This window comes from Lynx canadensis, chromosome A1 (genome assembly GCF_007474595.2).
Source record: "Lynx canadensis isolate LIC74 chromosome A1, mLynCan4.pri.v2, whole genome shotgun sequence".
Taxonomy (NCBI): Eukaryota; Metazoa; Chordata; class Mammalia; order Carnivora; family Felidae; genus Lynx; species Lynx canadensis.
In genome coordinates this window covers 27,639,558-27,711,646 of record NC_044303.2, presented here as the reverse complement: position 1 = coordinate 27,711,646, position 72,089 = coordinate 27,639,558, and the positions used below count along the sequence as shown (strand labels likewise).

Below are 72,089 nucleotides of genomic sequence, written 5' to 3'. Positions count from 1 at the left end.
TCTGGTTTGATTTTATATCTTGTACCCACATTTTGAATTCCCCCTGACTTCTACATTTGTCCATTTTGGCCTTGCAATGGTGTTTTCCAGAAGGTAACGGAGTGTAATTACCCCCTAAAACTGAGGCATCCTAATTGATTACATCTGTAGTTCTGGTCCAGATGCTCTCCAAGGAACAGACATAAACACCCATTTGCACAGTAGACTCCACCTGGATTTTCCCAGCCATGTCAAATCCATACCAGAAGCATATCAAATCCCCCCCAAACCCAGTCCTTCTGTAATCCCTACTGTCTTGATAAGTGTTACCATGTACTTGGTTACCCAAGTCAGAATCTTGGGTGTCATACAGAATTCTTCCTTCTCCCTACACAATTTGCTTCCAGTAAGCCAATAATTCATATCAGAAGTCTCTTGACTCCATTATTTCCCTCTCTTCCCACCCCTGGCAACTCATTTCAGGCCCTCCTTCCCCTCCCCCAAACATATCACTGTTTATCATTGATAAACTGTTTATCATTGATAAACAGTTACTGGTTTTCCTTGCTCTTGTCTCACCCCGCCCCTCTGTGGCACATGCTCCTGCAGGAGGGAGCTCTCTAACAGATCTGCTACTGTCACTGCCCAGCTCATTTGCAGTCTCGATGGCTCCCCATGACCTACAACATAAAATGAAATTCCTTGGAACAACTTATAAATGGCCTTTTATAACCTGACTTCTAAGCATTTATCTCTCTGTTCCTCAAATGTTGGGAGTGCTGCAAACATGCCAGACTCTCTCATTTTCCATTTTTGTCCACATACTGTCCACCCCCCACCCCCACACATATGCGCGCTCGCACACACAACGCGCGCGCTCGCACACACAACGCACGCGCTCTGAAATTCCCTTCTCTGTTGGGTGAGGCACGGGTTCTTCCCTTCCCCCTCCGGCTCCAGCTTGGGCCTTGCCTTTGAGAAGGCTTTTCTGACCTCCAGGCAAACTTTGGCATGCCTTCCCTCGTGTTCCTACTGATTCTGACCCACGCATCTATTATAGAAATTACCGGTGTGTGATTTCACTCATACGTGGAATTTAAGAAGCAAAACAAATGTACAAAGAAAAAACAGAGACAAATAAAAACAGACTCTAAAAAAGACAGAGAACAAATTGGTAGTTGCCAGGGGAGAAGTGGGTGTGCAGAGGAGTGAAATAAAGGGGATCGTTCCTCTTGATGAGCACTGGATAATGTATAGAGTTGTTGAATCATTATACTATATACCTGAAACTAATGAACACTCTATGTTAATTATACTTCAGTTAAAAAGAAAAACAAAAGGAAGGAAGGAAGAAAGAAGTTACCGTGGTGTTTTGCAATTATTTCCGTGTATATTTCTTTAGACAATAATTTGCCTATGTGTTCAGGCACTGTGTCTCATTATTTCATATCCCAGAGCCTAGCATGGAACACACCCAGTTAAATAAATATATTAGTGAATGTAGATGAAATTGTTATTCTTGATAGGATTATACTGTAGGTTCAGAGGACTGTACTTTCAGAGCAATAGACTAGAGGTCGGCAAACTATGGCCACAGGTCAAATCTGGCCCACAGCCTGTTTTTATAAATAACACTTTACTGGGAAACAACCTGTTTGCTTATATTGTTTAGGCTGCTTTCATGCTCCAACAGCCGAGCTGAATAGATTTGACAAAGACCGTATGGCCCACAAAGGCTAAAATATTGACTACTTGGTCCCTTTACAGAAAACGTTTGCCGACTTCTAAACTAGAGGCATATTTATAAACAAGACCTAGGAGTGTGTCCCGCTTAGTACAATCTCAGTCACGCCCAAAACACACATCATCCCTCCACACTTTACTACTGTCTTACTTCTCCCCAAAACCGACACACCTCGCTCCCGCAATCTGAACTCAGATTAGCACTCACACTCTGCATAACCTACTCAAGCTTACTTACTGGAATCTTCCGATTATCTAACTATGGTGTCTGACTGTGAGCGCAGAGACTAATTGTTCTCAGTTTACAGTCCTCTCTTCTTTCCTTCGGTAACACGCTTCCCTGAGTTCGGGCTGGGCACAGGACTGCCCACCTAGAGACCACATTGCCCAACCTCCCGTGCGGCTACATACGGCCATCTGACAACGCTCTGATGAACGGAATGTAAATAGAGTGGTGTGCACAATTCAGAGCTTTTGTTCTTCAAAGAAAACTCAGAGCTCTCGCTTCCCCTTTCCCCCCTCCACTGGGTTGAAATATGGATGTAGAGGGCCAACTTTGGTCATACAGATAAGGACAGCACCTGTGGAAGCAACAAGACACAAGGAACCTGGGCCCCCTTTTCAAACTCATAGAGCACCTCTAGCCTCCCAGACTGCCTTCAAATTAGTTAGCATAGAGTGCAACAATGATTTCAGGAGTAGATTCCTTAATACTGCTTACCCATTTAGCCCATCCCCCCTCCCACACCCCCTCCCATAACCCTCAGTTTGTTCTCCATATTTATGAGTCTCTTCTGTTTTGTCCCCCTCCCTGTCTTTATATTATTTTTGCTTCCCTTCCCTTGTGTTCATCTGTTTCGTTTCTTAACGTCCTCATATGAATGAAGTCATAAGATTTTTGTCTTTCTCTGACTAATTTCACTTAGCTGCAAATGGCAAGTTCCATCCACGTTGCTGCAAATGGCAAGATTTCATTCTTTTTGATTACCGAGTAATACTCCATTGTATATATATACCACATCTTCTTTATGCATTCATCCCTCGATGGACATTTGGGCTCTTTCCAAACTTTGGCTATTGTTGATAGTGCTGCTATAAACATGGGGGTGCATGTGTCCCTTCGAAACAGCACACCTGTGTAATACCACTTTTAGTTGGTCACTAGCACCCAGACCAATATCCCATTGCCCCCAGCTTCTCTCCAGGTCTTGTTTTTCTTTCAAATGCAGTGTAGATTTTCTTTCCCAGAATATGACCTCGGCCCAGCTTTATTCATTTTCAACCACTTTCTCTAAATTCTGTCTTTCTCTGAAACCTCAACCTTTCCTAAAACCCTTATATTTCCACTTACTTCCTCTTCTTTCTACCTTTGTTCTTTCTTCTTTTGCACAAAAGAAAATATTGCCATGCCCCATGTGCCCAGGGCTCCAGAGAAAAAATCCACTGCAAACAATTCCAATCTTTTCTCAATGTCTTAAGACAATTCCAAAAGGATCTTAGTATATTCTTAATGCAAAGTTAAACTTTACAGTCTTTTTCAGATCTCTCTCTCATGGTTTAGACTTTGTGTGGGGGCTAGCCATGGGTCTCTTGTGTCTCACTCACTTCCTCCCGTGCATTTTTGCCTCCGGGGAGCATACCCCTCCTGCTAGTAGCCCTCTGTTGGAACATGGCCCCTCTCATGGCTATGCTAGATAATCAGCCCCTTACCTCCATTCTGCACACCAGCTGGGATGAGGAGGGAGTCTCTTAATCTTCTCACATTGACAACCCTTTATCTCTTATCTTTTGAGTCTTCATTTCAACATCTATAAATCGGGGAATCTAACCACCTTATCTACTCCACAGGATTGCTCTAAAGACTCCATATCACATTGGCTATAAAAGCACTTTTGAATACGTTCAACTACTGTTCAAGTTTAAGTAGAAAGTCATCACTATTTTTAGGCCTGATGTTTTCTCTCACTCTCCATGACTTCTCCTCTCAGGAAAGAAAAAGGTCCAATTTCTCCCCCATCCTCAGATGTATAGGGGGTGGGAGAGTACTCTTCCTGACCACTGTGTCTTCCTCAAGCAACATCTCGCCTTTCCCTTCCCTTCAGGGCCACACTTTCAGGAAGGATTGTCCACATTCATTAGCTCTCCTTCCTCAGCATCACTTAATGAGCACCCCCCCCCCCGCCCCCAACCACCTCACTCAACTTACCGCTTCTGCTAAGGGCATCAATGGCTGGCAAACCAACCAAACTCTGGTATGCTCCCTCCCTTGGACTGCTTCTCTCCCGGCTCTGCTTCTCCCTCTCCATTATATTTTCCTCTATCTCCTCTTCTCTAAGGCCCCTTAAATGTTTGCCATGACCCTCGTGTGTTCCTCATGATTGCCCTAGTTAGCTAGCTCGTGCTGCGCACCCAGACAATATGCCCTCTCTCATCTTCCTATTAACCCTAGGAGGTAGCCTTTGCTATCCCCATTTTACAGACGAAGAAACAGAGATGGCAGGAGGATGAGCGCTGGCCGGGATCACACAGCCCGTAAACCACAAAGCCAGCATTCAAATCCTGGCCCTTGCTCTTCTCTTCAGGTTGCCCCCCGCTCTTTCCTTCAGACCTCCTGAGTTTAAATCTTGGCTTGGCCATTTGCTTGCCGAGCTCAAATCCTGGCTTACTTAACCTCTCTAAACACCCATTTCCTCATCAGTAAAATGTGAAGAATAATAGCATAGATCTTTTAGAGTCCTTGTGAGGATTTGATTAGATATTGCTTGTAAACAACTCAGCAGAGTGGTAAGCACGTAGTAAAGCTCAATAAATGTTACTTACTATTGCTTTTTATTATTACATTCAGCGCATTCATCTGTTTCTTCTGTCTGTATACCTGCTCCCTGGGCAGGCTCACCTATACACTGGCTTCTAGTAGCATCTACATGTGAGCCTCTCTCTCTATAGCCAGCTCAGATTTCTCTGCCAAGTACCAGCTATATTTCCAGGAATTGGCTGAACTTCCTCCATTTGATAGCTCATGTCACCTCACATGTGACAAAGCCCTAGCGGAACTTACCATCATCCTCCCCCAAATGCCCTCCTCTGAATCCCCTAAGTCGGGGACTGACATGCCACATGAGTCATAAAGCTGGGCTCTGTCCCTGACTCCCGTCTCGCTCTTTCAGCACACTGCATCAACCACCTGTCCTTCCTCCTAAGCATCTCTCCAGTTCATCCAGCCTCTCTCGGATGTTTTCAGTGTCCCTGCTGATTCTGTCTTTGTTTCAAAGTTTGACGGTTTGTTCGTCATGGATTGTTTTTGCACTAATTTCGATCTGTAAAAACAATCCGTCAGAATATTATCTTGATTACCAGAGGTTTTTGGTGCCGCCTCGGATTCTGCATCAGAGATAAGTGCCTAAGTTGCCTTACTCCACTGCCAAGCCTCCTCCCAGTGCAAGTTCCTGTAGCGCCCTGCTGCTATGCTATTGCTAAAGCAGCCTGGCACGCTCCCTAAGAGGTTTCCCAAGCCTTGCAATTCCACGCCGCCTCCACTCTTCCCCCAGGCACCCGAGGATCTAGCAACAGGACCCCATTTCCTTTCCATTTCTGTGCCTTCGGAAATGTGGCAAGTGATCTCTTTGGCTAGGCTTTAGTTTACCCAGGATGGTTGGGAACTGGTTATACTTCCAAATAGCTAAATGTTTACGCATTTACTGATAAAACTGAAATCCAACTACATTAAAATCCCTCCAAAATGTATTATACGTCTCTGCAGTCGTCCATAAGACACTCCTATTTTAAAATGTTCTCGATGGCCCAGCCTGATCATTCTAAGCATCAGTTACATAGACTCCTTGCCATAATCCAGTGATGCCAACTCAGGAGCCATGGGGATTTATAAGTCTGCTTTTCGCCTGAACTCAATGTTCACATACAATTCATTCTTTTTCTTATTTTGCTGCAGTCTTGCTCCTCCTGATCTCTGCTCTCTGTTGTCAGATTCTGCTTCTTGTGATTCATCCCTAATTAGTTGGCCTCATTTCCCTTTCCCTTGTCCATGTCACTCCCACCTTAACCTTGCCCTCTGCCATTCTCTCCCCTAGCTCTGCTCTCCCAGTACTTGACATTCACAGAGCTTGATAATTATAACCTTTGCCAGCCTACGACTGTACTCTTTTCTTCTGCGTGGCTAACTGACTCATCCACTTTATTATTCAGTCTTTGTGTCGTTATCTCTTACCTCCTTTTACTTCCTAGTTTGCCACTGTTCTGGTTGGTTCAGAGACGCTGATATGTATGTAACTGTGGCTGTGTAATCCATGGAGAAACTCCCCAGTTTATCTCTACTATGGCATTTCTCTGCATAGGGAATCATAGGAAGGGGTTAAGAAAGAATCCTAACCTCAAGTACCTGAGGGACTTGACATCCTCTGTCCTTTGCCTCTATCTCTATGTGCTCCAATCCTAAATTTTTTAGGTGGTGCAGTATGAAGAGATGTAGGAAACTAACATGGGCAACTGAAGTATCTGTGATTCCTGATGGGAATATTGAGTCTATGGATCTTACTCATGTTTGAACAAATTCACTGTAAGTTCCTTTGGTTCCCTGTTAAAAATGAAAGAAGGCAGGGATTTACTGAGACTGACAGTTGGTCCCTGAAATCTATTTTGGGGTACATTAAAGGGCTCCTTTAGATGACAAGTTCATTTTTATTAAGAGTTGACAATCACAAAATCATAAAATATCTATATGATCTAATGAACAAAATGTAGAAACATGGAAATCCAGAAACTTCTTCACAATCTGTCCTGGGTCACAAACTAGCTAGAATAAGGTTTTTAAATAGATCCTTTCCTAGTAACTGAGATTATTTAAGAAAAATAGGCATGAAGTAGAAAACATAGAAGTTTCTGTTTGCTCATTTTTCTGGTCATTATTCTCTGTTTAAAAATAAGCAAGTAAATCAGGGGCCATCGGAGAAGGTTTAGTACTTCTTTTTTGGATATTGAGCACAGATATGTCTTTTTTGTTTGTTCCCATAAGAGTCCTCACCCCTATAGTCTATGTCCTTGGAAAGAAATGTGGCATAATGCAAACAGCACGGGCTTAGGAGCCAGATAGATTCAGGTGTGACCTAAGCCCCACCATTTATTCTCTGGGTGGCCTTAAGCATATCACCTTCATGGTATGAGACAGCAAAAGGTTACTAAAGGGCAAGGCATGGGACACCATTGAGGACTGAATTAAAGAATATGCACAGGACTTTTAGCTCAGTGCCTGGCACATAGTGGAAACTGGGTGAACGTAGGTTCCCTTCACATCTGCCTCTCCTTCACTTTCACTTTATCTGTGTGAAGGGCCAAACCTAGTGTCAGGGCCTTTACCCCCATCCTGTACTGAGACTTGCTCTCAAGAACGGAACTAAGGAAACTTCATTACAATGTAAAACTAATGGCAGGTGGTCTGGAATCCAGTGTGTCTGGGCAGGTGCACATTGCTCTGAAGCAACCACGGCATTCATGTATCTATTCTCGGATCAGGAACTAGATCTTAAGACTTCCCCCTTATTACTGTTTGAGGGCCAAATAGGAAGGAAGGAAGCGGAGAACTCCACGGCAAACATACGGTTAACCCTCTCTGAGGAAACCACACAGCATGGCCCCATGCTCTGAACGCCTGCTGCCCTTGTTCTTCTAAGGTGTGCAAGCCACCCCAAGGCTGGCCAGGCAATGAATAATGGTCTAAGCCCTTGTCCTTTGGATGAGACGGAGGGGTCTCAGCGGCCCAGTGTGGCAGCTTCCTCAGCAAGGGCTGATTCAACAGCACTGTTCTCTCAGGCAGTTAGCCCAGTTCTGTAAGGCAGCCTCAGAAGAATTTTATTATCTTTCTTTGAATCTCTCCCAACACTTTGATGTGCCTGAAGTTTAAAAGCTAAAAATTGCAAACAGTGCAGTGTGCCACACAAAACACCTTTAGAAATTTCCAGTTCAGAGGAACTTGGGCAAAGACAAATCTCTCCATTTGATTTTGTTTCTGTTGCTCCCCTGGGATTTGTCTTGGGCATGTTACTGTACGAATAACTCCTACCATCATCGTCATCAACATCATCATCAGTTTGTTTTCAGAATTACAACAGCTATCAAATTAGCTTATCATTTTTGAGACAAGATGTCTGTTGCCTAAAATAAATTATAAGAACAAATCAGCTTTTTTTTTTAAAAAAAGTGCAAGCATAACCAATAGGACTAAGCCATTTGTTCATTGTGTATTTTTGTTGTCAACTTATTTTTTTGAACCTGGGTCCTTATTTGAGTGTCCTCTGATGCTGTAGGACATACCTGCCAAGCAGGCCACATGGTTCCCTCCCCTTGACTGCCATGACAGCCTTCTATACACTGTGCTACTCAGTGGTCACAGGCAGCCAGAAAATTGCACAGGGTAGCTGAGCCTTTGAAAAGTGGACAGGTCAACCTTTTTAATTCAGTAAGTCAATGTGATTTAGGTCCCCACCGATGCAGGTTGTTGTATAATAGGAAAAAGCTCTGGAATTTCTTATCTCAGAAGACACTGGCCATTACTTGGGGAGTAGCTATGGATATTAGTGAGATAAACCAGAGTCAGGTCATTCAAATTGGGACATAAAGTATCTGCTTGAGAGTGTCAAAGAGTCTCTTAGGGGTAGGGTTCCTATCTACAGTGGTCCTGAATTTTTTTTAAATGGCTTGCTTAAGGGGCGCCTGGGTGGCGCAGTCGGTTAAGCGTCCGACTTCAGCCAGGTCACGATCTCGCGGTCCGTGAGTTCGAGCCCCGCGTCAGGCTCTGGGCTGATGGCTCAGAGCCTGGAGCCTGTTTCCGATTCTGTGTCTCCCTCTCTCTCTGCCCCTCCCCCGTTCATGCTCTGTCTCTCTCTGTCCCAAAAATAAATAAACGTTGAAAAAAAAAATTTTTTTAAATGGCTTGCTTAAAAACATTTCAAAGTGGTACCCAAACAAAAACCATACTCTACTGATTAAATAAGTAATGCATTTATAGGTAAATTTATGCATGTATATTCACACACACATATGTTTTCATAACTGCTCCAATATCCACCCTGCTCCCTGTGATAGTCAATGGAATTTTTCAGGGCAGAACATCTGCCAGCCTTCCTCTAGTCTTCTTTTCTCCACAAAACCCTTCTCATACCTTTGTTCCAGCTGTGGTTAGCTTTTCAAAGCTACCAAACAAGTCATACTCTCCGTCCATCCCACACTTGACTCTAATTGTTTCCACTACCTTGAATGCCCTGCCCTGCCCCTATTCTTTACCCGGCTAACAATCCCTAACTATCCCCATCTACGGAGGGCTCTAGGGCTCCCTTCCAGGAACTTCTCACACACACATAGCTGTATACTTGACTAGTACTTCATGCTTACTTCCCCTTTAGCATTTAACCCTTCTGCATTGAACGGTCTGGCTACTTACTTGTCCCCCTTCACCCACCCGTAGTGTATCAGCTCCACCAGAACAGACCCAGTATCTTTTTCATTACATGACCCCGTGCTTCTCCTGACGCCTGAAAAACACTGAGTGAGCGAGTGAATATATGAATCGAATGAACGAGAGAATGAGTTAATCTTGCTCTGACCATTTGGTGAAGAGTCATCTCAAACACCAACCTCTAATCCCACTCCCACCCTGAGGTCTGGAGTTGAAGGCTGGTGGATGGAAGATTTCGTCACCATGTTCCCTGGGCAATAACGCAGCTCAACCATCCACATTCCACCTGGATGAGAGAAAACACCTACGTAAGTAGTTTTTCTTTTCCAGGAGATTTTTGTCACAGTCTGTGGCTCGTTTTATCAAGTCTAGACAGCTTTTTTTTTTTCATATGCTGTGGCGTCTCAGTCCCTGTAACACAAACCTCTTTGATCATTAGTCTTTCTGGTAGAATTTGATAGGGGTCATATAAAATCCCTCTCTTCGTCTGCTAATGGCAATTTATGGACACTTACTATGAGCAATATACATTGCAAAAGACCAGAAAACTCCCCCTCTGGCTATGATGCAGCACTATAAGGTGATAGTCTGGAAACTAGACTGATAGTTTAATCAGTGGTATGTGATCTGATTATCGTGGTTGGCTGCCTCATCAATTTTCATTTGGGAGTTGAAATGGACTCTGAGGCAGATATGGCATTAATTACGAGGGAAATTGGTTGCAATATGCCTCGAGGTAAAACCCTTCTGATGGGAATCTGAGATTGAAAGAAAGCCAAATTATAAAAGGATGATTTACTGGAAAAGGCAAATGTATGCATTACCATCACCGCTTAGCAAAGAAAAAGGAGTTGATAAACCAGAGAGATTGTGGAATGACTGAAAAGTGAAAAAAAAAAAAATCCCTGGATGTAACTCACTCAAAAAAGAGATTTATTCTTACGCTGAATGCATTAAATTTCCCCGGATACATACAACATTTTCCAAGAGTGTGCTTCAATTAAAAGGCAACGAGCATTAATAACAGTTGTCAGGGTCCCTATTTTCTTCTAGACTGAAATACATTTTAGTAAGAATTGAATAGGGAGCATCTAGGGATACCAAAGCAAAAATTCATTTTACCAGTATGGTACCTGCTGTTGTATCAATTTTCTAGTTATAATATCATTTTTTTTCTTGAAGATTTCCAACACCTTCTTGGACAATCCTTCTTTACCCTATCACTGAATTGTAATGAGGTAAAATATAGAAGCAAAGTTGTAGTTGAATGACTATCTCCAACTTATGAAAACACTAAGACACAAGGAGCTTCAACTAATGCAGTTTTAAAGCAACATATTGTTTTTCATTGGCTATATTACAGAGTGAGTTATTAAGAAAAGTATTGAGAGTTAATACCTCTTCCCTCATCACACCCAGGAAAAGAAGATCAGCATTGTGTTTCTAACAGTTGGGACATGTTTACCCAGAAGAGAAGTGAGGTAAGCGTAATCAGAAGTGAGAAGCCTTTGTGTGATAAGCAGAGAGTAGCACAATACATCGTTAGGGGCAGGGATGAAAATGAGGCTCTCTGCATCCAAATTCTGCCTCTGCTACTTATTAGCTGGGTGACTTTAGCCTTGGCGCCTCAGTTTCCTCATCTGTATGACCAGGAGAGCACAAAAGTGTTTGCTATTATCGTGAAAATTAAGTTAGGTCCCTTCTGCAGAGGGGAGTGTTCAAATTGGACAGAGCAGAAGCTTTTGGACCCTAAGAAGGTTTAGAGTCCTAAGATCAAATATAGGGATAGGGTTTCACACATTTCCCCCAGTAGGGGAGATCAGGTAGTGCCTTGATGGTAGACTGAAGGACGCCTGAACCCAGGACTCTGTATCTTGGTCAGGAGACCAGGAGCTAAAAATCTCATAGGCAAATCTTGGACATGGTACATGTCCCCGTCTGCTTGGAGCTGAGGGCCAAACAGCACATTCATAGCTACAGGCACTTTCATTGTGTATTCTCTTTCTTCATACGTTTCCTGGACAATAGGTAAATAAATGTTCCGTGAATACAGCCACTGTGGACTGAAGATGTGGCATTTTCCCTGGTTTTGTGTGTGTGTGTGTGTGTGTGTGTGTAAGTACCTCATAAGTCTGGCGTTCTTGAGAAGACAGGACAGGAATCACAAAAATGACTGAGGATGAATTTCCCACCAACCAAGTAGGTGGACACTCACAACAGATTAAATCTGATTGAGAACAAAAGGGAATGTGTGCCTTATATCTCATTCTACTATTTTAGTGTAGACTAGAATCAATACCTGCTCTACCGGCTATGAACTCATTTGGCAGCAAAACCATACTGTTGGTGATTTAAAATATGGTGCTTTATTCATTCATGTAACAGAAAATTTTGGAGGTAGACCGTTCAGACTGTCACCAGGGCCATCAAGGACCAAGATTCTTTCTCCCCCCTCATCCTTAGCACGTGGCTTTCGTCTACAGTCGGTTGCAAGACGGCTGCTGCTTCTAGAAGCCTTTTGTTGGCGGTGGAGGTAGGAGGAAAGAAGAAAGGGCAATGAAGAAGAGGAGGTGTCTAAATCAGGAAAGCAAACACTTTCCAGAAACTGTCACTTTATGTATGTACGTATGTATGCATTGACTGGAGATGGGCAACTTTAGTTTTTATTAGTTTTTTGATTGAAGTATAATTGACATATACTACTCTGTTAGTTTCAGGTACTCATCAAAGTGATCCTGTATTTTTACGCGGTTCAAAATGACCCCAGTGGTAAGTCTAGTTACCATCTGTCACCATATAAAGTTATTACAATGTTATACTTTATATTTCATTGGCCAGTAGTACTGTGCCACATGTTCATCCTTTCCATGTGTGACGATGAAGCTAGAATTTACAGCTGGGCATGTTGCCATGCTGAACTAAATTAGTTTCTATTAGCAGAGAGTAAAATGGTGGTTACTAGGGGCTGGTGGATAGAGGAATGGGGGAAATGGTGGCCAAATTGTAGAAACTTGCAGTTAGAAGATGATTAAATTCTGGGGATCTAACGCACAGCATTGTGGTTATAGTTAACAATGCTGTATTATATGCTTGGAAGTTACTAGCAGACTAGATCTTAAATATTCTCACCACACACACACACACACACACACACACACACACACACACAAAGGATAATTATATGATATGATGGAGCTATTAGCTATCACTATGGTAGTAATCATATTGTGACATACAAATGTATCAGATCAACACACTATATACATCTTAAACTTACAGTGTTTTATGTCAATTATATTTCAATTATAAATTACATAAATTGGCTTCTATTAATGAGATAGAATGGATAGAAGAAACAGCTGCTAATAGTGTCTGCCACACACATTTTTCCAACATCTAAAATCTACCTTTATCTATTTAAGAAAATTTATAGGGGCGCCCGGGTGGCTCAGTCGGTTGAGCGTCTGACTTCGGCTCAGGTCATGATCTCATGGTCCGTGAGTTGGAGCCCCGCCTCGGGCTCTGTGCTGACAGCTCAGAGCCTGGAGCCTATTTCAGATCTGTGTCTCCCTCTCTGACCCTCCCGCGTTCATTCTCTGTCTCTGTCTCAAAAATAAATAAACGTTAAAAAAAATTTAAAAAAAAAAGAAAATTTATAAATTGTTTAAAGCAAAACATATACCTGCAAAATATGACCATCTGATTTAAAATTAAAAAAATAAAAAAAAAAAAAAAAAAAAAAAAAAAAAAAAAGAAAAATAAAGGGGGAAGTTCTATTTGACTAAAGAGTTTACAAAATAACTTTCTTAAATTGTTTCTAAAAATCATTTGATATTTTTAAGAAGGTAAAAAGTCTTTGATCTCAAGGAGTCAGAGATAAGTTAAGATAGCCCTTTCATTATACAGTTGAGAAACAGACCAATAGAAATATAATGCAATTTTCCCATGTTTCTACAGCTAGGTAGTAGGAGAGAAGAAATCAAAAGCTTTGCAATAACAGATGCCAAATTTTTAACATTATCTTGCATTTTAGACTTTGACTCTTGAAGTGGCTAAATATAATATATAATACTAAATGTGTTTATTTGTAATACATTTTACAAATGTCCTTACAAGACTATTACAAAAATAAGTATATGTTAAGAATTATTTAATAATAAATTATATTTTAAAAAAATGTCCCCCCCCAAGAATTATTTATCACAGCACATGTAGGTAATTTTCATTTAGAAAATGTACCAGAGTTCTAAAAAGAGGAGTCTTTTGCATGTTAAAATACTAGCATTGTTTCTTAGTAACTACATGAGCCATAGGCAAGTGGCTCATCTTTCTAAGCTTCAATTTGCAGTTGTAAAGGGAAACGAAACATTTGCATATGATTTTCTTAAAGGAGGTTAAAGAAATCAGCACACCCAAAGCATATGGTGATGTGGCTATCATTTAAGAAGTGCTCAATAGGACGTCTGGGTGGCTCATTCAGTTAAGGGTCTGACTCTTGATTTCGGCTCAGGTCATCATCTCACAGATCATGAGATCTAGCCCTGCATCAGGCTCTGTGCTGGCAGTGTGGAGCCTTCTTGGGGTCCTCTCTCTGCTCCTTCCCTGCACGCATGCGCTCACTCACTCTCCTCTCGCTCTCTCTCTCTCAAAAATAAACTTTAAAAAAGTGCTCAATAAATGGTTCCAGCTATTGTCGTCCTCCTCCTCCTCACCACCACCACCACCACAGCCATATTCTTCTCAAAGAACACAGACCAGTGTTCTTCATAAAAGTAGACTCACAAGGAGAGGAGGACTCTGAGAAGAAAGGACTTCAGAAGACTTGTCCACTGAGGCCGAGGATTCTCCCAGGGAGTCAGGGCAAAAAGGTGGTGATAAACTCCACCTCTTTAGGGGCCTGCCAAGAGCTAACGAGATAACCATGGAGTCAAGGACTTACTTCTCTTTCACACCAGGATCTAAGTCTGAGATTTCATGGTTCTCTGAGGTAGCTTAGCTGCTGGAGGCCTGTGAATCCTTTTGGGGAAAGTCACTACCTATTTGCCCAGGGAGTTCTATCTTTCTAATCCCACTGGAACTAGACGGGAATCTTTCAAAAATAGTTCTCCATCTTTATGACTGTGATCAGGGATCTGGCGGTAACCAGCTTTCTCTCCAAGCTTCAGCAGAGGGTTAAAGATTTTCTCCAGTTTGTTTACTGTTGATTCATTAACTGATGAGAGTAGCACTGCTGGGCCTTCCACTACCTTTTTACTGGTTGTAAGCTCTACAAAGAAGCTCACAATATGACTCAACTGCTGAGGGAATAATAATATATATTATACATCGAAAACTATGCACCTAAGGGAAACAGTAGCCAGACATAAGCAGACAAAATAGACTAGCAATATCAGATGGCCACTAATATTGATGGAGAACTGGTGCAAAATCCGGAAAAGATTTTTTTTACCAGAAGAAAAATAAAAACCGTCTCCTTCTGAGTATGGTAGAGTATGTCATTAGAATCAACCCTTCCACTGAGGACAACTAGAAAAGTTGGAAACATATAACAAATATATACTTGAAGTATTCAGAGAACAAACAAAGCCATGAGGAATTAGAGGACCAGATCTGTGGAAAACAGAAAAACCCACTAAGTGAGACACACCTCTGAAGTTGCTTTCCTTCTGGGGGTATCTGTTACTATTGAAAGATGTAGCTGAGAAGATAACCAGTTTCCAACAGCCTCATGGAGTAAAGAGACAATCATTAGAGTCCAGGGATTAACAAAGACGAAGGACTTGTATGGTCACAAAAGGAATGTACCCTAAGAGTAAAGGTGACTTATGAATACACTGGACCTTACAGGGACTGATGCCCAATGTTGAGCCACCTCAATCCCTGAAATTGAATCAAGGTAGTGTGGATGGCTAGAGCCCTTGGTCTCTTATCAGAAACTAATGTGGATCCTCTCTGGAGGAAGATAAAATTATTCTGGGCCTCACATTATTTCTATATTTTTTCGTAAGTAAGATTAGGACTCCATCAAAAATTATCAGTCACACACAAAGATAATGTGAACAAAGTTAAAGGGAAATAATATGTAATATAAACAGATCTATAGGGAATAATAAAATAGTTACCAGACAGATACTTTAAAATAATTGTACCTAATGTGTTCAAGAAAATAAAAATAAGATTGAGAATTTCAGCAAAGAACTGAAATATATTTAAAAATGAGAATTCTAGAATCCAAAAAATGTAACAGCTGAAATTAACTCAGCATAGGTTTAACTGAAGATTACACATTCTGAGAAAGAATTAGCAAATTGGAGGATAACTGAATGGGGAGAAGGAAGAAAGAAGCATGGAGACAATTTTAAATGGTCACAGGTAGGCAATGCCGAAGTTCCCTCAAACTGGACCTCTTTGGATTTTCACAGACTAAGATCTACTAAATATGAGGAAATAAGCCACCACAAATAAGGGTAAGCATAAATAATAGTTCTGTTAGACCTCTGCCTGTTTCATATAATAGAATAATGAAGAATGTATAAAGAATATATAATACATGTGTTTAAAATATTTAAGGAGATTTAAACTAAATAAAAACATGAGCTAATAATTACATGTTATTGAAAAGAAAGATTTGAAAAATAGCCAAATATATCTCCACCCAGAATTATAATCACTGAAATTTAAAAAGCCAATAGCAGCCCAAAGAGTAGAGCAGACACAGCTTATTAGAGGTAAATAAGGTCCTTGATATAGAATTGAAAATTTTTTTAGAGTGTAGCACATTGAGAAAAAGAGAGAAATAGGGAAGAGAAAAAACATTAGCGACATGGAAGATTGAAAAAATGTCTACAAAAGATATAATTGACATTTGAAAAGAAGCAAAAAGACTTTGAAAGAGGCAATAGTTGAAGAAATGATGGATGGGAACTTTCTAGAACTAATGAAAGATATGGATCCTTAAATTCAGGAAAGATAACTAGTCCTACACAAGACAGGAAAAAAGATATCTATAGCTAGACTTATCAGAGTAAAAGTACAGATTGTTAAAGACAAAGGGAACATTTGAAAAAGTAATCACAGAAAATACAAATCATCTATATAAGAGCAACAATTAGTCTGACCAGTGAATTCTCGACAGCAAAATGGAAATCAGAAGACAATCAGGTAATACCATCAAAGAACCAAGAAAAAAATCCAGTAGCCAAATACTGTACCTAGCTAAGCAAACATTAAAAGAACCAAAATAGATCATTTCCAGGACCCCAAAATTGAAAGAAAGAGAAAGGGAGAGAGAGAAAGAGACAGGGAGGGAATTTTCTACCAACAAACTCTCAATAAAGGAAATTCTGAAGATTATACTTAGGAAGAAAGAACATGATCCTAGATGAAAATTTTATTATACCAAAGAAATATTGGCAAAAAAATTCCTAAGCACACGACTGAATTTAAACAATCATTAACCATGTAAAATACCAAAGAAATGTCTAACATGAGAGATTAAACATTAAAATTAAATATTAAAGAATAACATTCATGTAGAGAAACATAAGCTTGTCCATCAATGATTCCCTAACAGAATTTCATTGGAATTGCACTACATGCATCATTTCACTTGACAAATTATGTTTATGAGATAGCATTTTCCTCTCCAAGGATATTGTATACCTTTTCATTTGTTAAAGTGATCATTTTCATGGCTCTTCAGGGTCTTAAGAAGTTTTCTTTGCATAGACATTGTACATTTCTTCTTGCATTCATTCTAGGAAATGCATCTTTTTATTGCAATTTTGTTTTATTTATTTATTTTACACTTTAAGGCATGCCACGTGTTTGTTGCAATTCACAGATGTGATGAAACACTGAGCATGTGCTCCTTGGCTTTGGGGTCTGGCTCTGCACCGTGTGGTACTGTGATTTGAGATGGGGTCTTCCATTATTATCTAATTGGTGGTTGATCATACAGAAGTTGTTTATTTATATTTTGTAGTGGTTATCTCCCTCAATTTAACTTTATTGTTTAGTTTTTCATTTGATTTTTGGTTTCAGAGGTTTATAACTCACATCATATGCAAAGACTTTACTTCTTCACTTCAAATGTGCATTTCTCTTGCCTGTTTACAACATCTAGTACCTCAGTCTAAACAATGTTAAATAAGAGCGGTGTTAATGGACATTCTTTTCTTATTTATGACTTCAGTGGAAATGTTTCTAGAGTTTTTCCACTAGGTATGAAGCTATTTTGTTGATGGAGATGGGTATTTTTTACAATCATTTTTTACAATCCCTAAAGAGGGATCTACATATTCTTAATTGAATTTTTAAATCAAGATACCATATAACTTTACTCATATGTGTAATTCGAGAAACACAACAGATGAACATAGGGGAAGGGAAGAAAAAATACGATAAAAACAGAGAGGGAAGCAAACCATAAGAGACTCTTAAATACAGAGAACAAACAGAGGATTGCCAGAGGGGAGGTGGGTGGGTGGGGATGGGTTAAATGGTGATAGGCGTTAAGGAGGGCACTTTTGGGGAGGAACACTGGGTGTCATATGTAAGAGATGAATCACTGGGTTCTACTCCTGAAGCCAAGACGACACTGTATGTTAACTAATTTGAATACAGATAGATAGATAGATAGATAGATAGATAGATAGATAGAAAGCAAGCAAGCAAGCAAGCAAGCAAGCCAAATTTTATCAACTGCCTGTTTGGTTATCTATATTATTATAGTATTTCACCAACGTACATCTATGTACTTTGATACATTATGATGCATGTTCTTATGCCAAACCAGCTGCATATCACTCAAATACATTTCACGTGGTCATGCTGTAGTATCTTCTAAAGCTATTGAATGCTGCTTCATTTTTTTTTTTATTTAGGATAATTGTCTTACTATTGAAAGGAAAATTTGTAACTTTATTTTTTGGTAAACTTTTTCAGTATTTGGAGACAATGTTATGTTCACTTCATAAAAAAAAATCTTTGGAAGAATTTATTTCCCTATGATCTGTAAAAGGAGAAATTGCAGAGAAATTATCTGCCATACCAGATAACATCTTTTTCAATGAAGGAAGAACTTTTCTTTCCTTCACTTCTTTCTCCTGCCCCCAACTTCAACCGTGGTGGAGGCAGTCAGCTAAGTGGGGTAGAGTGAAGGGTGTGCATGAAGATAAGGCACATATAACTGGAATGGATAGAAATTGATATTGTTCACCTCTCCTAGTCTTAGATTCCCAGCTCAAAGAAGCAGTATAAAGCTGGGGGACAGGAGAATATCAAACTTCAATTGAAGTTCAGATTTTTCTTATTAAACTGGGCTGCATCCTTAAATTGCTGAACTGAGACTATTCTTGTGACTTGAAGCGACTGGGGACTTGTTATAATCTAAGAATTCCCAGAAAATCTCTGGGACTTAAATAAGCACCCTGAATTGGTTTGAAAGGGCCATGGGAGGAAACATAAAGTTATTTTATGATTGTACCCTGTTGAGTTCATCTTTTGCTATCTGACAGTTACACCTGCCTAGAACACTATGAGGAATGATTAAAAACAGTGCAGGTTGTTGAAAGGAATACAACAACAAAAAACCTCTTGGCTTCCTCATGGCGAACACGCAACACAGAGCTCTTTCCTCCACTTCCATTTAAATTGTAAACCCGACCTAGAAGATACTCTAGGAAAGATTTTGCCAATAGTATATCATCTTTCTCAAAACAGAGAGCCATCGTGGCTCACGGATGTCAGAAAGAAATGGCTGGTGGAGAGAACATATGGGCAAAGAGGTATCAGCCGCATTATCTTGGGAGTGAAGACATCCCTTGACTCCTTATTCTATTGCTCTCTGATATTTATAATTCAGCTACCCGCCCCCCGCCCCGAATAAGTTACCGAAAACACAAAGCAATAATTCTCTGATGACTTCAATCAACTAAGGAACAATTCAGTTTTGACAGGTATTCGGGAAACTTAGCTTTGCATTTGCACATCCCAAGCTTGTGAAGGATTATGTTAACTAAACATCTGCAGGAGTTGGCACAGCTGTTGGGAGACTACTCCTATTCTTTCTTTTTTGCAGTCTTTCAAAATTTTTCTTATTTATTTATTCCCCCTGAATGCTCATTCCTCATTCCCATTGCGCTTCCTCCTTCAATCAGCAACAATTCATTTGAAGTGTATCCACTCATTTTGTGTGTTCTAGCAAAGGATGGACTATTTTATGTGAATGTATCTTAAATGCCTACTAGACAGTCCTGATCTAGACCATAATAAACACTAACCTATCACACATCTAGATGGGGCATTCGTTGCCTGGTTTTCTGTGTCAATTTTTATTGCTTTCCAGAACTGCAAATAGCAACATGCTCAAAGGTAGGCATTTCATGTTTTTATATTTGTTCCTCCCTGTCTTTATTTCTCTGAAGTATGAAAGGGAAGAAAGATACAAGACTATTTGGAGACAACATGTATTTTTCCACAATGGAAAAAATTAGTATTACACAGCCAAGTCAATGCAAAAAGATAAAAAGAAATAAGTTCTTTCTTTCCTTTTGTACCTCTCATCTTCATATTTACGTACATGTAATATATAAGTACGTGAGTATGTGTGTGTAATGAAGAGACTAAACTGTCTTATTTGCAGTTAATATTATTTTCAACTAGAAAACCGACAGCTTAATTAGAAGTCAGAAAGTCAGTAGAGTATCCAAATGAAAGATAAACCTACAAAAATCAATAGTTTTCCCGTATAGAAGCAACAACTAATTAGAAAATGAAATGGAAATATCACACACATAATAGCCACAGGTACTGTAAAATACTCAGAAATGAACATATACAAAAAGTATATAAACCTATATTAAAAAAGATAAAACCTTACTAAAAGATATAAAAGAATTCTTGATTAAGAGACATACAGTGCTCCTCACAGAGACAATTCAATATGATGACGGCACCTATTCCTCCCAAATTATTCTGTATATTCAATGCAATCCTAATAAAAACCTCAGACAGTATTACAAACAGAATTTAATATGAACGCCCGAATATTCATTTGAGTGGGGAATCAAGAAGTAGCCAAAAAGTTTTGAAACAAAGCGCTTGCCACAATAGTACCTCAGAATGTAACTACATTGGGAGGTAGGGTCCTTAAAGAGGTAGTTAAGTTAAAAAGAGGTCATTGGAAGTGGTTCATAATCGAATATAAATAGTGTCCTTCTGGGGCGCCTGGGTGGCACAGTCGGTTAAGCGTCCGACTTCAGCCAGGTCACGATCTCGCGGTCCGTGAGTTCGAGCCCCGCGTCAGGCTCTGGGCTGATGGCTCAGAGCCTGGAGCCTGCTTCGGATTCTGTGTCTCCCTCTCTCTCTGCCCCTCCCCCGTTCATGCTCTGTCTCTCTCTGTCCCAAAAAAATAAACGTTGAAAAAAAAAATAGTGTCCTTCTAAGAAAAGAAAATTAGGACGCAGACATACGTAGAGGAATGATCATGTGAGTACATAGTGAGACGGCAGCCATCTACAAGTCAAAGAGAGAAGCCTCAGAAAAACACACTCTTGTTGACACCTAGATCTTGGACTTCTAACCCCCAGAACTGTGAGAAAATAAATTTGCTAAGCCACACAGTCTGTGATACCTTGTTACGGCAGCCACAGCAAACTAATACAGACTGATGAACTTCATTTACCGCACAGGTCAGCAACCTTCTGCCAAGGGCCAGATAGTAAGTAATTTTGGCTTAGTGTTCCACAGATTTTCAATTGCTATGACTCAACTCTGCCACTGTAAGATGAAAGCAGCCATAAGCAATATGTAAATAAGTAGACGGTGCTTATTACAGTAAAACCTTACTTATGAAAACACGCAGACAGCTGGATTTGACCAAGGGACCGGAGTTGCTGACTTCCGATTTACCGTGGCCAGGTTCAATTTCATTCAGTGATGGCAGCAGCAGTGCCAATGGTGCGACGGTCAAAGCCACCTTCGGCACATCTGTCTGCAGGGTCGACAGAGGCTCTGGCACCATCTTGATGAAATCTCTCTTGCTGCCCAGCCCATAGAATTTCTTTGGTTTTCATTCATTTTTGAAGCCCACTATGCCAGCCTCTAGTCAGTACTGACCCCAACACTTCCTTAGTGGAAGGAAATGTATTAGAAAACTATTTGCTGAAGGCTGTCTGGTCTTCTGTCGCTTCCAACTGAGAATACAGATTGATACAGAGGCCAGTTTATGCGCAACCACCAAATTTAAAAAAGAAAAAAATGTCCTTTGATCCATCAACAGAAAAATCTTGGAAGAAATAACGTCATGTAGATGCAAAGAATACGTATAAGAATGTTGATTTCAGCCTTTTTATAAGGTTGGCATGACCCAGGATTTCATTCTTGCCCCACATCTCTATCTTCTCTTACTCCCTAAGTGATTTGACTTGGGCACCTATCCTTAAACATCATCTGTAAATGTTGACAACCTCTAAATTTATAACCCAGTCTGGACTTCTCCTATGAATTCCAGAACCCCATATGCAACTCTCTACTTACTATCTCCTTGTGGACCTTTAACAGATTTTTCACGTTTAATACATCCATTGCTCAAGAACAGAACGATGGAGTCATCCTTGATTCTTTTATGCTCACATGCTACATCTGATCCCATTGGCTCTACTTTCAAAATGCTCCCAGAATTCAACCACTTCATCCCTGCCAGCATCATCCAAGCCACCATTTTCTCTTGCCTAGATAACGGCAAGAACCCCTGTGTCTGCCTTTATCCCCCTCAGTCTATACTCAATAGTTTGAGGATGTTAAAATGTGAAATTCTGTCCCTTCTCTGCTCAAAATTTCAATACCTTTCCAACTCACCCAGTGTTAAAGCCAAACTCTGTACCAGAAGACCTAGAAGAACTAGGTAATCTGCCACCTTTTCCTCCTTAACATTGTCTTCTACCGCTATTCCCCTTGTTCACTCCACTCCAGCCACACTGGCTTCCTTGCTGTTTCTCAGAGCCTTTGTTCATCCTGTTCCTGTTCCTGTTCCCTCTGCCTTGAATGTTCTTCCCCCAGACAGAGACAAGACTGGAGCTCCTGCTTCCTTTAGGTCTTTGCTCAAATATTATCTTCTCAAAAAGGCCTTAACTGAACACTCTCTAAAATTCCAACTCTCTACCCACAACAGTTCATATCTCTCCTCACTGCTATATTGTTTTCTTTCTTCATTATATTATATATATTTACCTACTTAGCTTGTCTATCTTCTCCAGTAGACTCCACAAGGGCAGGAATTTTTGTTTAGTTTGTTCACTATTGAATCCCTAGTGCCTAAACTAATGTGTGGTAGGTCATGGGCCCTCAAAAAATATTTGTTCAATGAATAAATGAATGAATTGAAAAAAATGGAAACATAGTAAGTGCCCATTAATGATTATTTAAATAAATTATGGTAGATCCATAAAAGGGCAGGATAGAATAAAAATGCTGAAATCAGATTACCTGAAATAAAGTTTTATCTCTGATACTCGCTAACTCTGTGGTCTTGGGAAACCTACCCAATCTCTTATTTTCCTCATCTCCAAAATGAAGATAATAAAAATATCTACCCTTTAGGACTGGCATAATGATAAATGGGATTATCATATTAAATGCTTAGCACAGATGCTGACTTACAACAAATGCCTAAATAATGTCAACTGTCATTTTCACAATGGGATACTATACAACTGTTAAAGGCACAAGGCTGATTTACATGCATGGATATCAGAGATCATAGATGTTAAAAGAAAAAAGATATCCTAAAACAAATATGTATAGTCTGACCTCACTTATGTATTATAAAATCTCTCCAGGCCTGTGTGGACGATTAAAACATGTGAGAAAAAAACCAAACCAGACTTTTATCAATAGCTAGTTCTAATGAAAAGATTAGATGGAGGGCTGTGAAGGAGACTTTAACTTTCTGTTCCATATATGTCTTTGTTGTTTGAATTACTTGACTGAATTATTCACAATGGGCACCAAGCTATTCATTTTTTGTGTGTGTAAAAACTTAAAACTGGGGTAAAAGATTGCTCCTATGCCTGTCTGCCAAGCCACTTTCCAAGAGGATGGTCCAGATCTGTGAGGTATGATTTTAAGGGTGTTAGGAAAAGAGTCTGACTGGACTTATCAAAGCATATGAATCACTAGAAATTCATTCCTCCATTTATAAGCAAATATTTAAGACCCTTTCTATATCTTATATTGTCCCCGAGCAGAAAATCAGAAAGAATGTGCTTTTACAAACTGTACTTCCTCCCTGTCCCCCTCCTACCTAAGATTTCAAAATAACTCTTAGAACCTTGCCCCTTTGTTTCTCTTCTAAAATGCAACCTAGAGGGGCACTTGGGTGGCTAAGTTGGTTAAGTGTCCAACTTTAGCTCAGGTCATGATCTCATGGTTTCAGGAGTTCCAGCCCCTCATCGGGCTCTGTGCTGACAGTTCAGAGCTGGAGTCTGCTTTGGATTCTGTGTCTCCCTCTTCTTGGCCCTCTCCCACTCATTCTCTCTCTGTCTCAAAAATAATTAAACTTAAAAAATAAGATAAACTAAGATAAAATAAAATAAGATAAAAATAAAAATGTAACCTAGAAACTGAAGCCAGTCCTAGTGTCTCACTGTCACTTCAGTGTCACAAATGCCTGACCAGTGAGAGCAGCAGAACATGTCTAAGTAGCAATTTTGCGGTGACCATCTCTTATCATGTTGATAATGAGTAACCAACCCTCCCCTGTTCCCGGGTTTGAGATCTTGAGCCTTCTCTGACTCTTCTTTCTCCTCACCTCTCACATCCAATCCATTTTTGATAACTAGAAAGTCAACAGACCCCTGGTGAGGACTTACAGGGTGCGGGGCCCAGAGCCTGGGGCTGTGGAGACACAAGACATTGGGTGTGGTCTTTGTCTTTGAAGTGCTCACAGTCTGGTGGGGAACCGGACAGGTAAGCAAACAACACATCCTACAAAGTGTTATGGAAACAGAAGAACAGCCACTTTTCCTCCAATAGTATCTCCTGCATCCATTCCTTCTGCTACCTCTCTTATCCAAGTCCCTTGGCTGCAATGGTTCCCTAGCTCATCTCTCCATTCTCAAGATCTCTCCAGTCCAATTCACTCTACGCAAGGCAGCCAAATGAACTTTCTCAAATCATGATTTGTAGTTTACTTCATGATCTTACATGATTTTCCTTTCCTCCAACGCTCAAAAAAAAAAAAAAAAGTCTTCTTAGTTTCTCTTTGCCAACATGATAAAATACAAGTTTCTTTACCTCAGGGTCAAGGCCAGCACATGGTGTACTCTTAATATACCGATGAATGAATAAATCAACGAATGAATGAATAAATCAACAAATGAATGTGGACTGAATTCTCTATTCAAATTTATTTTATATTTATATGGCTCTAATCATACTACTTCATCAACAAGGATATAAATTATGTTCCCCAGAGCACATCAGCACATTCCTGCCTATGTCTCTTTCTGGTGCCACCCTTCCTATGTCTCCAGACTCCTTTCCTAAATGCCTCCTTCATAACTGCCAACACTCGAAAGCTCAGCTCTGGGCCCACCTCTTCAGTGGAGTCTTGCCCAAACACCACGCTCTTCCAAATGTCTTTAAAACTCCTTGTCTGAGCCATTCATTTGTTACTTTGGAATATGCCACCGGGAATTGTTATCTTTTGATAAATATGCCCTGTCTCTCCAAAAAGGATCCCCATAAATTATCAGTCCTCTGAAACTGGAAGTACAATTGTTACCTCTCATATAATAATTACTTAGAGTGCTAAAACAATACATTTAGAAGAGAAAACAACATTTACTCCCAATAGGTATGAATGACACATTCCCACATCCACCTCCACTGCAGGCTCAACAAGGAAACTGATAGGAAATCTCGAGGCAGCAGGCCTCGCTAGTATGGTAATGAATTAGGAACATGCTGATCAACATCTTCTCTCCCATCAACACGACAGAATTACAAATCTATTTCCAGGGCCAGCTCCATCAAACCAACCAGCTGTCACTGGGTATTTCATAATTTATTTGGTTTGATTATTAAAGATTCAGGCATGTTTAAATTGGGAAGCGGGAGAAAAGGACTAAGAGCCTTCCTGGGCTCTTTGTGCTAAGTCGATAGCATCCCCCCAATACAGATCTTCATGACTTTCGAGTTTTGGAGAACAAACAGCAAAGTCTGTGTTTTTATCTCATTCTACAATATTGTTGTTTATTTCATCCCCAAATTCAGGAGCCAAAGGGTATAGGGACAATCTGTTCTACTTGCAACTACAAAGCCACTGAGGCAGGTCGGACCTGCAGACCAGGGGAACTTCTTCCAGTGCTACACCCCCATGAAGATGAGCAGCCCCCCGCCTCCATGCCCGCCCATACCCCAGCACTCCAGCACCATGCTGCCAGGCCACCCACCATTGTGCCCCCAAATTTGTGTGTCTGTGCACCCCAAATGGAATAGATCAGGAACAGAATTCTTCAAGATCGTGGCTTTTCATCCCTGTCATTCTCATCTTCAGAAGAGCGTCCAGCAAAGAGCAGGCCTATAATGTTTGAACTGAGCAAAAACTGGCAACTTCCTATGGTTTTCCACTTCGTACAATCCTAACACCATTTCAGAAAACACAGGCTGCATGCTGTATCTTGCCATAGGAATGCAGGATGCATACTGCAGCTGGGAAAGTTCAAATGGATATTTGAAGATCTCTCAGCAACTATTGTCTAAGGCTTTAGCATCAATAAGGCATTTTCATGGGTTACTGGATTAATCCTCACAATGACCTGTGAGTTTAGTACTATTATTCCCATTTTAGAGGTGAAAAAAACAAAAAACAAAAAACCTAAGACTAAGAGAAGTCAGGGGTAACAGACAGAATAATGACCTTTCAAGAATATCATGCCCTAATTGCTGGCACCTATAAAAGCTACCTTATAAGGAGAAAGGATCTTCGCAGATGGGATTACACTAAAGATTCTGAGATGGAGAGATTATCCTGGATTATCAAGTGAGCCCTAAACGCAATCAAAGGGTCCTTATAAAATGGAAGCAGAGGGAGATTTCACAAACACACATGAGGAAGCAACATGACCACGGAGGCAGAGATTGGTGTGACGCAGCCACAAACTGAGAAGTACTAGCAGCCCCCGGAAGCTAGAAGAGACAAGGAATGGACTGTCCCCCGGAGCCTTCAGAGGAGTACAGCCCAGCGGACACCCTGATCTGGGGCCAGTGGAACTGATTTTGGACTTCTAGCTTCCAGAACTATAGAAGACTAAAGTTCTGTTATCTTAAGTCACAGGGTGTGTGGCGATTTGTTTTGCACAGGAAACTACTGCATTGAGGAACAGGCCTAAAGTCAAATAGTAAGAGGTTCACCCAGCATTCAAATCCAGGTCCTGTGATTTTATTTTTTTTTATATGAAATTTATTGTCAAATTGGTTTCCATACAACACCCAGTGTTCGTCCCAACAGGTGCCCTCCTCAATAGCCATCACCCACTTTCCCCTCCCTCCCACCCCCCATCAACCCTCAGTTTATTCTCAGGTCCTCTGATGTTAAATCCCAAATCCATTTCCCTATTTCACATGGCCAGGGATGCTGAGAACACGACCCAATCCCTGGCTATGGCGAGGAGCTTTAGGAAGCTATATTAGCTTTTCAACTTTCCAGAGTGGTAAAGATGGCTTACTCCTTCACATTGGACATATCTTTATGTGACATGCCCAGTACTTACATAAAGTACTTTATATGCATTATATCTTCCAATATTCTCAACATTAGGAATTACATGCAATTGTTATATCTGTGAAAAATGGAAAAATGGAGGCACACAGAGGTTAAATTACTCACTTGAGATCCCATACACTTTAAATGATTTGCATATCTAAGCATAAATATGGCAGGATAATATTTTTGTAACTTTTAATCAGATTCAACCTCCTCCTCCCAACCTTCTCCCTCTTTGGAATTCCTTCATATGTTCCACAAGGTGTTTCCCCCAACTCCAGTGATACATTATGAATTACTCACGACCTTAGGAATAGGAAAGCAGAGGAGAGAGAACAATGGAGTCAAATATATTACTTATGTTTGACAAACTGAAGTGCAGGTAAAAGATGGTACAAATTTGGAACAATAGGACCTTTGGTACCCCCATGTCATTCAGTGCAGAAAATAATTTCATGGCTGGTGAGATGGCAGGAGGAGAGATCTCATGGACAGGAATAGAGGACCACTGAGAAGCTACTCAGATCTGCCGTCCAAGAGCTTCATGGCAGCACAGCCAGGGTTCAGACCCCAACAGTCTGGGTGTTACCCACCAAATGATAAGCGAGACTGATGTTCATTTGACCTTTGTACACTTCCATTCAACCCATCTGATAGGGACAGTCACCGCCCCCCAATTTTGATGGCTTGGGTCACTCACACAAGTAACCACAAACACATGGAAAGGAAGATGGGGCCCTGACATCTGGAAGGATAGGGCGATGGGGTAAGGAGAGTCCCTAGGACCAAATCAAAGCATTTTGCAGTCTCCCCTGGGATTCCCTGAGTCCTGTCACTCCCACCCCTTTCACTAAGGCAATCAGCAACCAACCAATTAGACCACGAATGCATTCAATGGTCCTATTGCACATTATCAGGGGTGGAGAAACCTGACTCAATGGCGTTCTTCTGCTGGGAATCTGTTACGGAAAGCGATGCTAATTTGTAGTGTCTTCTATTTCTCCAAAGTACTCAGAGATTTTGTTATTCAATCTGTTATTTATTCATACACCCTACTGTGGGGTCTTTTAGGTCATCCTGCAGATCTCTCTCTTCTACCTCATTCTTCTCTGACAAGTGGTTTGTTGGCAAACCAGTTGCATTCATGGAGCAATTTATACACTTAGCCTCACTTCTCTTTGCTCTACCAATAATAAGGGTCCCATCCATTTAACCTAGTGCTAGACCAAGCAACAATTTAAGAACTCAAAAGGGCAAAGCACCAATTATAGTACAGAAGGCTTGGTCGGCTGGGTGAGGAGGAAATAGCAAGCTTGACCTTTCAGACTTAAGCTAACATGTAGATCACCAGGGTCCATTTAAAAGTCAAAGACATTTTCCAAACCACCTCAAAGAATTAACAATATATCCTATCATAAGAGAATTCAGAGATTTTTTGTAATCTACAGAACCAGACTCAAAGCATGTATATATTTATTTCTAAACATTTTTCATTTGCGGGGAGATTTGAGGAACTCTAAAAGAAAAAGAAATGGCATTAATATGCTATAAAAGGAAAACACTGAGCAAACAAGCTGTAAGCGGCCCTCCATTTGGTTAATATGGCAGTGTTTACAACATTCTTTTCTTCACCACTATCTCACAAATATTTTGTCCAAATTTCTATAGTATATATGTTTAGCCACAGACCGAGCATGAAGGAGAACAAGCTTTGAGTCACTGGCCTTCTAGAAGCAACAAGTTCTCTTTCCAATGTCTACCCAAGAGGCATTTACCCTGCCATAGTCACATCTTCTCATTAGATACTCCTGAAGCACTGGATCCTTCCTGCTCAAAGGCAAGTCCACTAAAGTGACCAATCTTTGCCCTGTGGGAGGAAACAGCTTACTCCACACAGGAATTATTAAAGTCTCAGTTGATATAGAGCAACATCTTTTGAGTAGAAACCACAAGCAGCACATAGAAGACTTAATCTTCACATTAGTACTCTGCCATCACACCATGAAAAAGTTCGTCCTCCTTTTTAAAGTCCTCCTACTTAGCTTTTAACACCCTTCTTTAGAGTGAATCACCCTTGCAAGTATTATCATCATTTACTAGGCGCCCATACCATTTGAGATCATGACGTTTCTTGACATGCATCTATCTGGCAGAAGTATTCCAAATGTATTTAGTCACCGCTAGTATTCTTCCAAAGTTGAAACTACCACAAAGGAAGTGTGTACTTGACCTGAACTCTTGAGAGCTGACTCTTTTAAGTAAGTATAAACAGAGCGGAAACCCTGTCATCAGAGAAGCATTTGCAAAAGGGAGACCAAGTCAGAACATGAGCAGCAGATGGGGCTTGAGAGCCAAGAATGAAAAACCCAGGAATGCATCCAAACTCTATAAATCATTATTGACTTAGCTTCATGCCGTCTTAATGACTTTTACTACCTCTTGGTTCCAATTCGAAGTGCATATTAAAGCAAGCAACATTGCAAAGACCAGAGGGGCTAGAATAGTAAACTACCCGTGGCTTAGTAATCGTTATGCATTAATTATTCAGGAGCTGGAGCTACTCTTTGCAAACATTAAAACCAGTGACAGCAAAGAAATATGCCTTCCGTTTGGAGGATGGGAAGGAGTAGTACTATTTGGGGTTGATGCTGGCACAATATTTAGCAGAGCATGACAGGTTTAGTAGATAAATAATGTGATGTAGTATCATGCAAACTGTTAGCAATGTATTGGAAGGCTCAAGTATTCCCTGTAGGGCATTTACATTGGATTTGCTATGATTGCAATATCTGCACAGTGATGCATTACGTGTTTTATTCTCTTTATTATATGTTTTCATTACTTTGTGTGTTAGAATGCAATAAAGAAAGCTGAAGCAATAAAGGCTGATTGATAATAATAATTCTGCAAAGATGCAACTTCCTTTCTAAAGCAGTTCCAGAGTCAGAAGAACCAATGGCATCCAGTCATCTGTTCCTTTGTGAAGATTTTATCCTCCTTTCTGATAAAGGAATGGTAATTGGTTTGGAAACAGCTTCTGGTGACAGCTGGCACTCTATGGTAAAGGAGGAGGAAGGTAGGGGAGAATGTGTACCATTTAGAATGCTGAATCCTGCATGTGGTTCAATTCTCTGCTTCTCTTTTTGCTTTCATCTTCTTCAATTAGAGATCAGATGTCCTCTTTTAAAGGAAAAATAAGTACACTTTCAGGATCAGTACTGTCTGGGCTCTCTCACTCTGACAGCCTCTCCTACATTCGAAATTTTAAAACATCTTCCCCAGGGAGGCCCTTTAGTAGCTCTCAAGCCAGGTTCACTGGATTCAGGAACGTGTCACATGTGGCCATGGGTCAGGAGAGGACGAGTCCCAACCTAAGTTGAAAGGAGCTTCCGAGATCCAGACATGGCGGAGCGCATGTGATCAACTGGTGGAAGTGTCTGTAAGGAGTAGATTTTTCACAGAGGTTTTGTTGGGGGTATGTGGTTTTCTTGTGGGCATCCAGGACAAGTGGATGGATATACATGCTAGTGTTTATCTGGGATGTTGGAGGGGGGGCGGCGAGGGGAAGCTGCACGCACAAATTAAATGAAATAGTTCCATAAGGGACCCTGGGGATCCAGAAAAGTAATAGTGTTGGGGAAAAAAAAAACCACAGAATCAGAGCAAACAGTATCCTCCTCACTTCTGTGTCCAGCACAGAATGGGTTCATCCCCATCAGGAGGCCTGGGAACACAGCACGGCTCTCAGCAACCTGAGGGCTTGTGGCTATAAGAGAACAGGGAGAGAGAGAGAGAGAGAGAGAGAGAGAGAGAGCGAGCGAGCGCTTGTGGCTTGTGGCTATAAGAGAACAGGGAGAGAGAGAGAGAGCGCGCGCACCTGGTCCTGGTCATGCACATCAGCATCTTCAGGGAGGCCACCAGCCTTGGAGCCATGGGGAGGCACAGTCTAAATGACTCCAAAAGCAACACACATCAACCAGCAGCACAGTGCAGAGAAGCAGGACTGAGAGCACCTGCGAGGCACCTTCCAAGACCTCCCAGAAATACCGGAGGAGAATTATGCAGGGAACTGCGGTTTTGTATTATGTAGGTACAGGCATGAGTCAGTGAAATTTGGGTTATAACCATTAAGTGGCTTTATTTGTACCCACAAACAGATGAGGCTTTGGGGAAAGTCAGGTTATATGTGAAGTAGAGAGAAAATTACATTTGTGATTGCAAAGGGCAGACAGTCACTCCCAGTATGTGATTTTCTAAAAGGCCCAAGCAATATAGATCACCCTCAGTTAAACACACTAATGGAACAAAACAATAGTATATTCAGGTCAGACCGGTGAACTCTCACATGTGGGAGTCCCTGCAAAAGATGACAGAAAGGGTAGGGATGCCCAGGGATCACATGAAATGGAGGGCAGTACTTGTAAAATATTGGTCACAAAGGAATGAATGAGGGGCGCCTGGGTGGCTCCGTTGGTTAAGCATCCGACTCTTGATTTCGGCTCAGGTCATGAATGCATGGCCATAAGTTCGAGCCCTGCATCAGGCTCTGCACCAACAGTGCAACAGTGAGGAGCCTGCTTGGGATTTTCTTTCTCTGTCTCTCTGTCTCTCTCTCTCTGCCCCTACCCCACATGGTGTGCCCTCTGTCTCAATATAAAGCATTAAAAAAAGAGAGAGAATCAACGAGAAAGCCTATTAAAGTGCAGATTGTAGGACCTACTCCCCAGAGGTCCTGATTCAGTCAACTCGGATATTCTCCAAGCCTCCTGCAATGTAATCTGTATAGAAGTGATCTTCAAACCACTCCTGGATAAACACCACCATAGGGGCATCTGACAAAGTATCCATCTGGGTCTGCACTACCAAACCAGAACCAGAGCTTTGCCAAGGGAATCACCGCGGCTGTGCCCAGAAGAGATAGAACCCTGTGTAAGACAGAGAATAAAGTGAGGAAGACAGCATGGAATGCTGTGACCAGATGCAGGGTCGGAAAACAGGAAGTCTAGAGAAGCAGAGAGAAGAATGAGTGGGGGCCAGGGCCACGGACCAACAGGGCCATGGGTCACAACTTTTACATGGTGTCTTCAGCTTGATCTCACGAGGTTGGGCTGGACAGTGATGGAAAAGCCTCAAGAGATAACTACATCTGATCATTTATTTCAAGTATTTTTGTAGTCATTGTGTATGGTAGGCACGTTTTTCATATGCCAAACTGCTTTCCGAAATACATTTCTCTTAACTAATGGAATTGTTTGCTATTGAGTACAGATGTGAGTTTGCAGGTACAGTTTTTGAGAAGCTCCGTCTTTCTTCGTAGATGTTTCTTTCTTCGAAACTTACTTGTGAGGCAGCCTTGTATGACAGAAAGAGCATGTGCTTTGGAGGCAGAAAGACTGGAATTCAAATTCGGACTCCACTCACAAAGTGGGTGACATTGAGCAAATTATTCGACCTCTTGGGACATCGGTTGTCTACTCTATAAAGTTGGGATGATTGTACCTAGCCTACAAGTATCTTGTGTGGATTAAGTCAAATAAAATATGTCAAAGTAAAATATAGTCGTGACGCCTCCCTCACGGGGCTTGAGATTTAACAGGCACTGAATAAATGGCAACTCGTAACTAGTATAACCAACCTAGTCTATAGCTTTGAATAAGCCCATCTTTCTAACACTGTGGTTAGCAGCTTATTACACTTTCCCAGATTATAAGTAAAAGCTGAACTAGTGTTTGTTAATACCTCAGCATAAACATGTATTTATATTTCTAATCATTATATTAAAACAGAATATATGACTAATGTTGAGTTTTACAGAAATTTCAACACTTGGGGAGGGTTATTATTTTTTCCACATCCTTAATCTAATCCTAGTTTTTCTTAGATTTAAGCAGAATGTGTTCCTTCTACTGGTAATCTTTGATTGGCTTATGCCTATTTTGCATGCATCCTCCAGATAGGGATGGCCACTTGAGCATAGTCGGTCTGGATAGACCACCCTGGGGTGACAGAAATCCCCCTGCTTCCTTGCTGTCATTTCTTAGTACCAGCCTCTTCTACATTTTCCGTTATTTACTTAAGTCCAAGAGGTACTGCCAGCAAGTCTATTCTTTTTTCAACCCAGAGCATATAAGAGGAGCAAGGTAAGAAGTTACAAGAGCAATGGTACCAAACTGGAAGAGCAAAGCCAATCCCTATGCAGCTATTGTTTGTGGGCAATGTCTTGTAGCTTATGGATTACTAGACTATGATTGGCGAATTCCATAAAATGATGAGTTTATAGTATTCTTTGGGAGCTCGGAGTAGGGAGCGACTATGTTCAGTATAGCTTCAAAGAGGAAGTGATATTTAATCTGGGATTACAATAGCAGGAGGGTCATGAGTATTTCAGGCAGTGTGAACAGCATGTGCAAAGAAAAGGGCAAGTACCACGTTGTGGTTAAAACTGTGTGTGTGTGTGTGTGTGTATGTGTGTGTGTGTGTGTGTGTGTGTGTGTGCGCGCGCGCGCGAGAGCGCGCGTGCACGGGCATGTGCACACATCTAGAGGTGGTGATAAAGGATTGAAGGTGAGATCAGAATGGCGGGTTGGGATTAGACAAGGAATGGCTTTTAACCCAAGCTGTAAAGGTAGTACTTCATCCATAAATTTCAACCGGCTGTAAAAAAGTATTTCAATAGCAATTTGTGCATAAATTGTATAGAACAAGAACAGAAGTGAGGAAACCAGTGAAAAGCCTAAAGAATTATCTTTTAACTATCGGTACATCTCATAGACCACCCGCATGTCCCATACTAAAACAAAGTAGAAGTGATCCTACCACAGAGGAAAAGGGGTAAAACCAGCCAGCACCCTGTTTTGGTGACTTGTTTTTTAAGTAAATCAAAGTGAAGTTCAGCCTTTGTTAATGCCCCAATTTAAGACCTAGAATTGCATTTTGCTCATTTGAAAGGCCTTTTCTTTTAGAATAAGTATATTTCGTTTGAAAATGGATTTTGCAGCTTATTAGTGACCTAGTCCTGCAAAACTAGGATCCTGAAGCCAGCTTCAATGTGATTCCCACAGTATTTTCAAGCTACTTAGAGCTCTTATCACAACTCCACACCACTGTGGGGGGAGGGGGGTTACAATTTGGACAAGGGGACCTGGAACTGGGTCTAGAAAGCTGTGCTATGACCTAATATAGAAAAAACAATTACCTTGAAATTTCATAGAATCCATAAAGAAAATCAGGCTGTTTGCATTTTATAGATTCTTTAATTCCCCCAAAATAGCTCCAATTTCTTCCTAACACCCTAATCATACAATCTCTATGATTTTAAATTTTTTTTAACGTTTTATTTATTTTTGAGACAGAGAGAGACAAAGCACGAACGGGGGAGGGTCAGAGAGAGGGAGACAAAGAATCCGAAACAGGCTCCAGGCTCCGAGGGGTCAGCACAGAGCCCGATGCGGAGCTCGAACTCACGGACCGCGAGATCATGACCTGAGCTGAAGTCGGCCGCTTAACCGACTGAGCCACCCAGGCGCCCCCAATCTCTATGATTTTAGACAATTACTGATCAAAGTTTTATTTTCCCAGGCCATTGCTTCCTCTCAAATCCTAAATTTATTATCAAAACTAGCTTCAGTGACCCTAAGAAACTTCTCAAGAAATTTTTTCCAAGTAAATTATTCAACAGTAAAACAATAATTTAAAAGAGAGAAATTCCTTTTGATCTCTTTTTGAATCATTGAAATGGACTTGGGGTTAGGTCTTCTCATTGTCAGACTTGTTCAACAATAATCTTCATTCTCTCCACTTATCAAGAAAATGGACAAAATCACCATGTACTTCTGTTACAAATTATAATCTTATAAAACTTTCATTTTGTAAGTGAAATACCATGACTAATTAAAAAAAATGACACTGGGTTTAAATACCACTTTTATTGTAGCAAACATCATCACTTTCTGATGAGTAAATCTCATCAAAGAAACAAGAACAAAGCAAAATGTCATTCACTTTCCAAATTCTATTCAACCTCCTTTTAAAAATTAGGGACAATAAAAGTTCTGAGCTCAACATACCTTATCAGCTTCTCCTGAGAGTCCTCATTGTCCTTTGATCTTTTCTGCCATCTGTAGCTCCACTGTAGATGACAGAACCTCTCTATCCTGGAGACAAGATGGAAGCATGAAAGGATAGTGGATTTGGGGTCCAATTTCAGATTGTGGTTCAAATTTAATCTCCTAATAGTTTTGTAACCTAAAGCCACATAATTAACTCATCTGGCTCGGGTGTAAAATGAAGGTAAAAGTAACCTGCTTCCTACGGGGTGTGTGTCTGTGTATGTGTATTAAACTGCGCTCAATAAACACTTGACAATTTCCAATTACATAAGGGGGAAAGCTCAAACTTCTTACTGCACGAAAGAAGTCTGACCAACAAAACTCACAAAAGAAGTTAGAAGAGATGGATCCACATGTATGTAAATGGACTCAACTGCCCAACTAAAAGACAAAGAATGTTGAACTATATATTTTTTAAATAGTCACATCTAAAATGAAATCTGCAAAAGGAACATCTAAACACAAACCACAGAAAAATTAAAAATGTAGAAAAATTATGTATTAAGCACGAACTGGTTAACACAACCCAAAGAGTTCTGGTATAGTTACAATAATATCAGACAAAAGATCATCTTTAAGAGGAAAAGATTATTGCACTAGTGGAGAGGGCTTCTACATATTTAAAAAAATGTAGAAACATGTAAAAATACTAAAATTCTATATACCACAATAAAATACCTTCAGATATATACAACAAAAAGCTATAGAATGAAAAGGAAAAATTGATAAAGCAACCATCATCATAGTGAAAGGTTTTAACACACTTCTCTCAGTAATTTAAAGACCAAGTAAACAAAGAATCATAAAATAGAATATTTGAAGAACACAATTAATATTCCATACATTAACATTAATGTACATAGAATATAATTAGAGAATAAACATTCTATTCAAGTATACATGGACTGTCTATAAAAACTGACCCTCATAAGGAGTCTCAATAAATTTCAGAGAATCCTATAGTAATCTGCATTCTCTGATCTCAATAATACTAAATTACAAATCAGTGGGAGGAGGATTTTTTCAGGCCCATATATTTAGAAAGTTAAAAATATGCTACTTTAGAAAAATGTTTTTAATATTTATTCATTTTTGAAAGAGAGAGAGAGAGAGCGCGCGCGCATGAGTGAAGAAGGGGCAGAGAGAAATGGAGACACAGAATCCAAAGCAGGCTCCAGGTTTTGAGCTGTCATCACAGAGCCCGATGTGGGGCTCAAACTCACAAACAGCGAGATCATGACCTGAGGCAAAGTTGGATGCTTAACCAACTAAGCCACCCTGGCACCCCTAGAAAGTTAAAAATACACTACTAAATAATTCATGGCTCAATGGAGAAATCACACAAAACATTTGGAAAAATAACAGAAACACTACATCGCAAAATTTGAGGAATGCATTTAAAAAGGTAATTGAAGTTAAAACAAATAATCCTAAAATTTGTATGGAACCACAAAAGACCTCGAATAGCCAAGGAATCTTGAAAAAGACTAACACCATCAGTATTGCAACCCCAGATTTCAAGATATACTACAAAGCTGCAGTAATCAAAACAGTAGGGTGCTGGCACAAAAACAGACACATAGAACAAGAGAACAGAATAGAGAGCCCAGAAATAAACCCACAATTATATGGCCAATTAATCTTCAACAAAGGAGGCGAGGATATGCAATGGGAAAAAGACAGTGTCTTCAATACACGCTGTTGGGAAAACGGGACAGCTACATGCAAAAGATGAAACTGGACCCTGGCTTACACCATACACAAAATAAACAAAAAAAAAATGGATTAAGGACCTAAATGTGAGAACTAAAACCTTAAAAATCCTAGAAGAGAGACACAGGCAATAATTCCTCTGACATCAGCCATAGCAACATTTTTTCTAGATAGGTCTCTTAAGGCAAGGGAAATAAAAACAAAAATAAACTACTGGGACTACACCAAAATAAAAAAAAAGTAAAAAAAATTAAAAGTAAAAAAAAGCTTTTGCAGAGCAAAGGAAACCGTCAACAAAACAAAAAGTCAACCTACTAAATGGGAGAAGATACTTGCAAACGACATATTCAGTAAAGGCTTAGTATCAAAAATATATAAAAAGCTTATACAATTCAGCACACAAAAAAACAAGTGAACAAATTTAAAATGGGCAGAAGATATGAACACACATTTCTCCAAAGACATACAGATGGCTAACAAACACATGAAAAGATTCTCAATATCACTCATCATCAGGGAAATGCAAATCAAAACCACAATGTGACATCACCTCACACCTGTCGGAGTGGCTAAAACCAACAACACAGGAAACAAGTGTTGGCAAAGATGTGGCTGTAAAGGAATTCTCATGCACTTTTGGCGGGAATGCAAATTGGTACAGCCACTGTGGAAAACAGTACGGAGGTTCCTCCAAAAATTAAAAATAGAATTACTTTATGATCCAGTAATTCCACTAATGGGTATTTGCCCAAAGAATACAGAAACACTAATTTGAAAATATATATGCACCCCTATGTTTATATCAGTATTATTTACAATAGCCCAATTATGGAAGCAGCCCAAGTGTCCACTGATAGATGAATGGATAAAGAAGATGTGGTATGTGAGTGTGTGTGTACGTGTGTATGTATATGTATATATATATTTCTGTTCCAAATTGTGGTTTTGTAAAAACTTTCATTTTATCATAAGTTCAATACCATGACTAATATAAAAAATGACCCTGGGTTTAACCACTTTTATTGTAACAAACAATATATATTTGTGTGCACGTGTGTGTGTACCTATATATATATACATATATATATACATGTATATACATATATATATACGTACATGTATATATATACACATAAGTACACACACACATGCACACACGCACACACACACACATACAATGGAACATTACTTAGCCCTAAAAAAAAAACGAAATCTTGCCATTTGCGATGACATGGATGGATGGAGCTAGAGAATATAATGCTAAGCGAAATAAGTCAGTCAGAGAAAGACAAATGCTGTAAGATTTCACTCATATATGGACTTTAAGAAACAAAACAAGCAAACAAAGAAAAAAAGAGACAAACCAAAGGACAAAATCCTAACTATAGAGAATGAACTGGTGGTTGCCAGAGAGGAGATGGGTGGGGGAATGGGTGAAATAGGTGAAGGGGATTAAGAGCACACTTATCGTGATGAGCACTGCGTAATGTATAGAATTATTGAATTACTGCACTGAACACCTAAAATTGATACAAGACTGTATGTTAACTATACCTGAAGTACAATAAACAAACAAAACCAAGAACAAAATGAAAAAAAGGTAATCGAAGTAACACAGCCATAAATGCTTTTATTAGAGAAAAAGAAAGGGTGAATATAAATAAAGAGTCCAACATACAGAATTTTTAAATTTTTTTTTTCAACGTTTATTTATTTTTGGGACAGAGAGAGACAGAGCATGAACAGGGGAGGGGCAGAGAGAGAGGGAGACACAGAATTGGAAACAGGCTCCAGGCTCTGAGCCATCAGCCCAGAGCCTGACGCGGGGCTCGAACCCACGGACCGCAAGATCGTGACCTGGCTGAAGTCGGACGCTTAACCGACTGCGCCACCCAGGCGCCCCAGGAATTTAAAAAAAAAAAAATCGAAGTAACACAGCCATGAATGCTTTTATTAGAGAAAAAGGGTGAATATAAATAAAGAGTCCAACCTAAGGAATTAAAAAAAAATTTTTAGTATTTTTTAAAAATACTAAAAACAAAGAAAAAAGGAAAAATAGTAAAGATAAGATGAAACAGGAATAAAATAGGAAATGAAGATATTAATAGAGAGGATTAACTGAACAAAAGAATTCTTTTAACTGAGTAGTAAATTTGACCAATTTTAGCAATATTGATCAAGAAAAAATAGAAAAGGTACATTATGAGGAATAAAATTAAGTCATAATTACAAATTCAGCAGAGACTAACAAGATTTCTTTAAGATTATAGTTTTTTTTGTCAATAAATTCGAAAATATAGGAAAAATCAACAAATTCCCTGAGACAGTTAAATCGTCAAAACTTACTCAAGAAAAAAAAATAAAAAACTTGAATATACCCATAACCAATAAAGGCATGGGTCCATCTGAACTTTTTTCATAAAGGAAACTCCAAGGACAGACAGTTTTATATGCAAGTTCTACCAAATATTTAATAAGCAACTAATTCCTAAATCAGTTTCTTCCTTTTATGTTTTGTTCAACAAATATTTTTCAGCTGAAGGTATAAGCCTGTTCTGTATTTCCTTAGAAAATATTTGGAAGTTTTGTCTATCATATGTACATATTTATTACATTTAGAATTGATTTTGTATATCCTGTGATGTAGGAATCAATTTTCTATTTTTCCACATCCACTGTGCTTTCTGCCATGTATCAGATTTCAATATATGTCTGTTTCTGAGCTGTTGCTTCATTGATTCTATATCTATTTATCAATATATACTAATATCCGCTGATATAATTACCACAGTTTTTAATGTTTGCAAGTTGTCTGGCCTCCTTCCTCACCCCACTTCACCCCCCACACCACCCACCACCTCCTTCTTCAGGAACATCTGAGCATCTGGGCTATTTTTACCTCTGTTCGTATAAATTTTAAAATATACTTCAAAAGTTCCATAGAAAGTCTTGTTGGGATTTTGACTGGAATTTCTTTTAAAAATGTAGACCAGGGGCGCCTGGGTGGCTCAGTCGGTTAAGCAGCCGACTTCAGCTCAGGTCATGATCTCGCGGTCTGTGAGTTCGAGCCCCGCGTCAGGCTCTGTGCTGACAGCTCAGAGCCCGGAGCCTGTTTCAGATTCTGTGTCTCTCTCTCTCTCTGACCCTCCCTCGTTCATGCTCTGTCTCTCTGTCTCAAAAATAAATGTTAAAAAAAATTTTTTTTTAAATTAAAAAAAATGTAGATCAACTTGGTGAGAACTAATACCTTTATAATATTGAACCTTCTTATGCTAAAATATGGTATACAGCTTCATTTATCACAATCTTTAGGCTTTTTCAATAAAATTGTTGTAAATTTCTCCTTAATGGTCTTTATTTTTTTTCCTTACCCCTACACATTATGTTGTGTATTTTTTAAATGTTAAGGTCTGTTGCTGGTGCTACTAAAGAAATAGACTTTTATATACTGAACTTCATCCAGCAACCTGTTGAACTCTTACTAGTTCTGATATTTGTCTCTATATTTTATGGAGTTTTCTATGATAATTTCAACCACAAATAACAAAATTTTGTTCCTGCCTTCACAATCTTTACAATTATTATTTCTTCTTCCTTATGAGTACTATTTCTGAAATGTTTACTACAACATTGCACCTACACGGTCATAGTGGGTATCCTTGTCCTGCTACTCTTTTTAAAGGAAAGGTTTTGTGCTTAGCATTGAATTTACTGTTGTTTCATGTCTGATGTTTGGTATTTCAGATATACTTTATCAGGTTAAAGAAATTCATGTCTATCTCTAGATCCCTTAATAGCATTTTATCAAATGATTTTATATCTTTAATACTACATCTGTTAATTTAGTAAAATAAACTCACTATTTCTCTAATGCTGAACTTTGCTTTTCTGATGTAAACCCAGCTTGATCATACATTAGCTTTTTGGTGGATTCCTGAATTAAATTGCTAACATTTTAATTTTTTTCTTAATGTTTATTTATTTTTGAGAGAGAAAAAGAGAGCATAAGCGGGGAAGAGACAGAGAGAGGGAGACACAGAATCCAAAGTAGGCTCCAGGCTCTGAGCTGTCAGTACAAAGCCCAAAGTGGGGCTCAAACTCAAGGACCGTGAGATCATGACCTGAACTGAAGTCGGATGCTTTACTGACTGAGCCACCCAGGTGCCCCTCAAGTGCTAACATTTTAGATGCTACTTTTGCATCTATCCTCATGAATATACTTAGCCTGCAGAGTTTCTTTCTCATACTCTCATCAAGACTTTGCTAGAATAGCAGTGAGGTTCCGTTGCAAATAACAGAAACCACTCTAATTCTTTTAAGCAGAAAAAGGATTAGGTCCTTACAAATTTGTTAGAAGGAGTGTCGAACTGGTTTTAGGCTGAGACTCCAAGAGACTTCTAGAGAAATCTTGCACATGTGGTCCACCAAGTTAATGGTTATCTCTGTTACAATTAAACACACACACACACACACACACACACACACACACACAGGCGTGATGGTTAAGTTTTATGTGTCAACTTGGCTAGGGTCTGGTGACCAGTTGACTGGTCAAACAGTGGTTGAGATATTGCTGTGAAGTTGTTTTGTATACACGATTAACATCTATAATCTGCTGACTTTAAGTAAAGGAGATTACCCTCAATAATATGGGTGAGACTCACTCAATCAGTTGAAGGCCTTCAGAGCAGAAACTGAGGTTTTCCAGAGAAGTGTGCCTCAACACTGTAACAGGTGTATCCTGCCTAAGTTTCCAGCATGCCAAGACTGCCCTACAGACTTCATACCCAAGAGTACAATATTAGCTTCTGAGATTCCAGCCTGTTGGCCTGCCCTACAAGTTTTGGATTTGCCAGCCTCTGACAATCACATGAGCCAATTTCTACCAAAAAAAGATATACATACCTTTATGTGTGTGTGTGTGTGTGTGTGTGTGTGTGTGTGTGTGTGTGTGTATGTATATATATATATATATATATTCTGTATAACACATATAAATGTCTATAAATGTATATTATGTCATATATATTATATGAATATATATACATATTACATGTATGTGTGTACACACACATATACATACCTACATATATGTATATACATATATATACACACACACACATATGTGTATATAGGAATACAAAATGGTACAGCCACCTTAGAAGACAGTTTGCAGTTTCTTGCTAAACTAAACATACTCTTACCATAAAACACAGCAATTGCATTCCTTGGTATTTCCCCAAAGAAGTTGAAAACTTACGCCCATACAAAAACCTGCACACAGATATTTATAGCAGCTTTATTCATAGTTGCCCAAACTTGGAATCAACCAAGATGTTCTTCAGTAGGTGAATGGATAAGTAAACTGTGGTTCATCCAGGCAATGGAATACTATTCAGTGCTAGAAAGAAACGAGTTATCAAGCCATTAAAAGACATGGAGGATTTCTGCATTCTTCGGGTAAACACCTAGTAGTACAATGGATGGATCATGGGGTAGTTCTATTTTTAACCTTTTGAGAAACCTCCATGCTGCACCTCAATGTTTGTAGCAGCATTATCTATAATACCACATTATGGAAACAGCCCAAGAGTCCATCAATTGATGAATGGATAAGAAGATGTGATATATGCATACAGTGGAATACTACTAATCCATAAAAGAGAATGAAATCTTGCCATTTGCAATGACATGGATGGAGCTAGAGAGTATAATGCAGAGGGAAACAAATCAGTCAGAGAAAGACAAATACATATGATTTTACTTATATGTGGATTTAAAAAACAAAACAAATGAGCAAAGGGTAAAATAAAAGAGAGAGAGAGGCAAACCAAGAAACAGACTCTTAACTATAGAGAACAAACTGGCGGTTACCAGAAGGGAAGTAGGTGAGGGGATGGGTTAAATAGGTGATGAGGACTAAGAAGTGTACTTGTTGAGTGGGAGCCAAGGTGGTGGAACAGAATGGAAGGTTTTTTTTTGCGTCTCTCATCCATGAAATACAGCCGGATCAACACTAAACCATCCTGCACACCTAAATAACTGATTTGAGGATTAACACAACAATCGGCACAACCTGAACCAGAGAACTCAGCAGGTACTCAGTGTGGAGAAGTGAACTGGGGGAAAGAGAAGCAGCAGAGAGAGGGAGCTGTTTTTGCTTGCGGAGAGAGGATGGAGATGGGGGGAGAGTACAGGAAAGCTTCCCCCCTGCCTGAAAGCTGGAGAGAAAAGAAAGAGTATACAAGGGACTGAACCTAAAAGGGAGAAAGGAGAAAGCAGAGGGTTTAAATTCCATTAAGACTCCATAAACAGGGGCGCCTGGGTGGCTCAGTTGGTTGGGCGTCCAACTTGAGCCCAGGTCATGATCTCACGGTTCGTGGGTTCGAGCCCCGCGTGGGGATCTGTGCTGACAGCTCAGAGCCTGGAGCCTGCTTTGAATTCTGTGTCTGCCTCTGTCTCTGTTCCTTCCCTACTCATACTCTGTCACTCTCTCTCAAAAATAATCAAAAAATTTTTTTAAAAAAAGACTCTATAAACAGGGGGATCACAGAGTCTGAAACTCTGCAGCTTGATACTGGGCAGAGCTCTGGTGGGAATGGCAAATCCCCAGGAGCAGAGAGCGAGGACCAAGGGGTCCTCAGGCTACAGGGGGAGAGGCAGTTCCCTTGCTGGGAGGATATTTGGTAGAGGCTGTGCAGCCACCCCACAGGCAAAGGTCCCAGCAGACCCTGGAGAACAACCACATTCGCTGGTACTGGAAAAAGGACATTAAGCAGGAAGCCTGGTGTCAGATGTATGTTGTGATTTACCATAATCCCTGAAACGATGCTGCTACATGAGAGCGGAAATTTTTCTGGGGCAGGCTGGCACCCAGCCACAGTCTCTGAGCATCGTCAGTAGCACAGTCCTACGAATGTTCCTGGGTTCGGCCGGCACCTGACCATTGCTCAGTGAGACTCTCCCCAGAGGGTCTGAGTGGGTCAAAGCCTCAGTCCCTCAGAAGTGAGTGACTAGGAAAAAAATCCCAGCCACATCTGAGATAAAATTCAGGAGGGAGGTGCCATCTTGCAACCTGATGGCTTGGTCACAGACAATGTAAAAGCGGGAAGTGAATGGAAGCCAGAGACAAAGGAGGGGTGTGCGATTGCTGGTTGGGGAGAACAGAGTTCCCAAACTAGAGACTGGGTAGCTGGGTGACACCATTTTCATCCCTCCCATGCATGCACATCCACACCTACACGCACCACAACAATCCACCTCAGTAAGCTAAGCAGGGCCACCTAGTGCAGAAGGGAGCTGTTACACTAAGCCCCACCCATCTGGGGCAACCTCGCTCTACAGGAACACCACATGTCTCTCTGCCTGCTTAGTTTACAGACTATAAAATGCTTCACAGACGTCTGGGGGAAACTGATGTAATTTCAATCGTATTTCAGTCTGTTCGCTAGTCCATCTATTCAATTTTTTTTCTTTTTCTTTTCTTATTCTTAAATATAGAAAGAGAAAAAAATTATTTTTATTTCCCATTTTTATTAAAAAGATTTTTAATAATTTTCTACTATATCTTCACACTTTTGTAATTTTTTTACTTCTATTTTACTTTCATCATTTCATTTTATTCTATTTTATTGTATACATTTTTTCAAATTTTCAAACATTTTCCTTTTTCTCTTTTGTTTCTTTTTCTCATTTTTTTTTTCTTCTCATATCTTTCCCTTTTTTCTCCAATCTATCAAGCTCCTTTCAACCACCAAACTAAAATGCACCTAGGATCTAGCATCATTTATTTGATTTTTTTGTTGTTTTTAATTTTTTAATTTTAATTTTTTTTTACCTTATTAATCCCTTTTCTTCCTTCAAAAATATGAAATGAAGGAATTGACCCCAAAAGAAAGAACAGGAAGAAATGACAGCCAGGGACTTAAGACAAATACAAGCAAGATGTCTGAACCAGAATTTGGAATCACAATAATAAGAATACTAGCTGGGGTTGAAAACAGATTAGAATCCCTTTCTGTGGAGATAAAAGAAGTAAAAGCTAATCAAGATGAAATAAAACATGCTATAACTGAGCTGCAATCTCCATGGATGCTGCAGTGGCAAGGATGGATAGGGCAGAACAGCGAATCAGTGATAGGACAAACTCATGGAGAACAATAAAGCAGAAAAAAAGAGGGAGACTAAGGCAAAACAGCATGGTTTAAGAATTAGAGAAATCAGTGACGTTAAAAAGGAACAACATCAGAATCAAAAGGGCCCCAGGATATGAAGAGAGAGAAAAAGGGGTAAAAGGGTTATGAGGAAAAATCATAGAGGAAAACTTTCCTAACCTGGGGAAAGACACGGACATCAAAATCCAGGAAGCACAGGGACTCCCATTAGATTCAATAAAAGCCAAACATCAACAAGGCATATCATTGGCAAATTCACAAAATACTCAGTCAAGGAAAGAATCATGAAAGCAGCAAGGGAAAAACAGTCCTTAACCTACAAGGGAAGACAGATCAGGTTCAGAGCAGGCCTATCCACAGAAGGCCTGGCAGGCCAGAAAGGAGTGGCAGGATATATTCAATGTGCTGAATCAGAAAAATATGCAGCCAAGAATTCTTTACCCAGCAAGGCTGTCATTCAAAATAGAAGGAGAGATTTAAAGTTTCCCAAACAAAAATTAAAGGAGTTCGTGACCACTAAACCACTAGCCCTGCAAAAAATTTTAAGGGGGACTCTCTGAGGGGAAAACACACACACACACACACACACACACACACACACACACACACACACACACAAAAGACCAAAACCTACAAAGACTAGAAAGGACCAGAGAATACCACCAGAAACTCCGAACTCGACAGGAAACATAATGGCAATAAATTCATATCTTTAAGTACTCTCCCTAAACATCAATGAACTAAATGATCCAATCAAAAAACGTATGGAAACAGACTGGATAAGAAAACAAGATCCATCTATATGCTGTTGAGACCCACTTTAGACCTAAAGACACCTTCAGATTGAAAGTAAAGGGATGGAGAACCATCTATCACGCTAATGGTCACCAAAAGGAAGCTGGAGTAGCCATACTTGTATCAGACAATCTAGACTTTCAAGTAAAGACTGTAACAAGAGATAAAGAAGGGCATTATATCATAATTAAGGGGTCTATCCACCAAGAAGACCTAACAATTGTAAACATTTATGCTCCAAATGTGGCAGTCCCAAATTAATTAATTAATCACAAACATAAAGAAACTCATTAATAATACCATCATAGTAGGGGACTTCTCATTAATAATACCATCATAGTAGGGGACTTCGACACCCCACTTACAGCAATGAACAGATCACCTAAACAGAAACAGTGGCTTTGAATGACACACTGGACAGGATGGACTTAACAGATATATTCAGAACATTTCAACTAAAGCAGCAGAATACACATTCTTCTCCAGTGCCTTTAGAACATTCTCCAGAATAGATCACATACTGGGACACAAAGCAGCCCTCAGCGAGTACAAAAAGATCAAGATCATACCATGCACATTTCCAGACCACAATGCTATGAAATTCGAAATCAACCACAAGACTAAAGACCATCCTACTAAAGAATGAGTGGTCTAACCAAGAAGTTAAAAATGAAATTAAAAAGCACATGGAAGCCAATGAAAATGGTAAGACCATAGCCCAAAACCTCTGGGACGCAGTAAAGGTGGTCATAAGAGGGAAGTATATAGCAAGCTGGGCCTTCCTAAAGAAGGAAGAAAGGTCTCAGATACACAACCTAACCTTATACCTTAAAGAGCTGGAAAAAGAACAGCAAACAAACCCAAAACCAGCAGAAGACAGGAAATAATAAAGATTAAAGCAGAAATCAATGTATCAAAACCAAACCAAACCAAAACAAAACAAAACAAAAAACAGTAGAAGAAATCAAGAAATCAGAAGCTGGTTCTTTGAGAGAATGAACAAAATTGATAAACCCCTAGCCAATTTGATCAAAAAGAAAAGGAAAGAACCCTAAAAAACAAAAGTAAGATTTAAAGAGGAGAGATCACAACCAACACAGCAGAAATACAACAATAACAAGAGAATATTACAAGCAATTATACACCAATAAAATGGGCAATATGGAAGAAATGGACAAATTCCTAGAAACATATACACTACCAAAATTAAAACAGGAAGAAATAGAAAATTTGAACAGACCTATAACCAGTAAGGAAATCGAATTAGTAATCAAAAATCTCTCAAAAAACAAGAGTTCAGGGACAGATGTCTTTCCACAGGAATTTTACCAACCATTTAAAGAAGAGTTAATGCCTATTCTCTTGAAGCTGTTCCAAAAAATAGAAATGGAAGAAAAACTTCCAAACTCTTTCTATGAAGCATTATCTTGATTCCAAAACCAGACAAAGACCCCACTAAAAAAGAGAACTATAGACCAATTTTCCTGATGAACACAGATGCAAAACTCCTCAACAAGATACTAGCCAACCGGATCCAACAATACATTAAGAAAGTTATTCACCATGACCAAGTGGAATTTATACCTGAGATGCAGGGAGGTTAAATATCTGCAAAACAATCAATGTGATACATCACATCAATGAAAGAAAGGACAAGAACCACATGATCGTCTCAATAGATGCAGAAAAAGCATTTGACAAAATACAGCATCCTTTCTTGATACAAATCCTCAAGAAAGTAGGGATAGAAGGATCACACCTCGAGATCATAAAAGCCAAACATGGAAGACCCACTGCTAATACCATCCTCAATGGGGAAAAACTGAGAGCTTTCCCCCTAAGGTCAGGAACAAGACAGGGATGCCCACTCTCGCCACTGTTATTCAACACAGTATTGGAAGCCTTAGCCTCAGCAATCAGACAACATAAAGAAATAAAAGGTATCCAAATCAGCCAGAAGGAGGTCAAACTTGCACTCTTCGCAGATGACATAGCAATCTACATATTGAATGCAATCCCTATCAAAATAACACTAGTATTCTTCACAGAGCTAGGACAAACAATACTAAAATTTGTATGGAACCAGAAAAGACCCTGAATAGCTAAAGTAATCTTGAAAAAGCAAACCAAAGTTGGAGACATCACAATCCCGGACTTCAAGCTATATTATAAAGCTGTAATCATCAAGACAGTATGGTACTAGCACAAAAACAAACAGATCAATGGAACAGAATAGAGAACCCAGAAATGGACCCACAAACGTATGGCCAACTCATCTTTGACAAAGCAGGAAAGAATATCCAATGAAATAAAGACAGTCTCTTCAGCAAGTGGTGCTGGGAAAACTGGACAGCAACATGCAGAAAAATGAACCTGGGCCACTTTCTTACACCATACACAAAAATAAACTCAAAATGGATGAAAGACCTAAATGTAAGACAGGAAGCCATCAAAATCCTCGAGGAGAAAGCAGGCAAAAACCTCTTTGATCTTGCCCTCAGCAACTTCGTACTCAACACGTCTCCAGAGGCAAGGGAAACAAAAGCAAAAATCAACTACTGGGACCTCATCAAAAAAATAAAGCTCTGCACAGTGAAGGAAACAATCAGCAAAACTAAAAGGCAACTGATGGAATGGGAGAAGATATTTGCCAACAACGTATGAGATAAAGGGTTAGTATCCAAAATCTATCAAGAACTTATCAAACTCAACACCAAAAAAACAAATAATCCAGGGAAGAAATGGGCAAAAGACATGAACAGACACTTCTCCAAAGAAGACATCCAGATGGCCAACCAACACATGAGAAAATGCTCAACATCACTCATCATCAGGGAAATACAAATCAAAACCATAACGAGATACCACCTCACACCTGTAAGAATGGCTAGCATTCTCAGGCAATGACAGATGTTGGCGATGATGCAGAAAAAGAGGATCTCTTTGGCACTTCGGGTGGGAATGCAAACTGGTGAAGCCACTCTGGAAAACAGTATGGAGGTTCCTCAAAAAATTAACAATAAAACTACCCTATGACCCAGAAATTGCACTACTAAGTATTTATCTAAGGGATACAGGTATACTGTATCCTGGGGTACATGTACCTGGGGCACATGTACCCCAATGTTTATAGCAGCACTATCAACAACAGCTAAAGTATGGAAAGAGCCCAAATGTCCATCAATGGATGAATGGATAAGGAAGATGTGGTGTGTGTGTGTATATGTATATGTATGTATGTATGTATACACATACATATACATATACACACATACATACAATGAAGGATGTAAATTAAAAAATAAATTATTTTAAAAAAGAAAAAAAGAAGTAAACTTGTTGTGATATGCACCACGTGTTATATGGAAGTGTTGAATCACTACATTCCACACATGAAACTAATATTACACTGTATATTAACTAACTGGAATTTAAACACAAACTTTAAAAAAAGAAAAAGCAATACAGCTTCTAACAGACTCTCCATTTGGGGATACTCACCCTTGAAACATTCATGCAATGTAAGACTCTATGAAATTATTGTATTAATATTTAATTATAGACATATTTGTTCATTGACATAAAAAAGATGTGGAGGGGTCTCAAATGCAGATTACTAATCAAATGTAGCCAATCTGAAAAGGCTACATACTGTGTGATTTCAACTATATGACATTCTGGGAAAGTCTTACTATGGAGACAGTAAAATGATCAGTGGTTGCCAGAGGTAGGAGTAGACAGAGATGAATGGGCAGAGTACAGAGGATTTTTAGGGCAATACTCTATATGAAATATACTCTATATGATACTATAATGATGGATACTTATCATTATATACTTGTCCAAACCCACAGAATGCACAACACCAAGAGTGAACTCCAATGTGAACTATGGACTTGAAGTGATTATGATGTGTCCGTATACTTTCACTGATGGTAACAAATGTGTCACTCTGGATGGGGGTGTTGACAATGGGGGAGACCATGCATAGGAGGAAGGGTATATATGGGAAATCTCTATACTTTCTTCTCAATTTTGCTGTGCACTTAGAAGTGCTCTGAAAAAATTAAGTCTTTAAAAAAAAGAAGTCATAGACTCACTAATCAGGGCATGAGACTGAATTTTTGTCACAGAAAGGAAAGCCGTGCGTCTTATCAAAATGAAGATATGTGGTGAGAACCAGTTGTATGAACTTGGATAAGACACTTATCCTCTCTAATCCTCAGTTTCCTACAACTTAAAATGAGGCTAATTATATCTAAGTCACAAGAATTAATTACGTCCAAGCCTCGTGCATGTGTTTTAGTAGGAACCTTATAAAGTGAACCGAACTCGATTAAATTAAGGTGAAGTTATTTTCAGCAGATAGAGCGCCACCGAGTCATCCTGGCTGGCGTGCTATGTTATCTCTGTGTGTACAAGGTCATGGGGAAAGGCTGCTTGTATTTCTAGGGGACATGCTGTGCACAGACCACCTCTGATTGGATCCCCTCCGTGTCAAGATCAGCCACTGTCAGATGCCTCGCACAACTGCTGTCTGATCAGAAAAATCTAGTTCTAAATACAGACTCCCTCAGAGCCTTGTCATCCAGTCAGTAATATTCCCTCCTCCACTGCACAGTGCAAAACCGTCAGCCCTACCACACTTCCTCCATAGGGCCACCTGACATCTGGAGCGTCCAGACAAAAGGAGATTCTAGCCTATCAAGCATTTCCAAGACAGAAATTCTTAGTGGCTGTATAAAAACAAAAACAATACAAAACAAACAAAAAAAAACAGGAAAAAACAGAAACTAAAGAAAACACATGAGAAACTGGTTTGTGCACCCCCACTCCCACCCCCACCCCCACCCCCCATACAACCTTTAAGCCTTTGGGATCACGTTCTCAGCTGCAAAGCCTGTTTCTGAACTGGGCACTTTCTCCAATGTTGATCAGAGGCAGATAGCATGCCTTCTATCCTGCATATGCCAAGGGCAATGTCAGCACTCAACAAAAAAGAAAGAAAAATAATGATAAAAACGTGAGGCTAACATCTCGTGCAACCTTTTGCCAACTCCTGTTTTTGAAATTCTAAATTGCATGCTAAACCATATGGCTCCACATACCTTACCGACTAGTGGCTTCTCTCTTGGGAAATGACTCAATCATACATTTGTCGTTCTGGGGATGGCTGAGTTTTCTAAAAGCCCTCTGTCCTCACAAGCCTACACGCTTTTTGTTGAAGGAAAATCTTGTGAAAAGCAGAACATTCAAGAGTCATTAGTAGTCACACTCATAGGCTTTCATACTTACCCACAACCCTCCAAACAGGCCTCCCTGTGGTTACTAATTTTTTCCTCTTGCTGAGACTTCCCAGCATGCCCTAGGATTATCAAGTAAAGCCAAATATTAAGAGGAAAATCTTGAAAATCCTTCAGTGCCTGGGGTGGAATCAAATCAGACAAGCTCTCCACTCTGGCACCGGCCAGCTGAGCTACAAACACTGACCCAGCCCATGCTGAGAAGACTCATCATGAGTAGAAACCCATAATGTTGCCAGAATACGTTGTAGACTCACAAATGGGGGGAAATGAAGTATATAAAACAGTGGGAAAGTTTGCAGAAATAACAGTTAATATTTATTTCAGGCATTCATCTGTTCATGGCAAGGTTGAAATCTTTTTTTTTTTTCCTCAGCATTTCTCTCTACCCTCAAGGCCTAATATTGGATAAAGATTCTGAATTCCTTAATCATAGCAGCTACACACCATGTCTCAATTTGCAGCTAAATGTAGCCTTTGCCAAAGTGAGCACTGGACCCAAAACACAGCGGACATTAAAAATGAGGAAAAAAAAATGAGCTGGAGACAAAAACATGGAAGCCCATATTCCTGGTCAAATGAATTTTATTATGCCACGTTTTAGTGTCTTCTTTATGTATTCTACTTGGTTGCTCCGATTGTGAAGATTACAAAATAAAAATTAAGTGGCTGTGTAATATCTGACTTGTCAGTTTTTCCACCTGGCATTTCTTTCTTTTGCAGCGTTAACTCTGTCTCAAGGTGAGGGTGCATGAAATATGGAAAGCCACCTGTCTCGTTTAGTGGAATGGGGAGGGAAGTGGGCTGGAAGTCAGGGAGGCTGGTTTCTAAGCCTGCTGCTACTTTTTGCTACGTGTCCTTAAGCAAATCCCTAGCATTCCCTGGGCCTTACCTGTGCTTAGGCTTTTACAGGAAATGTCATTCTCAGTAAAGAAAGCATTATCTCTAAGACTGTTGTCTCTGATGGAAGAATCTCTGAGCATGGAAGGGCATTTCTGCCAAAAATCCAATCTGGACATTCTGAATAACCAGCGTCTATCAAATAAAAATGGTGTTCTTGGGAAAAGCTGCTGGTTCGGCTCACAACTCAACTACACAAAGTGCTTTTTGGTTTTGTTGTTGGTTTGTTTTTTGTACTTTTGTATGTAACAGGAGGACTTTTTTGTGCTCCCATGTCATCACGAACAATGCAGGGAAAAGACATGTAGTGAAGAATTAAGATTTAACAAAATAAATAATTTGGCTGCTTCACCAAGGTCATTCTTAAATGAAACTCTTTTGTTGTTGTTTTCTGCCAGTGCAAGTGGATGAAGAACACAGCGTCTCCTGGTGCAGCACGGCCTTGATCCGTGCTAAGACGTCAGCAGTTTCACCTACCCGTGCTTTTGTACTATCACTGCGAATGTCAGCACAGCGGAAGAAGCAAAACTGAAGGTCGGTTTGACCTCCCAGACCCCACAGAAGAGACTCGGGATTAACCAAGCACCCATGGACAATACTCTGATGTCCACTGAGTGCATATGTTAATATAAAGACATGACAGCAGCATAATTGCCTTTGGGACAGAGCAGACAGAAACAAGGGGGGGCTTGGCTCAGAGCTATAGCACTCTAATCTCTGCCCGTTTCCATCTACACATCGTATTCTGTGTATCTGTTTGTGTAACCTCTCCTCTGATAAAAATACCAATCATTAGATTTAGGGCTCACCCTCGTCCAGTAGGACCTCATCTAAACTCAGCCACATCAGCAAAGTTCCTGTTTCCAAATAACATCACATTCATAAGTACTGGGGGTTAGGACTGAACATATCTTTTGTGGGGGGGGACCCAAAATCAGGGGCATGAATCACTATTAATTATCATCATCATGTAGTGTAATGGGTTTGTGTCCCTTAAACCCACACTACTGCATAATAATAATGAATTAACTGCAACTGATGCTCCTCATGGCAACGTGGATAAATCAAGCTTTTGAGCTTCAAACAGCTGGAAATGTTGGGCAAGAAATTTGGGCAAGAAACAGTTTAACTGAGGTATAATTGATATGTGATAAACCACACATATTTACAGTGTACAAATTTAATAAGTTTTGACTTATGTATATTCCCATGAAACTATAACCACAATCAAGATAATATACATACCCCATCACCCTCAAAAGTTCCCATGTACTCCTCTGTAACCTTTTCTTCTTGCCCTTCTCCACCCCTACCTCACGTCCCCAGGCAACCACTGATGCGCTTTTTGTCACTATCATTAGTTTGCATTTTATAGAGTTCTATATAACAGACTCATGAAGTATGTACTCTTTTTTTGTATGGCTTCTCTCACTCAGCATAATTATTTGTGATTCATCCATCCTGCCACACGTATCGGTGATTCCTTCCTTTTAATTGTTAAATAGTATTCCATTATATGGATGTACCACATTTGTTTATCTATTGGCCTAATAGTAGAAAGTTGGGTTGCTTATTCATTTGGCATAAATAATGCCAAGAAAAAGAGTTTTAAATCTTCAAAATACAAGTAATTTCCTTTTTACAATATGCTATATATTTTATTCATTTATGAAACTAACAAAGTTTTTGTTGCTTATAAATAAAACTAAGCTTTTGTGGTTTCCAAGAAGGCTGGATTCCACTGGTATAGACGGTGGAAAGCCTTGTAAAGAAAAATGCATGATAAATCAAGAGTCAAAAAAAACACAATTTTCTACTTAGTAATCCTACTCTTAAGAACTCAGCCTATGGGTGCCTGAGTGGCTTAGCAGGTTAAGCATCCAATTCTTGATTTTGGCTCAGGTCATGATCTCATAGTTTCTGAGTTCTAGCCCTGTATCAGGTTCCACACTGACAGCACAGAGCCTGCTTAAGATATTCTCTCTCTCTCTCTCAAAATAAATAAAGTTAAAAAAATAATTGATTAAAAAAAAAAGAAGAGGTAAGCTCATAAAGGTATGTTCTTCAGACCTGTAGAGAATAGCAAAACTTCAGAAATGGTCTAAACATATAATGAATAAACATTGAAACAACAGGAGAATGTGATTCAAATATAGTATCTTTTCAAAAAAGCATAATATAAAATTATATCTAGATTATGACTGTAACCATATAAAATTCATATATGTTTGTGGATGAGGGAACTCAAAAAATATTACTGTGTTATAGTTCCATAATGTTGAATTTTTTTTTACTGTCTTTATTTTTGTCATAAAACTTATATGATAATAAAGTTGGCTGCTCTTAAATCACTAAGCCCATAAGCTTCTTCTCCTTGCTGATAAGCAAGGCTACGTGTATCCATCTGACCCATTCATCCTCTATCATCAGTGAAATAAAGGAGGATGTTGTTAGAGGCCCAGTCTAACCTGTCCCATTTGTATCGCTACACTCAAACAGAACCTGGAGGCTGGTATTAGAAAGACTTTTCTACTCTGGGAATCTTCTTTCAACTGAAAATTATGTCCTTATAAATGAAAAAAGATAGAAAATATCAAATGTGGCCGATCTGCCGGTGGGTGTGTGATTTGGTACCACTGCTTTGGACAACTACTTGGCGTTATCTAATAAAGAACATACCGCATACACCATGACCAAAAATCTCTCTGGTAGGTAGAAACACACAACAGAATCCCATATGACAATGAGAATGAACAATCTACAATTGCATATATTCAAACGGCTGAATGCCACAAATGTTGACAGAAATAAGCCAGATGCAAAAGTATATACACTCTACAATTCCATTTATGTAAGTGCAAAGCCAGGCAAAATTAATCTATGCTTTTAGGGAGCAGGATAATAGTTATCCTTGCAGGTAAAAGGGGAGATACTCCAAGGAGCATAAAGAGGCTTCTGGGGTGCTTATGATGTACTATTTATTGATCCAAATGCTGGTTATATGAGTGTGTTCGGTGTGTAGAAATTCATCAAGCTGTACACTTATATGTACTTTTCTGTAATGTATATTATGCTATAATAAAAGTTTTTCTGTAAAGTCAATAAGTATTATCAAAAGCATTAAGAGTGTTACCAGGAGCTTTCTTTTTTATGTAGATACTGAAAAGAGGGCCAGTTGGCAGAGTTAGGGTAGTGTTGTGAATTTACAATGAACTAGAAAATCAGGGTTATATAGCACAGCGTATCTGGGGAACTTTGTAACCAGCCAGGAATGGTTATTGCTAGTCACAGAGCCAACAGCTCTCAATAAATTTTGTTTCCTCCATTGCCCACTGTCTGATGATCGGCCTCTTCTCCAACCACGAGAGGCAAGGAGGGAAGGGTATCAGCCTCGCAACTGGTTAAAAATCAGCTCCAGGAAGCAGAGGAGAAAATGTCTATCCACCTGAAGAAGTGTCATTTTCCTTTAGTCCTCACAAAATTGGGTTCTCGGGAAGTTTGTATGGGAGAAATAAAGCTGACCACACCTGAAACAGCTGATCAATTTCAGCCTCACTTAAACTAGGCCCACCCACTTTCTGTTTTTCCTAATGTGATGCAGCAGGCAGTATGCAACACCTGCTATTCCGTGTTCTTGCCAAAAAAATGGAAAACGTGAATCTAGTCAATGCTTTATATTCAAGCACCTAAAGGAAACACAGGGTAGAAAAAGGTGTTAAATCACATTATAAGGATACAGGAAGCCAAATCTAGAAGATGGGAAATTCTACAAGGGAATTAACCTGGTTTCCTCAATAATACAGGCATTAAAGGGAGAGAGGAAGGGAAAGTTGTAAATTTAAAAGAGATTTATAAGCCATATCATGAAAACACAATGTCTGGCTCTGAATCCTCAAACTGACCATAAAAAAAAAAAAAAAGACATTTTTGAGGAAATCAGGGGGATTTAACCATAAAGAACTATTATAAATTTGGCTTTAAGTGATAATGGTTATTATGGTTATGTTTTTTTAAACACCTCCATTAGTGATTCATATTAAAGTATTTATCTGATAAAAATAACATAAAGCCTAGGTTTGCTTAAAAATATTCCAGGAAAAAATGAAAATATTTTAAAGTTAGGTGGAATATATGAAATAAAATAAAGCACCAATAATTGTTGAAGCCAGGTGATGGGCAGTGGGGATTCATCATGTTATTTTCTCCATCTTTTATTCTTTACAATAAAGAATCCATCTTTAAAATAAAGAATGAAAGAACAGATTAGAACTCTGACAGTTGACCTGGAGCAATTTTCATGCTTTCTTGTTGAGTGAAAAGAGCGAGATGAAGTAAAGTACACATAACAATCATAATAAAGAACCCATTTTGGGGTTATTTACAAAACGATGACCTGTTCTGTAATATATATATACATATATATGTTATATAAATACAAACATATATAAACAAACACATATGTAAACACATACATGTATATAAAACATATGTGTGTATATATAAACACACATAGATGTACGTTTACATGTGACTTCATAAGATGAGCACTGAGAATTATTTGAGCACAAGCTAGATTATAAACATGGACTAGCTGGGTGTAGAGGCTGATATGGGTTGGGAAAGAGTAGGAAAGGGCAGATAAAGAAAAATATTTCGCTTAAAAAAAGGCATGATGCTATGATCCAATGCATAGATTTATATGAAATGATATAAATGAAACAGCACGACCTGCTCACGTTTCTGAAGCTGTCGTCCTCGCACTGGGGCCTCATGGCCACCATAAAACTCTGAAAGCTGCATGTAAACTGGGCGAGAACAAACGAGGAGCTCCCGTAGCAGCTCGCAGTGAACTGAAGTGAAGCAAACAGAAGTGGGTGTGTGGTCAGGTGTTTGGGATGGGGGCTGGCTGGAAATCAATGCTTCAAAAATCCACTGAAACACTCACCACTGTGACACAGTCATGGATGGCAAGGAACCAAAAGGAAATGTCCGCTGAGCATACAGGAGAGAACGAACATCTGTTTCAAAGCAAGTGGCAGTCAGAACGTGCATCAGCACCAGGAAGCCGTGAGGCAGAGGGGTAGCACTGACCCAGGCATCGGAGGTCTATTGTTGACACCTTACCTTGGTTCATACACACTGCATGACCTTGGAAAAGAAACTGGACCTCTTGGCCTCACTTTCTACACATGGAAAAATGAGAATAAAAGTAACAGCTCACCTGTGATGATCTCATGAGATAATATACACCTACTTTATTTTTAAAAGTGCTGTACATTTGAAAGTGCCAAAAAAAAAAAAAAAAAAAAAGATCGCTTGGCCCCAGCCACACACATACGTGCACACCTCACCATTCACATAAACAACGCCATATAGAAATGCACACCATATATACATAAGTGCTGTATATACATAAGTGTGACAGCAACATAACTCTCCTCCCAACTTTCAGATGGGAAAACCAAGGCTTAATGGCGTTAAAAAGCTAAAGGTCATATAGTAACCCATTATGATGCCACTGGGATCTAGCAGATATATATATTAAGTTGTCTCATTAATAGCTATTAAATATTATTTCTGATCTGGAAAGGAATCTATAATCCTTGACCTGAAAAACTTCTAAAACCAGCTGCTGTCGACTAAATTATGTCCACCCTCAAAATTCTACTGTTGAAGCCTTAAACTTCAATGTGATTATATTTGGAGATAGAGCCTTTGGGAGGTAACTGGGTTTAGATGAGGTCATGAGGAGGGGGCCCTCATTATAGGACCAGTGTCTTTATGAGACGCCAGGGAGCTGACCTCTTTCCTCTCTGCTATGTGAGGACACAATAAGAAAGCAGCCGTCTGCAAGCCATAAAGAAAGCCCTCGCTGGAAATGGAACCCAGACTAACTCTGATCTTGGACTTGCCAGACTCCAGAACTATGAGAAAATAGAGGTCTGTTGTTTAAGCCACCTAGTCTATGGTACTTTAGTTATGGCAGCCCAAGAAGAAGTCTAAGACATCAGGTCAGGAGCCTCTAATCCAGGCTTTCACAATATTCTGAACGTACCCCCATCACAACACTGGTCACCTTGTATTGTCAGTGCCACTTTGAGCTGTGCGGCCTTGGGCAAGTTACTTAACACTTCCCCGTGTCTCTGCTTCCTCTTCCATACAATGGGCAAAATAATGGAACCTAGCTCATAGGTCTTCCCACATTGTATTGTCATAACTAAGTGAGGTAATACATGAACTCACCTAGAACAGGATCTGGCAAATAGTAAACATTTAATAAGCAGAACAAGTTATAGCTGTTACCATTGTTTTTGGTGTTACACCTGTCTACTTGGCTAAATTATAAACTCCCTAAGGGCCTAGGGACTTTGATTACCTTGCTCACAACTGTCACCTTCAGAACACACACAGTAACTCAGCACATAAGTGAATATTTGCTAAATGAACAACCAAATGAGGAGAAAGGACAGAATGATTCAGCGCGAGAGAAACCATCTTCAGGAAGTACATACTGCATCTATAAATAGAAACAAAAGCTATTTTCTCAGAGATTTTAAGCCGAAATTTATAAGCTGCAATTTAATTGATTCAACACACAGCCAAAAAGATGAGGAAAGAACAGTATAATATTCTTGCACATAATAAAATATCCACCACAGAATGGTTGGGAGTGCACTCCCTCCTGAAGCCCATTAAAGCTGTCTGAACAACCACTGTGCAGGTTTTGGTTTTTCATTTAATTTTAATAAAATATTTTACTGGAGGAAGTTTGGGGTGTAATAGCAATGAAGTGTGTCTACTGCTTTAGGTGACCTTTCATTTCATTTCTGGACACCTGTGGAGATGAATATACTAATCTTAATGCCTGGGAGCTGAGGTTGCTAGTTACCCAAAAGTGAAATGTCACGTACAAAAACTTATTTTTTATTGTTTAATATCCAACTGTCTGGCCAGCAAATCACAATGACAAAAACAATAGCTATTTCAGGACAGGGCGCCACATGCATTATAGAAAATGCATCTCATTTGGAACTTTATTCCTATTCTTGATGAAAGATCAATGAAAATGTGAACTTTAAAATATTCCTCAGTGCTTCCTGAACAAGGGTGATTATGAGCCTTTAATTTTGTTTTGACTGAAATCGTAAAGCAAAGGCATGGATATATGGCACAGCGGTAACCACACCATCTGCATAAACCATCCATATCTCTAGGCAAACCTTTTATAGCCTAAATAAGTCCAGAAGACAATGAGAGCAGTAAGTAACTTAGATTTAAAAGCGAGACGGTGATCTGTAGCTCAAGGAAGTCGGAACAGACAGAGAGACTGTTCATTCTATTACCAGGACTATGGTTGACAATTCTTCAACCTTATCACACATCTCAAAGCATCAGAGCATTATTCCCACCTTGGACCAAATTGTCTGAAGGAATTCAGCAATATCATCCTGTTCCTCTAAAGTACAAATAAGTTGCTCAAATGCGTAACTTAGTCTCCCCAAAATGAGGGAAGAAAATGCTCTTCTGGTCCATTCTCAGTAGCCTTTGGGGATACTGCGAAGATGAAGCTGCCCAGAGATTTCTAACACGACTTTGTTTTGGACAATATCCACGTGTCATCTCTGTCAGACTCCCCCCCCCCCACCAATCCTTATGAAAAAGGGTGAAAGAACATATTCGTGAAATCCTTATGCACACTTGTTTGAGGAGGTTAAGTCACATTGGACGGGGACTCCATGAAGTTTATTTCTCTTCCTCTGAAAATCTATAGTGGCCATCATTGGTGGTTCCATGCATCAAACTTCTGAGTTAAGCTAATTAGACAAAGTTTTGACCATGCTGTTTACTTTCTTTATCAAAAGACCCTCCCTTGTTTGCATTTATTGGTTCAATGGTATAACCTTGAAGCTTTGACGGGACCACCTTCTCTTTTCTGAGGACACTTCACTCTTACCCTGGGTACTACCATTTAGCCATATGGCTTTAAATATTATCTATATCCTGATGATGCCCAAATGCTTACCTTCATCTCTGACTTCTGCTTGAGTTCCAGACTTTTATATCTAACTTCCCACATGATTTGTCCATTAGGGATGAAGACTAGGAATCACAAATATAAGGAATCACAAACATGAAAAGAGAACTCTTGATTTCCATTTCACACTATTTCTCTTACAGAAGTCTGCTCACTTGCTCAAGCCCCAGATCCAGGATTCATCCTCGATTATTTCTTTCCTCCTCCATCAGCAATCCCTGACAGCCGGCCTCCAAAATAAACAGTAACTAAGCAAAAAACATAAACTGATACGGATTAACAAAGTGATAACTGTCATTAAGACTATGAAATAAGTGGACATGAGAGGAGGGAGTGAGAGCCTACTTTTGACAGGCAACAAGGAAAACCTTTTTAGGAAGGTGGCAATTCTTCCATCTGGATGTCGAGATGGAGATGTCCATGCAAAGACCTAGGGACCAGCCATTCCAGGTAGAAGGAACAATGACACTAAGGCAAGAAGGAAGGCTGCTTTGATTAAGGGGAGTCGGGGTTTGGGGGCGGAGGCAGGAATGTACCATGAGCTCTGGTTGCAAAAGAAAAATAGGAATCGACTCCTATGGGATATTTTCAGCCAAAATCAGGAGTTTGGAGTTTATTTATCTAAATGCAATAGCAAGTCATCAGCAGACTTTAATCTGGAGAGAGACAAGATTTATTTCATTTTCAAAACATCACCCAAGATCCTTGGGCAACATAAACTGAAGTCATTTGCATCCTTCCATCGCCATCACCACCACAAACAGATACTACTGATCCTGTTGAAAACACAGCAATGCTACGTAAAAGCATTGAGCAATTGTATAGAATACATGATCAACTCAGATGAAGAAGGGAAGTGGGGAGAACAGGAAAGGAGAGAGCAAGGAGGAGAGGGAAACCCAGGAAAAAGAACCCGAAACCAGACTGGTAATTCTGACAACTGATGAAAGAAGAGCCCACAGGAGCACGGGTCTCCACAGTCCACCAGGAAGCTAAAGGCAGAGGCTTTACCTTGTACTGAGAAAAGGAGATAATGCCCCGGGGGCAGTGTGAGGCAAGAAGCTGAAAAAATAAGAATCCTGCACAGAGTAAAGTTCTGGAAAGGACTTCCTTCTCTTCAGAAAGAGGCTTAGAAAAACCCTACCCATCAGCTCAGGAAAGGGAAAGAAAAAACCTTACAAATTGCTGGGAATCTAAGTAGAAAACAAATAAAATCTTCCATGAAATTAAAACCCCACACCAGACATGGTATCAGAAATTATAATTCCCAAAGAATATAATAAATGCAAACCAAGAGAATGTTACAAAACCTACTCTAGTACAAGGGACCCCCTGAAGTCCAAGAAAAGTAAATGCAAAATTGAGCCACAAGGGAGTATGTCCCTTACATGGGAAAAACAACCCCAGTTTAAAAGGAATTTGCAATAAAAAATTACAAAACACACAAGAAATGAAATTACTGGAAAGAGAATAGCAGACACGACCATTGGATTTAACACCACATGTTCTAGGGTAGTTGACAAGACAATGTGAAAAAGATTATATAATAAGAACTAAAACTAAAACGGAAGAGCCAAGAACTAGGAAAAAAGGAGACAAGTTAAAGACAAAAACACATATTATCTTTAAACCTTAAAAAAAATAGTTATTCCAGAACAATCTACAAAACAGAGCTAGAGGCCTCATACTTCCTGACTTCAAAACATATTACAAAGCTATGGAAATCGAAACAGAGTGGTACTGGCATCCAGACAGACATAGAGACCAAGGGGGCAGAAGAGCCCAGAAATAAACCCACACATATATGGCCAAATGATCTTTGACAGGGTGTCGCTACTATATGATGGGGAAGGAGAGTCTCTTCAACCAATGGTGCTGGGAAAACTGGATATCCATATACAAAAGAGCAACGTTGGATTCTTACCCCACACCATACACAAAAATCAACTCAAAATGGATTAGACTGAACTGTAAGACCTGAAACTATAAAACTCCTGGGTGAAAACATAGAGGAAAGCTTTGTAACATGGGATCCGCAATGATTTCTTAGATAAGGCAACAAAGGGAAAAACAGACAAGTGAAACTACACAAACAAGCAAAGGAAACCGCCAACAGAGTAAAAAGGCAACCCGTGGAATGGAAGAAAATATTTACAAACCATATATACGATAAGGGGTTAATATCCAAAATACATAAGGAACTCCTACAACTCTAGCAAAAAAGACAATAACCCAATTATAAAAATGGGCAAAGTATCTGAATAGGCTTTTTTCTACAAAAGACATACAGAGGGTCAACATATATATGAAAAGATTCTCAACATCACGATTCATCAGGGAAGCACAAGTCAAAACCACAATGAGCGAGCACCTCACGCCTATTAAGATGGCGATTCTCAAAAAACAAAACAACAAAAAATAACAAGCACTGGTGAGGATGTGGAGAAATTGGAACCCCTACGTGCTGTTAGAGGGAATATAAAATAGTGCAGCTGCTACAGAAAACAGTATGGAGGGTCCGCAAAATATTAAATATAGAACTACTGTATGACCTAGCAATCCCAGTTCAGGATATTTATCCAAAAGAATTGAAATGAGGATCTCAAAGAGATACACACACTTCCATGTTCATAAAGCATTACTCACCAGAAATGGAAACAACCTTGGTGTCCATAAACAGATGAATGGATAAAGAAAATGTGGTATATACAAACAATGGAGTATTATTCAGCTTTTAAAAAGAAAGAAATCCTGTCATATGCTACAGCATGGATCAACTTTGAGGACATAATTATCTCATAATGTGAGATAAGCCTGGCAAAGAAGGACAAATACCACATGATTCCATTTACCGGAAGTATCAAGAGTAGTCAAACTCATGCAAGCAGAGTAGAATGATGGCTGCCAGTGGTTGGAAGAGGGAGAAATGAGGAACTGCTGTTCAATGGCTATAGAGTCTCAATCACGCAAGATGAAAAAGTTCTTGGATATTTTCTGTACAACACTGTGCATACAGCTGACAACATAGTGCTATGCACTTAAAAATTTGCTAAGAGTATAGAATTCATGGCATGTGTTTTTTAACCACAATAAAAGGTATTAGGGACAAGTCTATTTTAATAAGCTGTTGTATTTCAGAAAAGTGTTCATTACAATTTAAAAACTCAATGAAGGGGCGCCTGGGTGACTTAGTCGGTTAAGCGTCCGACTTCGGCTCAGGTCATGATCTCGCGGTCCGTGAATTCGAGCCACACGTCGGGCTCTGTGCTGACAGCTCAGAGCCTGGAGCCTGCTTCCGATTCTGTGTCTCCCTCTCTCTCTGACCCTCCCCCGTTCATGCTCTCTGTGTCAAAAATAAATAAACATTAAAAAAAAAATTAAAAAAAAAACTTCATTGAATAGGTTATAGTAGATGAGAACCAGCTCAAGAGAAAATTAGTAAACTCCAAATATATTTGAAGAAATTACACAAAATGCAGCACAAATACATGTAGAACAGAAAGAAAGGCTGGGCATGTATCTAGTAGGCATGTATCTAGTAGGATAACAAGAAGAGAGAACGGTGAAGAAGCAGTATTTCGGTCTGAATAATCACAGAACTCTATTCTCCCGGACATAAAGTGTGCTCTGAGGGGGAACACATGCGTGTCCAGCAATTCCAAATAAGCATTTCCCTCGGGCAGATGTATGAGGTTGGGAGACATCTTTTCAGCGGGCTGCAAGATGCAATGTCAAGGGAAGGTATTGTGCTTTGGGTGGGGGTAGAGAATGTGCATCATGAATGGAAATCCAGAACTGGTAGCTTTTTTTCCCGCACCTACTCTTTCTTTACACAAGCTGTGTCCGGGGGTGGAAAACCCTGAAAACAAAGGCACACGCTTAAGAGCGCCCACCGTGAACCTGACACTTTCCTAGGCAACGCGTGTAGGGTGAATAAGACCTTATCCGTCCAGGGAGAACCAGAGTATCAGGGGCTGAGAGGGGCTGGGACCCACGCCTGCTGACATCTGAGTCCCAAACTCCTTCTGCTCTGTCTTCCTCCCTCATGATTCCACAACACTGTGTGGCAGCCATGACAATGACTGAGAGCTAACAAAAGGTATTTTAACCTCCTCTCGACCCTGCTTTGCGCTCATCACGAAAGGAAATGCTCCAGCCTCCCTCTGGTAGCCAGAGCCACTCTCCCTGCGTTCTTTTGGCAGAAGCATCTCACTTGGAGCGGCCTGGGGTCCCTGGGCTCTTTGAAAGGATCGGTGGGGATGAGTGTCTACATCGTATGGCCGCTGTGAAAAAATGCTCTGCTCACAGCCTAAGGGAGAGCAAGGCCACGGGCAGAGCGGGGGCCAATAGTGCAGGCACTGGGCATGCTGGAACCTGCAGCCACGCAGCCCTGGCCAGTGGGCGGGTTCTACTGAGTGATCAGGACAGGGCAGCAGACACAAGGATCAGAAAGGGGGCTGCTGAAAATGGAAGCAAATACTGCAAAATAAAAAAAGCACCGTCACGCTCTAGACAAACATGAAATAATCGACTTAAATCCTTTTGCATTTAAGTGAAACACAAGTGCAAATTCAAGATTTCTGAACCGGCACCTTACCTTTCAAGGCTGGTAAACGTAAGTCGTCCTTTCTCCTGGAAATCATGCCTTGAACTCTGCTACAGACAAGGTGGCTGCCTCCTTATTTGCTCAGGGACAGCCGCGTGTATAGCTGCTGTCTCAGGCGTGACCTCTTTTCAGCATTTGTTCAGGATTCTTTAAGTAACAGCAGGGGTGGCAGCAGCAGCGGCAACGGTACCAGTGGCCTAAGTTAGCCGGGACAGGCTCAGTCCACTTCCAGTGGGGATGCTGTGAGGTACCCCTCAGAGACCCATCAGGATTATTCCTGAAGCTTCCAGGAGGGCTTCCGGAGAAAGCCCCAGCCATCAGCCCTCCTCAGACTTGCTTCAGATGAAAAGTGGCATCTCAACATGGCCACGTCCTCTTCCCAGGGTGCCCAGGTTCAATGACTTGTTTACGGAGAGGTAGAAAGACCTGGCCCGGCTTCGAGGCTCCCCACGGGAGCTTGGGTTGGCTTGTGTTGAGGCCCTCCTCACAGGCCAGCTTCTCCTTCTGCCCAGGCCACCTCCCTCACTCCCCTCCCAGAGTGGGTGGTCCCAAGAACACGCCCCAACAAACTCCTCGATGCTCATCTCCATCTCAGAGTTGACTTTCCAAGCAGCTCACGGCAATGACCCGTGCCACTTGGTGCTTTCGGCTTTCTACACGTCTGGTCGCACATGAGACACTTATGTAGTGAACGGAGTTCTTACTCTGGTGAGATCAGAGGATGCCCGGAGGTAACCGATCTCATTTTTTCCAATCTTGTCTAGACACGACGTATGGCAGGCTATCTGATGTCGAGATGCTTCTTCAAGGTGGAACTTGCTGGCCAGGTGTGGGCAGCACAGTGAACAGACAGCCTCTGTCAGCCTCTTCAGGGTCAGCCTCAGCTTCAGAGAGTGGCCCCATCGAAGTTCACACACCTTCCAGGACAGCCCACACCTGGTGACCAAGAAGCGGGTGTGTGTAAGTCCAGCTCTCTGGCCGAACGCGAACACCTCCGAAGGGTTACCCTTACTCCAGAGTTCCCAGCTAGTTTAGCCTAGGCTTTGTCAAGCCTGTATGACATCTGGACATCTTCCTCTACCCAATCCTGCTCTTCCCCTTTCCTCTTGATCCCCAAAATAGACCCCAAACTTCCTCTCGGCATCTTCTTCAGAATAATTCAACCCGCAACCCAATGTAACACCTCCCCTTCCGGGACGGCTTGTGGGGTGCTCACTTACCAAAGAAAGTGACAGAACACCAGCAGCTGGGAAGAGCTCTCATCCATCTGGGATAATGATGAGAGGAGATTTGGTGCAGCTGCCTCTGCCGTCTTAACGTGAGAGCTACCCGAAGTCAGCAGGTCACCATTGGGTGCAGTGGAAAACGAGGGAAATCTCAGTCTAGATGTATATGAAACATGGGTAATGGGCACTGAGCAGTCCCATCACATAGCATATGGAAACAAATCCAAATACTCTTCCTACAGTGGTTTTAACATTAACGGCATGCAGGATGAATCTACAACTATTAAATTGTGTGGTTACACGGTGGCACTTTAAAAACTGGCAACGAACGTTTGGGCATTAATGGGTTAAAAAGAGGAAAAGGACTGTTTGATGGAAAACCAAATACTCTATTCATGAGAAAGTCCGTGACAAACCTATAAATTCCAAAAGGTTGATCGACACTTACCCTCTACTAGAGAAGTCACATGCTATCGCTGATCCCACAAAAACCAGAAGACGCACATCTGCTCAAGTGTCGGTGTCAGCTCCCAAAGACTGTGCCGGAACACAATGACCTGACACGCGCAGCTGTGGAAAATATGCAGGAAAGCAAGACTTTCATCTAGATCAATTAAACGTTGCTCTACAGTTTTATTCTAGTAATTATTTATTATTAATTTATTAATGTCTCTGTATTCTATTTATTAATCAACTTACTGTATCAATTTCATTCTATTGTTCTTGGGCACATAGAAAAAGTGAAGACAGCTGTTCATGTGCTGGCTCCCCTGGCAGAAGAGCGTTTCAAGTTAATTAAATGACGTCACTTTTACAGAAATGTAATCAGAAGCTACAAACTGGAAAACAGTCATTTTCCATAATGATTCCTTTTTTTTTAAAGTTTATTTATTTCTGACATAGAGACAGACAGAGCATGAGTGGGGGAGGGGCAGAGAGAGGGAGACACAGAATCGGAAGCAGGCTCCAGGCCCTGAGCTGTCAGCACAGAGCCCGACGCAGGGGCTCGAACTCACAAACCGTGAGATCATGACCTGAGCCGAAGTCACTTGCTCAACCGACCCAGGCACCCCAATTCTTTTTTTTTTTTAATTCATGGTACCAGTAAAGCATTTGGGATTTCATTCTGTTGAAGGTAAACACCTGACATTACCAGGGTGCGATGCCATGATAAACTCCGTTAAATGAGTCACTGCTGCTGTAAATTCAGTTCCTAGAGAGTTCAAACGACAGATAAAAGTTATCCTTGCATACTGATATAAGTACAAATTTTGATGGAGCACAGTACCATGGTAAAACCCCATTTTTGCGAAAAACACTGACGGAGTAGAAATGTGCTTGGAATTAAGTGTGGTGCAACATGGTACTCAAGTTGTCAAAATAAGCAATGGCTGAGGAGTTTATAAATAGCATAACGTATATAGTACTTGGAATAACTGAACCACACACTTTTTGTGAAAAGTCTGATTTTGAATACCAAGCAATGCGTGGTTTCTCTTTTTTCCTGGCTGCCATAAGTAGGATTTTAGAAAAATATGAGCCTTTGAGAAAATAATTTGTAAATCAATCTAAGTGTCCTATGATGGGGCTGAACTCTTTATAAATAAGCCTTCTAGATTTGGGCCATATCCTTCTAAATCTGTTTTGGAGAAGTTGTTATCAACATTTTCAGTGAGCAGATGATCAAACTTCAGTTTTCTAGAATTTCAGCAAATTGGGATTATTGGTAAGGAGGTTTAAAAACAGCAAGACGCTAAAATTTGTACCCACAAGGGCAAGGGAAGAACTGAACAAATTAAATAATGGCAGCTCAAATGATGTGTAAGATTTAAATATGCAGTTCTAGAACTACATTTTGGAATATCTCCGTTTGCAGAGAGAATTTTTTTTATAGAGTTCCTTCCTATCTTCCGTTGTACCAGACTAGGGTAAAGTTGAGGAACAAGTTTTTGCAAAATATAAACATGGCACAATAGAGACAACTAATTTGACAAGCTTTGCCTTGTAAAAATACTTTTTGAGGAAAGGAATGGAAGCAAGAATACCCTTGAAACTGCATTAGAATTGAGAATATCATCCACTTAGAATGTGTTCCGATCCTATTAGTATGCTAGAGAAAGTACAGTCTCCAACACAATATGGTCTACAGAAAGGTTAATTGAAGGTTCATCTCAAATTTATTAGCCATAAAATGTAATTTTGAAGAAAAATTCAGGTAACTTTTGGTTCAACATAACAAGATCATATAATAAAAAAAATCCCACTTGCTTCAGAACAAATACAGTACCGTGGTATGCGAGATATATGTGTTTTAAGGAACTGATTAAAGAGGTGAATAAGGATTCTGATAATTTTTAACGTTTACTTTTCAATATAAAGTCGTATTAAAGTTTACTGTGCGCAGTTATGTTATTACACGTTTTGGGAAAAACTATTTTTAAACAATTCTTGAATATAACTTTTATGGGTTCATCAACATAATGAAACTATCAGTCATTAAATAAATATTTCAAAAAACACATGGTTACTTTCAGCACTTTCTTCCTTCTCAAAAGTGTTCTGGTTTGAGTGGTAAATACTATGATCACCCTATGATGACACCCACAGTCATCAGGTTCCTCACACTTTAAAGAAAATGAATGTTCTCTGACTCCCCCTTCTAGGGACAAAGGCTCCCAAGATGCAAAGGACTCTCAAAGAAGAGATGATTAACTCTTTTCCCTAAAATTCTCAGTATGCATAGGATTTCTTTGGGAGCCTATTATAATACAGATGCCTGCCCCTACTCACAAAGTCCATGATGGGGCCCTGGAGTCTGTATTTTGCCCAAGACTTCCCCATCTCTCCAACAGATTCCTGGAGATCCAAATGCAGCTTTGAAAAATGCAGCTGGCCTTTTCTCAAATCAACTTCCAGAGGCTTTTCTTGGCATGGAGTTGAACTCTACATCCCTGAAGTCCCACCCACTAGTAAGATCAGCCACAAAAAGAGAAAATAGAGCTCTCTTCCCCATGATGGATCTTCAACTGTGAGGAGACGACTTTTATCCATTTCTGGAGTTTTCTCTTCTCTGGTCTAGTTACTTTAGTTACTTCAACTCTTTTTCAAAATGTAAAATACACACAACATAAACTCATAAAAGATTATTGAGAATACAAAGTATTCCCACACAGAAAGACTAGGGTGATATGGCTCAGGCATAATGTGAGTGGAAACATTCAGGATTTTAGCTGATGGTAAACTCAAAAGGAGTCAACAGTATTAATCATTACAAGAAGAAGAAGAGAGAGCAGGAGGATGAAAGAGGGAGGAGAAAGAGGAAAAGGAGAAAAAAACATCTCTACCTCTATTTGTCGATATCAAATGATATGATGCTGATTACTCAGACGTCTTCTAACACATTCTACTGTTTCCATTCACACTTCTTTGATCAAATATCTCCTACTTCCTGGAATCTCAGCTCCGCTCCTTCCCTAAAGCAACCAGCTATTTTCAAAACTATTCATCTTTCAAGATTCAGTTCACTGATCAGGTCCTCAAGCATCTCAGAAGAATTTACTATTCTTTCCTCTGTGCACCTGCTGTCCCCAAAGAGCCGTCACCAGACTCATCTGTTGACACGTCTCTTATGGCATATACACCTTCAAGTAGACTATAGAATTTAGATATTATGTTTATTGCTAGTCCTCTATCTGTCCTCTAATATAAGCTTCATGAGGGCAGGGCTGTGGTTTTATTTAAAATCCTATTTCCAGTACCTGGAAGAGTGCCCAGCACACATTGGGGCAGTCAATCTTTGTTGGATAAACAAATAAGTAAATTCATATATTTTTAAAGAACTATAGGGCAAGAACTATGTCCTATTTATCTTCCTAGACAATACAACATACAGTCGACAAATGTTTATGGAAAGAGAACGTAAAGAAAGGGAGAAAGGAATGGATTATTTGACAACTGGGAAACAATGTCCACATTAAGGGCTTTTTGTGCTAAGGAAAGGGATCAAATACTAGACAGATAAGCTGGGCCTATCAAATGCGCCCTTGAATATCCATAGAACACCTACTCGTACATGTAATAATGTATCAGATAGGGAACGAACTGGGTATCTAAGGTCCTTTCCAAGTCTGGATTCCACAGTTCCCAGGTGGTGGAATTTACCTGTCTTCAGCCAGCCTGCTTTTCTCCCTTCCTCCACCCTCAAAGCTCTCCCTGTGTGGGTGGGTAAACTCACCGGCACATTTTCTCAGAGCCCTGCACTGAAATTCATTCAGAGCCAGCACCTTGGGCTCATTTACAAACAACGCATGGCTCGCACAGAATCTCTTCACCCATCTTGGGCTTCCAACTCTTAACAACATTCATTCTACCCTGTTTAGTCCAAAAACAGCTCTCCTTGACAGAGAAGACAGGAAAAACAGCAGGAAACAAGTTCTGCTTTCTTCACGTTATCCATCAACATCACACCATTGGCCGCAAGCAACACGGCCTGCCTCTTCCTTTTTGTTCTCGCTCTGAAGTTGTAAGTCCTCCATTATCCTGCCGTTAACTTTTTTTTTTGGCTTTCTCAAAAGCCTCAGCACACTCTGGCCTTTGGTCCTTCTGTTCCCTGTTACTGGCCATTGCCTCTCTTTCACATAATTTTTGGTGACAGGTCTTTCCACTTTTTGGCACGTGCCCTTTTTAAATCTGAGTTTCTCAGAGAGAGTGCTTCCATGTTGGCTCTAGATGCCCTCACTTTTGGTCTTCAGCATGGATAACGTGTAATTGCAAAGACAGACTATAATTTTGAAAGCTTACTTATCCCTTTGAATTCCCCCTTCAGTAATAGAATGATAACCATCTTGTCTTGAATTCATTGAAATCTGCCTTCTCTAAGTGTTGAGTACTTGTGTTAGCATTCCAAGCTTTCTGTTTGGCTAGCAGAAATCCTAAAATGCCACAACTACTTCCTCACAAGATTCCCATCACTTCCACGATACCATGAGGAAGAAACTGTATCCTGACGACAGAAATTACCACTTATCTTTGTGTCTCCACATCCCATATTCAAAACAGACCGGAATATAAATACTGTATTTAAATTTTGATCTCTGATCTTTCCTAATTCACAACGTTCCCTTTCAAATATTCCTCTCTCATCTGTTTCTGCGGCCCCAATACGGAGGCACAATTTCCGTTCCATTTCGGCACCATTATGGTTTCTAACTCGTAGTAATTAAAAGGTCTAACCAGTTCATAATACAGTGGGGATCACTCACATAGCATTTATGTAGAAACGGAGACGTCTTCCCTCTGATGACTGGATAATTCCTACAGCTTGGCTGCAACAGAGTTCTTTGGGCACAAGAGAGGCCCTGAGTGCATGCACGCAGCTCTGGGAGGCGAAGCAAAGGAGTCGTAAGCAGCAGCTTGCTGGGACATGTGAGTTGCAGCGGCACCAGTCTCCCTGTAGCCTCTGCTCCAGAAGATGGCACAATGACATGGCAATACATGTACTGAAAAGGTTCCTCGATTTGCCTTCATTTGCCTTTAAAACCCTCACTTTTGAGCATGTATTTCTGTGAGGGGAAAAAAGAAATTATCTATGATCCTTTGTAAGCTCCACCGTTAAACAGTGGACTGTTCAAAAAGAAAACGATTCCAATGCAGGGCTTCTTCCTGAAAGAAATACCTAACTTTCCGAAAGCCAACCAAATCGTCAAGTTAAAAATAAGCTTACCAAATTTTTAAAACATTTAACAAAATCAATCTGACGAAAGAATCTCATTTTTTTTTTTTTTTTTTTCAGCTTAAAGTGTTTGGAGAGCACAGGAGTTCTCCCGTGTAACAACTCACAAAACGAACGTGGGTGCTCAGGTCTATGCCAGCAATGGAATTAAGACCAGCTGCCCCATATTGTCCATAACTACCCCCAGCAGTTTTCATTTTCTGGTGATGAGTCACTGGACGGCTTGCTGCTTTGAACCTTTTAAAATCTCTCAGTGCAGGGGGGTGCCTGGGCCCTTAAGAAACTGACTTCAGGTCATGATCTCTGAGTTCCTGAGTTCAAGTCCCACACTAGGCTCTGCCCTGACCTTCCTTCAGGTCCTCTGTCTCCCTCTATCTCCATCCCCTCCCCTTGCCGACTCACATGTGGGCTCTGTCTCTCAAAAATAAATAAATATTAAAAAAAAAAAATCTAGTAAGCAGGAATCTACTTCTAGGTTCCAGTTCAAGATGGTGGCTGGGAAGACTCTGAACTCCCCTCCACGGAACACACCGAATCACAC

The 72,089-nt window shown here is 40.1% G+C and overlaps 1 long non-coding RNA gene across 1 annotated transcript; it reads right to left on the bottom strand.

Annotated features, from left to right (window-relative positions):
* Positions 1 to 34,887: 34,887 nt before the first annotated feature.
* On the bottom strand, positions 34,888 to 71,348 carry LOC115511041. The gene is made up of 5 exons (XR_004342950.1): positions 71,079 to 71,348; positions 66,266 to 66,387; positions 65,812 to 65,973; positions 64,583 to 65,527; positions 34,888 to 35,110 (listed from the first exon to the last, which is right to left on the bottom strand). It is a non-coding gene; the product is annotated as an uncharacterized LOC115511041 (long non-coding RNA).
* Positions 71,349 to 72,089: the final 741 nt, after the last annotated feature.